The following is a 72,089-nucleotide window of genomic DNA, read 5'->3' as shown; positions in this document are numbered from 1 at the left end:
ATGACGTGTTGAGTCTTTAGACTCACTAGGTGTGATTGGTGCATGTGATTATGATAATAATGTTTATGGAGGTATTGATGGTTGACTTTGCTGGACTGAAGGTGCACATAACCCGATGACCGACGCTAGTTTTCCGCACTAGTTATGATTTATGATTTTAAGTAATGTTAAAGATATTTTTACGTCTTTTATTTATGTTATGAGAGATATGGTTACAGTAAGGGCTGTATTTCTCAAATATATAGTTGGTTGTTTTATTTAAAAATGATGTCCAAAATATTTTATGTAATTTTTGGTGGTTCGACCGATGCTAGAGAGGTTTCTAAAAAAAAATAAAAAAATTCTTATACTTTTTAAGCAAAACGAATAAACAGACGTTTCAAAAAATCAGTTGAACAAGTTAACGTACGAGAGAAAATTTCCCTAAATTTTATTAAAGAAATGAATGGAGTTCCTACAGATACCGAGATATGAATATACGATCAGATTAGTTTACCACTTCTGCGATACAAAGCACCATCATAAATTTCATAATCCATGAAAATCTATTATGAAGATCTACAATAGATTTGTCATTGATTGAAAATGTTGTTTGAAATAAACTCGAAATTATTAACATTATTCTGAAAAAGAATGTACCTGAAAGTAGTACTCTATTAATGATATGGAGTCAAAATATGACTCTAAAATAAAATTAAAACGGACTTTGAGAAAGAGTCTATAAAGTTGATTTTTTTTTATTTCTTTTTCTTATATCGAGGATTTCAAAAATCAATTAATTTTAAATTAGAAATTAGTACATCTTTCCAATGGATTGCGAGAATTCAATCTACTTTTGCATCAAAAAATCTAACACTTTATCCTCTATTCCCGCACTTGGCGAGTCCAACTTTCAACCTATAAATGCGCACTAAATCTACCATCAAATATTATTTCATAAAAATGGGAAATATGAGAATTTTTCTCTTTTCATTAATCATATTATTCTTTGTTTCCTCAAATGGCCATGGGATACCTACACCAAACTGCAAAAATCAAGTGCAGGAAGACTCAACCCTCCGAATCATACATGCAAATCACCCGTGCTCTCCGTTAAGACCTAAAATCCCTCTGTCAGGGGAAGACGGTGTTCTCCAGATGCAATCCAATGACAAAGCTAGATTGCAATACCTGTCGAGCCTCGCCTTGGGCCGACCCATCCTACCCATAGCCTCTGGCGTATCGGTTACTCATAATCCTACCTATGTTGTCAGGGTTGGTTTCGGAACCCCTGCTCAAACCTTGCTCTTGGCACTCGACACGGGAACTAATGCTGCATGGGTTCCATGCAGCGGGTGCCTCGGTTGCTCCTCTGCTATTTTTGACTCTACCAAGTCATCCACATTCAAGACTGTCGCCTGTGGTTCCCCACAATGCAGTCAGGTATGATATTGACTGAAATAAATGATGACAAACTACCACAAAAAAATGACGTGTGTAATATAATTTCCTAATTTTTTTTATATAAACATCTACTTAAACTCAAAAAATATTCTTCACAGCAAAATGAAAAAAACCATCAGTGTATGTATATATATTATGAATTAGTATTTTTTTTAAAGATCATTCTGAAGCATAAAACAACACTAATACATAAAAAACATTCACTCTAACTTCCTCTCAAATGATAATATATATAGGCATAGTTTGGTACATATGATAGGATAAACATGTGATATATAATATAAGGATAAGTTAATGATAAATACGATGTATGATATTATATTTAATGTTTGGTAGGATTTTAATAAGAGTGGTTAAATTTATATATTAGATTGTAATGACAATATTAACTTTATCATAATAAATTTTATAATTTCAAAGTTGTTGCTTGAGTTCATATTTCTTATTAGTTCTTGCGCCGATAGTGCTTGCATGATTTTTTTTTTTTACCTAATTTTATATATTATATAATATGATAACTGAGTCATTGATTTTGTAAGTCAAGTCAAATATCAATTTTTAAGGTTAATTGGGTGATACTACTAATTTTATTTAGATTTATAAAAATTATTTATATAATTATCTCGAATTCATTTATATAATTATCATGTTATATAATATATAAAAATAAATAAAAATATTTGTTTGATTTTAATTTCTACCTACTAGCATAGATTTCTAAAAATCATTTATAAATTTAGGGTAACTAAGTCATTTGTAGTATATTTCATCATTAAATTAAAATTATCACACCTAATAGAAGAGACATTTTATCCTTTTAAAAATTGTTTATCAAGGATATCATGGGATTTTTAAAAAAGTATCAAACATGAGATAAGGTAGATTATTTATCAATCCCTCCCTTATCCCTTGTACCAAACTATGCCATATAGTATATATTTTTAAAATTATGGTTACGAATAGACACTTAATTTTTTGAGTTTCAGGTGCCCCACCCGAGTTGCGGTGGGAATAACTGTGGTTTCAGCTTGACATATTGCGGCGACTCTAATCTCACGGCGAATCTTGTCCAGGATAGCTTAACCCTAGCTGACTATCTCGTCGCCCGCATCACCTTCGGCTGCATCCAGAATACCGCCGGCCCATCCATACCGGCGCAAGGTTTATTGGGCTTGGGCCGAGGTCCAATATCTCTTATATCCCAAACTCCGAGCATCTACCAGTCCACTTTCTCCTACTGTTTGCCCAGCTACAATTCATCTGGCTTTACTGGATCACTAAAACTAGGCCCCAAGTACCAGCCCGTACATATCAAATCCACCCCATTGCTTAAAAATCCAAGAAGACCATCCCTTTACTATGTCAATGTACTGGCTATCAGGGTCGGGGCAAAGGTTGTCAACATCCCCCCTTCGGCATTCGCACTCGATCCCAACACAGGAGGTGGCACGATTTTCGATATCGGTGTCGTGTACACTACTCTCGTACAGCCGGCATACGCAGCTGTGAGAGACGAGTTCCGAAGGCGGATGGGAAATGCCACCGTGTCATCTCTTGGCATATTCGACACGTGCTACACTGCTCCGATCCCGATACCGAGCATAAATTTCAAGTTCGATGGCATGAACGTGACTCTCCCGCGCGATAACTTCCTCCTCACCTCAGGCGGCACTACCTGCCTCGCAATGGCAGGACAAATGGATGGCACTGATGAATCGGTTCTCAACGTCATCGGCAGCTTCCAACAGCAAAATCATAGGATTATGATCGATGAGCCTAATTCCAGGTTATGTGTGGCTCGGGAGCCCTGCAGCTAGATCGTATCTAAATCCTAATAATGTCACTGATGGGATTAAAGTGAAAAGTTTTAAAAGAATAAAGCAATAAAACAATGTGTATGTATTCAACAATTGTCTCTCTCTTTTGTTTTTAAGCTCTCTACATTTTCCACGATCTTAAGTTTTTGCTGTTTTACGACAAATTATATCTTGATGGTACAAGTACAATTTAAATATTATAAATTGTGAAATCAACGGTATGCCAAAATTTTTGGTATTGCCGGTAAAATTATTTCGAAATAAATATATAACCACGGTATTGGTTAGTGCATGTCAATGGGGTCGGGGTTTAAACTCAAGCCTAAACTTTGCTCATTCGGGAGGGGGTCTGAACCCAACCATACAAGTAATTTTGGGGCGGGTCCAAGCCCCGTCAACGTGTCTAGAAGCGGGTCGAGACGAGTAATTGGTTTTAATCAACCTGCTTCGGTATAATAACAACAATGCATATAAATAATTAACACCCTAAACCTGCATAACATTAATTCACAGTATTGTCGTCCTTTATTGCTTACTTAGTATTAAATGATAAAGTTTTCGTGTAACTTTGATGAATGTTAATTTTTTGACTTTTTAAATTTGTGCGTTCAGTATAATTTAAAACACTACAAAAAAAAAAAAAAAAATTAGCGACGGTCAAACCGTCGCTAAAACCGTCGCTAAAAGGGTAAAGCGACGGTTTTAACGACGATTTGAAAGTCCGACACAGAAGTGAGCGTCGCCTTCTCAAAGCGACGGTTTTGAACACACGTCGCTTAATAGCGACGGTTTATTTAAAGAATACCGTCGCTATGTAGCGACGGTTATAAAAGACCGTCGCTAAAAAAAGCGACGGTTATTTGAACACGGTCGCTATAAAAAGCGACGGTTTTTACATTACCGTCGCTTAATATAGCGACGGTTATTTACACATCCTTCGCTAAATAAAATAAGCGACGGTATAATAAATATTGTCGTTTTTTTAACCACGGTTTAATAAAAACCGTCGTTTTTTTAGCCACGGTTTACTATAAACCGTCGCTTTTTTAGCCACGATTGACTAACCCGTCGTAATATATTGCGACAGTTTTAATAAACCGTCGTAATTTATTGCGACGGTTTTAATAAACCGTCGCTACTAAAAACAGGCGACGGTATAAACAAAACCGTCGTCTCTAAAGCCACGGTTTAAAAACAACCGTCGCTTTTTTAGTCACTGTTTTTTGACAAACCGTCGCTTTTTTAGCCACGGTTTATTAACCCGTCGTAATATATTGCGACGCGTTTCTGTAAAAACCGTCTCTAAGGCTTCCGTTTTTTTTAGTGAAACTTCTCTAAAGCTTTAATTTATGAGTTCATGCATCCAACCGTCGGATTTTGTGATGGAGCTTGTTTGGGTCTAATTGTTTCTTGATGGGTCAAACATAAGATCGACCAAACTTGTCCTATACCTGCACTGTTTCAATCCACTGTTTTCTATGAGACGTATGCTCATTCTAAAATATTTTTTTTTTCAGTGGCCGAAACGATGCCTACATGAATCCATGAAATTCGAAACATGCATTTTGTAAAATCATCCACTGTTGAATAAAATAACTACAGTTAAAATTATGAAAAGATCAACTAACCTAAACCATTACTGTTTTAAAAATATAAAACGTCCGGCATGTGAAAAATTTGTCAAACCCTCAACAAAATAAAATCATCAATCATGTAAAAACTGTTTAAATGTGTCCTCATAAAATCATATTCTTGCGGAAGAATACAAGGTCCTCGGATTAACGTGCGCCACCAGCTCCGCACGTACAGTCATCATCACCTCCAGTCACTTAATAGAGAAGCTCACCTGCATCATTCACACCTAGTGAGTCTAAAGACTGAACACACATGTAACGTTAATAGCAAGTACATATACATAACATGCAACAGTGAAAAATATTGTAATTAACATACATTTCATGATCTTAAAAGCATAAACGTGAACATGTCATATTATTACGTGTCAAAACATGTCTGATCATATCATCATATACGTGTACATTTTCTCTAATTGAATTCAGTTCATTAATTGTGTCATTCGTATCAGCTCTATCGTATCAACTCTAGTCGATGGATCCATCTACGTATAACCACGGTACCCGCGATGGGGTCATCAGCGACACTCTCACCCGTCAACTGAGCCTTGACCTATCATATCATCATATCATGTCAATGGAAATACGATCGTCGGGCTCCCTCCAGGGCCTTCTGTCATAAACGGGCTCCATGTGAGGACTTTTTCCTCAGATATAATCATATCATCATATACATATATCGTCAGTCACAACCAACTCTCATCTTTCAAAAACATCATCATTTTCATCACTTATCAAAATCATGCATATACGTAAATTTTCTTTAAAATCAATCATCCAACGTATTTTCATAATTTCATAAAAATCTTATACATGATACATAAATATTTAAAAGCATGATAAATTTGTGCTCAGGGCACTGGCAAGACTAAAATTTTGACTCGAGTGCAAAATGATCATTTTTCCCCTGGAAACCCAAAATGATCGTTTTACCCCTGGACCTCAACATTTCTACCAACATCCCAAAACATAATTAAATACATTTTTTAGTCGTAAACTCGAGCCCGTTTCAAAACTTAAACGATTCGTTTTCAAACATGGACCGCGATCCCGGTTTTAACCCGAATCAACCTGAAACTTTACCAGATTTTTTCCCAACTTAAACTTGACTTTATCCTACATGCTCATCCTCTAAACCCCTTATTTCAGACCCCTTATGCCCCTCCCACAGTAGCCGAAAGTTGCTGGAATTTTCTGTACGTACATACTCGAAACCCTCGTGCACAAACTTTCCATATTTTCGATCCTAGCCCATGACCAAGCAGACCAGCACCTAACAAACTGTATTGGGACCATGTTCAAACCCAAGAGGCTCTCCCTGATGAACCCTAGCTAAACCTACTGCCCAAAACACTAGTCCCTTGCGATACCCACAAACTTGCGCCGCACAAGACAACCGAGCCACACATTAACCTAGCCCTCCGACCAATTCCTAGACCATGACCAGCTATGCATGGCCCTCTACCAGCCCCATCAAGGATCCAAGAGGGTTAGCTTCTTTTCTTGAAATCAAGCCATGCAAGGCGGCACACACCCGAGCCTTCAATCTTGCCAAAACCGAGCCAACCTACACCAAGTATTTGTAGTGTCCAAATTCATTACACGTATAACCCATGCATTTATTTAATTATTAAAGCATTTATTTAATTTTAAAATGAGTCTTAGTGGTGCATGATTTATTTAAATGCATTATTTTAAATTATTTACGTTTATGTGATGAACATTAAAATGTGTTTCGAGTTTCAAGCTTCAGGCGATCATTCGAGGCGGGATCGAAGAATAGAGACCGGTGACGAGTTTGGCAATTTTTAAATGCAGTATTTTATTTTAAGTTGAGGTGGGGAATTTTAGATAATTTATTAATTTTAGAATTTTAAAGCCTAATTTAATTATTAGGTGATTTTAAGATTTTTAAAAGTTAGCAATAGTGTGTTTTATTTTAAATTATAGATTTTGTTAAAGTTAAGAGAGAGTTGGTATTTTAAAATTAGTTGTTAAATTTTAATTAAGCAATCTTTATTCCCTAATTACTACCTAAACTCATGCACACACACACACACACACTTTTACACACACTTATACACCACCAAAACACAGACACAATTCTCTACACTCTATTTTCAGATTTTTAAAAGAGAAAACCTAGGGTTCCTCCACTCTAGAACAGCCGCCCTTTCCTCTGAATCTTTCCAGCAAAGATATGTTGATTTTATTGCAAGAAAATCGTTCCAAAATCGTCTCGGATCAACCTCGCATCTTTCCCCGCGTCGGTATCATCATATCGGTATATCTAATAATCAAAAGCACGTATATTCTGTTATTTATGCATCGATCTCGTTATATTATGCGTTGTGTTGTTATTTATACGTAAAAATACATGTGTGACATGTAGAAGTTTGATCAATGATGTTTGGATAAATTGTGAAACGGTTTTTGGATAAGAAATAACGTTTTTACTGTCTTTTCACAAACTTCGAGTTTTCGGTCGTGATTTTGAGAAATATTTTGACATGAAAATTGTAGAACTTTTTGATACCTTCGATTTTGATATAAAAATAAAAATATTTGGATAAAAATTGAGTGAGTTATGAGGTTTTTCGTGGGACTGCTCAAACTGCGTTTCTGAAAAATTATGCTATTGATGTGTTGTTGAAGTTTTATTGTTGCAGGCTTCGTTGGGAATCGACGGATGATCGTTGTTGTATATAGGTATGTTTAGTATGATGTTGGGTTGGTATTTGGTATGCCAGTTAGTGTCGATAGGCAATTGAATTCATTAGAAGTTGTAGGAAAAAATTTGGTGTCAAATTCCATGTTTTGAGTTGTATTGCATCGTAGGCCGGATATCGTCATTTCGAGGTGTTCGTACACGTGGTGTCAATGTAATAGCAACCTAGGATGGGTCTTGAGGTGGCGGTTTGTAGTCCGTACAATCGAGTTTAGAGTGTAGCAGCACCTGTACAGAAATTTCGTGGGTTTTCTCCTACCGCGGCCACACGGACCCTTACACGGGGCCCGTGCCCTTGTTTCTACCGAAGTGTTTTTTTTTCAGAGTCTACACGGACACTAATACGGACCCTGACACGGTGTACGTGTCCTCCCTTCCTTCGAGTATACCGATACAGTACCTACACGGACCCGGACCTGGAGGGGTGCACGATGTCCGTGTACTCTAGTCTTTGGGGTAATATTTTAGGGATCGATTTGGATGTCACGTCATGGTTTAGTACGATGTTTAAGAGAGGTCAAGTGCCGAGTGATCTAGAATGTCATAAGCTATTTAATTACTTCGGTGGTGAGTACGAGTACCTACGTCTAAGACATGCAAGTTAAGTATTCAAAATTCATGTTAGTATGTGCAGCAGCGGCCTCAAGTGAGATCCAACGAATCCCTCCACGCCAAGTAAGTATGTTGACGTGCAAAAGAAAATATTTTAAGTTTTTGAGGTATGCTAAATGTCTTGTGACCAAATTATGAATGAGTTTGGAAGTCGGTGAACGTGGCCGAGGACCTCTCCACCCCGTTAAATTATGAACGGGTTTAGATCAGGATTGGAAAGCGTTAAAGCATGAACGGGGACCAATCCAACCGTTAAAGCATGAACGAGGATCTCATTTATGTGGCATTGGATTCTTCCTTGTCAACCTAGTACTGTGGTTTAGTCTGATCAGGTGATTTATGCTATGGGTCACTTGCTTTGAAACAAGTCTCTACGCAAAATTACGAAGTTTATGTATGTTCGAGTATGTACAAGTATGCAAGCATGTTAAGAAAAGTTTTCACGTTATGGCACGTCTAGGTTATGTATGTATGTTCAAGTTTAGTGCAAGTTTAAGTTTCAAGTATGTATGCTCTATTTTAAACTTGCATGTGGTTTTATTACGTATTATTCGCTACTTCCAGTTTATACGTGTTGAGTATTTAGACTCATTAGACTTGATCGATGCAGGTGAGGATGTCTTCGAGGAGACAAGGGGTGGGGACCAAGGAGCAGGCTTGGACTGAGCAGGAGGCTAAACCCGAGGACCGCCCAAGTTTAAAGCTTTTATGAAAATGTTCTAATACTTTTGTCAAACTTTATTTTCAGATCCTTTGTTGCAACAACTTTTGAGTCGTACAGTTTATTTTATCGAATTTTTAAGGTTCACGAATTATTTAAGAAAGTTTTTAATTTTTTCGCAAAATTCTAGTAGTAAAAAGTACGGTACAATTGGTATCAGAGCGGTGTTCTTGTAAAGGGTTATGCCTACTGCCAGTTGCAAGAAGCTCACGAAGTCACTTCCCATGTCTGTAAGTTTTAAAGTTTTGAATTATGTTATGTAGTAAGTATTGAGTCATGATTTCAGCATGTTCACATTTTAGTTCAAAGTACGTGCATCTTATGATACTATTATTATGTTCTTGGATGTGGGGTTTACGTGATTATTAGTCTTCATTGATGTGAGACTCGGAAGATATGAGTATGCATGACATGAAATGAGGGTTTTTGAAGAAAGGAAGACCGCAACCGCGCCTAGAAAAGGACTGCACCCGCGGTCATTAATTCTAAAATTTTGAAGGTGATGCCGAAGTGACACCGCACCCGCGGTGACGAAGTACCGCACCCGCCGTGCATGGCCAGGAAGGTAGGAAATTTTGTGCGAAGCAAGACCGCACCCGCGGTCCCGAAGGCACCGCACCTGCGGTCGTCGAATTTATAAAATGAGATGGGATGCCGAAGCTTGAGCACACCCGCGGTCTAGACGGAGCGCACCCGCGGTGCTGCATTCGAGAAATCCACATTTTCATCTTAAGTTGACACATGGCAGGGTATATATGTAGAGGCTTAATGCTGATTCATTTCTCTCCATTTTCAGCATAGGGAACCGAGGGAGATTGGGAGGGAGGTACAAAGTTCTTTCACCTTAAAAGCCAACTTGTGTAAGATATTTTCATCCAAACTTCATTCCAAGTATAGATTCTTGTTCCTTGCATCATAGGCTACAAGAAGATGTAAGTATGGTTCAATTACAGCATGTTTCGAAATATACATGTTGGAGAAATTGTGATTTTATTTGAGATATGTGTTCTTGTGAAGTTAGTGATTATATATTCGCAATCGGATCGAAGAAATAGTACCGTATGCATTTGTTTTGAATTTTAGCATATCTTGATTTAGAATATGCAGATTTTGACAGTATGATGTATATATGATGTTGATTATTCATTGTTGAGAATGGATATGGATTTGTGTCTGAGATTTGAATTGACCGGTATCGAGAAATTACGTCGTTATGCCGTCAAATAGTACCGAGGTCAAGTATTGAATTGGATATGTGTTGATTGAGATTAGAGATTAATAGAATATGTATCAACATTTCCATTTCAGATTTGATATTGACAGATTCGTCATCGAGACTTCGACACCGACCGACATTGTGCGACGAAAGGTATAATTCATGTATTGTTTGGGGAAGACACAACTCAAATGAGATTCAATTTGAGTTTCCCAACAAAATCACATACTAGAATTGTTGTTTATCTTTTGATATGATTTTGATTTGTTTATAGAATTATATTCAAACCTCTTGATATGATGATGCCTTATTTATAGATTTACATTCAAGCATTTGAAATAGGAGAGTCATTAGCAGATCTGCCAAACTAGGCGTTCGTTGATATCGACGCTTCAGACCAAATTTAATCCGATTGTAGACATACGATACAGACAGGGCCGAAGTCTAGGAATAAAACGTACAGTTACCCCGATTGGGAGGGTAGGTGACAGACAGTGACGTCTTATTCATACCGGGATCCCTAGAGTTGAGTCGAGTCGAGTCGAGTCGAGTCCAGACATGATTTGATTTGAATTGCATGCTCATATAGATTGATTTCATAGACTATGTGTAAAGACCCTTATTTCGTATTCATAATTTTGCGGAATTATTAAAAAATTTCTAAATAAATAATTAACTTGCCCAATTTATAAAATAAACATGTAAATAATTTTAACTTTAAAATAACAGCGAAAGTCAACATTGTATTTCAAACAACAATTTAAAAATAATCCAACATGTTAAAATCGAGTTTGAATGATAAAAGGTGCATAAACTAAATCATGAGGTCCTCGGGTTTACTACTGCTGCACCAAGATCGCTCACTGGTCGCCGCCCGCGGTCTCGACCTCATCAATACCTACAACAATCAAGTCTAGTGAGTCTAAAGACTCAACATGTATATATCCTGAATAACAAGTAAATATATCATAAAATCGCATGCAACGTAAAAGTAAAGTATCGTAAAGCGTACGGTGAAAATCGTATCATGAATAATTATAACTACGTGCATATCTAAAAATCATACGTAAAAGCTTTGCTCAATAGAGCTCTGTCATAACATATAATAATTTTTCTAGTAGAGATAATGTTTCTAAGCAAGTGGCCCATAACATAGCATAAGCGCCTGATCAGACTAAACCACAGTATACTGGGCGGTAGAGATCAATCACAGCCCTTGGACTGGATGTCCGTACCCATACATAATCATAACGGGTCGTAAGTCACCGGGCGGAGAGGTCCTCGGTTGCGCCTACCGACTTCCAAACCCATAAGCATAAGCTGGCCACAAGACATATAGCATATATCTCAAAATAAACATTTTATATTTTTATGCACGTAATATAATTCTAACCTTATTTTTACCGGATGAGTTGGATCGTTCCCAGGCTTGCTGCGGCTTACTTCTAGTATGTGACACATGCAATAAATCTTAACTTGACAAAAGCTTAACCATAGAACCAAAAACGAAACGATTCGGACCAACAACTTGATTTTTAACCATGGCTTCGTACCAACCCGAACCAACGTTAAACCGACGTTTAACCATGATTAAAAATACCCCAAACATTCTGAAAAATATGCATAATAACTGTAACACACGAAAATAGGTGAAAGGAATCCAAAAACATAAAACGCTCTTTCGAGAGTCATTTTGGCACCTTTCGCCGTAAATTCTCGTACGACCTCTAAACTCGACCAAATCACGAACGGCCAAATACATAACTTTCCTAACTCATTGAGGTACTGTCCAATCCAAGGCCATGGGCTAAAAGCCAACAAAGAACTCAAAACACCTCCTGAAACGGAACTCAAAGTTGCTGTCACCAACAGAATTTACAGCAGCTGCTATTGCGCGTGTGAGGGGAAAAATTCGAAATTTCTTGACCATTGGCTTGAACCACCAACCAGAGACTCTTACCAACATTCTAAGGCATGGCTTGGACAATGGCTAAGGGCTAAAAGCCAACCACAACCCACGCCATTACCTAATACAACTGAAGGTATCAACCGAGTGCACCAAATCTGTGCAATGAAATGAATTGAGTTGTTTTACTGTCGTGGGTCGTTCCAGTGGCCATTTCATCAACCATGGCTCGATCTAGACATGATGAAGTGTTGTATGAACCATGGCTACAGGCTAGGAACCAACCATAATCCACACACCATCCAAAAACCGAAAGGGCATATACACAGAATTTGAAGAAACAGAAATGCGTTTGTGTTGTTGTTGTGAAATTCTGAAGGATCCGTGTACCAAGCTTGGAAAGGACACCTTGGTCACGTCCTAGAAATGTTAAGGGAGGGTTCTAACCATGGCTACAGTCCCTAGGACAGCCATGATTCGAACTCTCATCCCAAGCAACCACATAACACAATTTTGACACAAAATCTGCAACTTAATGGGATTGTTGCTGTCAATTCTTTATACTGGGTGTATGGACTTAAACAAATGGACTATCAACACCCTAACACCCTCTGAAGCATGCCTATATGCAGCCATGACAGCCTGGAACCGAAGCACCCACCTGGATTCAGCAAAACTCAGCAACCATGAATAACAAAAACAATACGGCCGAGGGACCTGTACAGAATTTCCTTAAAACCATTTACTTGCTGTCATTTTCGGTTTGTTTCATGAATCTTGATCATATACTTATTTAAATATCTAATATGACTTGATTGAAGAGCAAAGAAACAACATATACATGCCTGGAATTTGTTTTGACACAAAACAAATCAATACGACGAATACTACGTGACGGCACGGAGTTGGGTTCCTCTTCTTGTTTCAGCTGCTGTTCACGATTATTTTGCTGATGTTCTCTTCTCTAATTTCGAAGGTGAGTTTGTGGGGAATGTAGGTGAGGAAGGTGAATGATTTAATTGGTGTTAAAAGGTGACATTATATGCCTTAAAATGAGAGTTACAAGTGAAGGGGTGGAAGGGACTTTGAATGGTTTTTCATTCCTCCTTGATGGCCGATTCTTTTCCTCCCTTTTTCTGCATGATTTCGTTTATTTGCTATCATGATTGGTTAAGGAAGAATCAAGGTGTATTATTGTATTTGAATTCACTAATAACTAATGGGTTAAAGGTGAGGAATTGTATTCACCTTAAAGGCTATTTAAGGGTGGCTTGAATGGGATTTACTAAGCATTTGAATTTGCTTAAGGAGTTGATTAAATTTCTACTAATATTGCATGGTATAATGTTGATTAAGTCTTGTATTTTAAATTCTTAGTGTTTTAAATAACCATTTTATGTTTTATTGAATTAACTAATTAAATTTGAATGAAATCTTGCATGGCATTGCATGGTTTAAAAATTTAAGTATTTAAGTGCTATGTTTAATTTCTTGACTATATTATATTTAGATTAATTTATCCCCACTTGTTTACATTTTTTAATTTAAGCTTTAATTAAATATTGAACCTAAAATGATTTATTTACTAACTTGACTCCAATTAATTTAATAAATCCTAAAACATTCTTTTTCTTTAAATTAAATTATTACTTGACTTAGATTAAATTTATGAATATTTTTCTTATTATTAATCTTATATTTAATCTGCAAACTCCGGTCCGTCCTCGCGTATTTAACTGAAAAGATAAAACTAAACTTTTGCATTTAAAATAAATAGTTATGACTTGTCAAATATCAAAATGAATTAGACCCTTCATATATATATATATATATATATATATATATATATATATAAATCATTTTTAAATTTAAATACTAATAATTATGCATGGCTTATACGTAGTCTGATTTTCGGGTCGTTACAATCTTCCCCCTAAAATTGAATTTCGTCCCCGAAATTTGCTAATCCTCGATAATCCAAAAGTTTAGATTCTTAATTCTATTATCCCAACAATCCACGCTACCGCTGCGCTACTCTGATAAAAATTAAGTCATAGGCTGTCCTTACGTTTCTTCAATCCTAATTAGATTGCCTACCAAAAATCTCATTTGCGAATCGCAACTTAAAACGACTTATGGTAACTTAGCTTTACCTTACTATGACCTCGAATTCTGACTTTTCTCATCGTTCTCAATATTAGAATTGGTGGTTCAAACTTATCATGTCTTACCTTCCTTATACTATACCCGTAATGTTCAACGACCTATTACATTAGCATTTACGCAGTTCAACTTAAAGACTCTTAGCACCAAAGGTTACTGATCAACTTCTATCCTCAGTGATACACTTAAAAGTTAAATCTTATCTCAGCTCCATAACAAAATTAGTCTAAGATCCTTGAATCGAATCTTTATCTTACAGCCCAAACTTATATAACTTAACTATTTACGAGTATACCCCAAATATAAAATTGTTGCAAATCTTAAACCTCAAATAACGTTAATCCATAAAATCCAATTATACAACATCGACCTTCTACCAATATTTTAAAGCCCTTCAAGTCTCAATTATATTCTTAAACCATTTTCTTTCCAATTACAATATAGTTGAGGCCTAAGACTCTGGACTTTCCTCACTGAAAAAAATGTCGCATTCTTAAGTATCATCAATGCTTAACTAAGTCTAGTGTATAAAACTTAATAAGTTATCTCATGTTAGCGATAAACTTACTCTAATAATTCAACTTCGCTCATATCATCCATAGAGTTCTAAAATTCCCATATCAAGATTTCGGATTTCTTACTCAATTAAAATCTTAATATTAGTTCATTGGTACTCTATGCTGAACGCCTCTAATTCTCTTTTTGTTTTTATTTCACCCAAAACTTATGTATGAACACCTATCTTATAAATCTTGAAATTCAAGCTTATGTAACCCAAATAATATTAGATAGTATAACTCCAGCCCACATATCCGCTTAGTCCCAAATTTCTTAATGATTTTCAAAATTCCTCAAGATAAGGTGTCTAATTCAATTCTTACATGCGTCTATCGAGTAACCTAACCATCCATCATACTCAACATTCTAGAAAAATGAAATTCCCCCAAAGGTATAACTCTAACTGTCAAGATCCTAGTTAAAACTTATGACACATCAAACTTAAATTTCCAAAAAAAATCGCTAACTCAATGTTTACTCTTATAACTTAGCTAACCGATAAATTTTTACTTTAACTTGTCGTCACTTTAAATTCTTAATTTGCCCCGACGTTATATCACCAACGCTTAAATTTTCAAGCCCAAGATTTATTCATCCTACAGTGTCCTTGATTGTCAATCCTTATAACATTATAATCAGCTATTTCGAGGTTCTAATCATCTTTCCAAGCTTAAATTACCGAAAATTCTTATCATTTAAACCTTCAATTCTCATCTCAAGATTTTTTTTTTAAATCCCGAAAATTCCACAATTACCCATGAGTTCTCAGTATTCCCAATTTCATTTTATAGATTTCCCGTATCATAAGATTCAATAGTCTTAAGTTTATTAAACCCAAAATTAATTCCCATAACACGTCTTACATTTCTATAAATACTCAAAATCCCAAGTGTTCCTCAAAAGTTCGCATTTAATCCTTAAAAATTTTGAAAATTGCAATCTGGCCCTTACAGTTCTCCAAATTTACATTTTGGTCCTATAACTCTTCGAAATTTGCATTATTGTCCCCATAAAATTTTCCTTCTTTACCTCATTAAACTTTTAAATTCTCGAACTCAAAATTTAATCCCCAAAATTTGGTAAATTCGAAAATAGTCCCTTAGAATTTTGTTTTGCACTTAGGTCCTCAAATTATTAGTAATTACAATTAGGTCTTTAAAATTCTCAATTCCTGCAATTCAATCCTTAAATCCAACTACGTAGAGCATGCATCCTAAATAAATTCTCATAAATTAATCTTACATTTTCATAGATACTTAAAATCCTCAAATTGTACATTTATAATCCTAAAGATTGTCGTAGTCTTCGAATCGCTATTGCTTATATGAAATCCTCAAAAATTTACTCGACTAGCAACCAAGAACCATTAATAATTTCTTAGAAATTCTACAAGCATCAAAAGCATTCATAATTTTCAAGATTAACTTATAACCCATAAGGAGGACATCAACACTACTGACCTAAAAATTAATATAGTCAAATCATTTTCAACCTCTCATAAAGCCCAATATTCGAATTCTTAGACATGTCCAATTCCAAACGTACCCAAATGCATAATTCCATAATTTTTTTTAAAATTTAAATAAACACTGAACAATTAAAATCTGAACGTAAAAACATTTCATGAAAACATGCTGTTAAAATAATTAATGCTTTAAATAAAATGCGTAAATGTAAAACTTACAGACCGAAGACGTGACTTCATGAGCTTCTCGAGAGCAGTAGTAGTACAACCCTTTACGAGATCATAGGCTCTGATACCAACTATAAAGGCCCGTATTTCGTATTCATAATTTTGCGGAATTATTAAAAATTTTCTAAATAAATATTTATCTTGTCTTATTTAATTCAAATAAACATGTAAATAATTTTAACTTAAAAATAACAGAATAAGCGAATAATGTTTTCAACCAACAATTTAAAAATAATCCAACGTAAACATTAACTTAAAATAATCCAATGTATTAAAACTGAGTTGAATAATAAAAGTGCGTAAATTAAATCATGAGGTCCTCGGGTTTCCAACTGCTGTCCCAAGATCGCTCACTGGTCTCCGCCCGCGGTCTCGACTTCGTCAATATCTACAACAATCAAGTCTAGTGAGTCTAAAGACTCAACATGTATATATCGTGAATAACAAGTAATATATATCATAAAATCGCATGCAACGTAAAAATAAAGTTTCGTAAAGCGTACGATGAAAATCATATCATGAATAATTATACCTACGTGCATAACTGAAAATCATACGTAAAAGATTTGCTCCATAGAGCTCTGTCATAATATATCATAATTTCCTGTAGAGATAATGTTTCTAAGCTAGTGGCCCATAACATAGCGTAAGCGCCTGATCATACTAAACCACAGTATACTGGGCAGTAGAGATCAATCACAGCCCTTGGACTGGACAGTACCTCAATGAGTTAGGAAGGTAATGTTTTTGGCCGTTCGTGATTTGGTCGAGTTTAGAGGTCGTACGAGAATTTACGGCGAAAGGTGCCAAAATGACTCTCGAAAGAGCGTTTTATATGTTTTGGACTCTTTAACCTATTTTGTGTTTTACTTTATTGCATATTTCTCAGTCTGTTTGTGTTATTTAATCATGTTTAACGCGTAATCTTGGGTCGGGTTGTACAAAGCCATGGTTAAAATCAATATGGTTTATTGTCTCGTTTTTTGTTCTATGGTTAAATTGTACAAGTAACATTATTGCATTGTTACCATATTAATATAATCGCACAGCAAGCTGGAAAAATCATCCGTAAATAAGTGTAAATTAAAATAACGTGCATAAAAACATAAACGTTATTTTGAGAGTATATGTTGGCACCTTATGCTTTGGGTTGATTCGTCGTACGACCGAGGACCTCCCCGTGACTCGACGGTTTATGAATTTGGGTACGGAAACATCCAGTCCAATGACATGTGATTGATCTCTACCTCCCAGTATACTGTGGTTTAGTATGATCAGGCGCTTACGCTATGTTATGGGCCACTAGCTTAGAAACATTATCTCTACAGGAAATTATGATATATTATGACAGAGCTCTATGGAGCAAATCTTTTACGTATGATTTTCAGTTATGCACGTAGGTATAATTATTCATGATATGATTTTCATCGTACGCTTTACGAAACTTTATTTTTACGTTGCATGCGATTTTATGATATATATTACTTGTTATTCACGATATATACATGTTGAGTCTTTAGACTCACTAGACTTGATTGTTGTAGATATTGACGAGGTCGAGACCGCGGGCGGAGACCAGTGAGCGATCTTGGGACAGCAGTAGTAAACCCGAGGACCTCATGATTTAATTTACGCACTTTTTATTATCAGTTTTAATACATTGGATTATTTTAAGTTAATGTTTACGTTGGATTATTTTTAAATTGTTGGTTGAAAACATTATTCGCTTATTCTGTTATTTTTAAGTTAAAATTATTTACATGTTTATTTGAATTAAATAAGACAAGATAAATATTTATTTAGAAATTTTTAATAATTCCGCAAAATTATGAATACGAAATACAGGGCCTTTACACTATGGAACCCATTGTTATTACTTTCATGCATGATATTATGATTATGTATTAGCATGCATACATGTTTTATACTGGGATTTGTTCTCACCGGAGTTTCCGGCTGTTGTTATGTCTGTATGCGTGCATAAAAACAGGTGGGGCAGGATCTGGGTCACGACAGAGATGAGTTCGAGATAGCGTGGTGACTTTGGGCGCAGAATATGACTAGTTGTTTTACTAGACTTGTACTACTTGAGTTGTAGTTTGTAATAAACACTAGTTTGTATGAATTTATTAGAACAAGATATGTATGTTGTGTTTGTTGTAATTAAATAAAGAAAGATATTATGCTTAGTTTATATACATTCGATTTAATGTTAAAAAAACAAAATTTTGACCCACATTTTTGAATAAAGATCCGATTAATCCCGAAATGAATTGAGTTAGAGCCCGGGTCACCACATTACGTGTTGGGTAAATTATTGGAACAATATGCCTCCTAGACGCTTGATTAACCGGGAAGCTAGGGAAGAGGACCGAGAGCCTCGAGATGAGGAGAGGGCCAATCCTCCACCTCCACCTCTGGACATGCAGGCGCAGATGCTTGCAGGCATGACGTAGTTATTCGCACAGTTTGTGGGGAACCAAGCTATAGTTTGCGGGGAACCAGGCGGTGTATGAGAGTTCATGAGGATGAACCCAAAGGAGTTTCGGGGACCACTGACCCGATGATAGCTGAGGGATGGATTAAGTCCATCAAGGTAATATTTGACTTTATGGAACTGACAGATACAGATAGAGTCAGGTGTGCCACATTCCTTCTAGCAGGGCACGCCAGACTGTGGTGGGAGAGTGCGTCAATATCAGTTAATTTGCAGACGTTGACTTGGAACGGATTTAAAAAGGTCTTTTACTTCAAGTACTTCACTGAAGAAGTACGATCCAAATTGTCCAGGAAGTTCATGACGCTGCGACAGGGAGACAACAACGTGGCAGAATTTGTCAGAAATTTTGAAAGAGGGTGTCACTTTGTACCCCTGATAGCTAACGATGCCTAGGGGAAGCTGAGACACTTCATGAATGGATTGCTGCTGATCTTGCGCCGTGATGTCAGGGTTGCTGGTCTTACCACCTATGCCATTTCAGTATCTAGAGCCTTGACGGCAGAGCAGGACCAGAAGGATATAGAGATTGATAGGCAGGGTAAGAGGCCCTATCATTCTCCAGCAGCCACAACAGCAGCAACAGCGACCTCCGTTCAAGAAGCCTTTCCAGGGACAGCCAGGGAAGAAGCCATATCAGGGACCGTCGAAGGGCAAAGGTCCTATTCAGCAGCAGAAGGCGCCTTAGGGGCCTGGTAATTTTCCAGTGTGCCCTAAGTGTAATCGCCAACATCCTGGACAGTGCCTATGGGGATCATGGAAATGTTTTAAATGTGGAGCCAGTAACCACATGCTTAAGGACTGCCCGCAGTGGGTGCAGCCGACCCAAGAGAGGGTATTCGTCATGCATGCTCAGGAGGCGAACCCAGACACGACACTGTTGACCGGTAATTTATTTAATTCAGTACAATATTAAAACTTTTCCTTGCATGTTTGTTGTGATTTGGGGATTATTAGGATGCTAGTTATATTTGGTGACTTGGGATGGAATTTTCTGCCTTGCTTGAGGTTAATGTTAGAACTCAGGATATAAGCTTTGTGTTATGTTAACGCCTATCAGGAAACATTTTCATCAAGAGATTAACCACGAAGGTCCTGATAGATTCAGGAGCCAATCACTCCTTTATATCGGATACTTTCGCTAGTCATTTAGACATCAAGTCCATCAGCCTTGATGTGAACTACTCAGTGACGGTCCCATCAGAGAAAGAATTGTTAGCTACCAGCATGGTAAGAGATATTGATCTAGAACTGCAGGGCCACCTGGTATATGCTGATCTGATAGTGTTGCCGATGCCAGAGTTTGGCATTATTTTGGGAATGGACTAGCTAACGAATAATAGGGTATTGATTGACTTCCAGAAAAGATCAGTGCTAGTAAGACCTTTGGGTATGGAGCAGTTTCTCTTTGAGCCAGTTAGATGGAGGAGTTTCCCTCGCATGATTTCTTGCATGCAGGCATGGAGACTCATTTCCAAGGGTTGTAAGGCTTTCTTGGCCAGCATCATTTCAACACCTGACATACCCACTCTATCTATAACTGATGTATCTGTAGTCAGAAAATTTCCTGACGTCTTTCCAGATGACGTCACAGGCCTTCCACCAGAGAGAGAGTTGGAGTTTTCAATTGATCTTATGCCAGGCACCGTGCCAATCTCTAAGGCACCGTACCAGTTAGCTACAGCTGAGATGTTAGAGCTCAAACAGCATATTCAGGAGCTCATAGACAAGGAATTCATTCGCCCTAGTTTCTTACCATGGGGCGTACCAGTGCTCTTTGTGAAGAAGAAAGACGTGAGCATGAGGCTGTGTATCGTTTACCGAGAACTGAACAAGGTAACGATCAAGAATAAATACCCATTACCTAGGATCGAGGACTTGTTCGATCAGTTACAAGGAGCTACAATGTTCTCAAAGATAGATCTTCGATCAGGGTATCATCAGATGAAAGTGAAAGACGTAGATGTTCACAAGACAACCTTCAGAACCAGATATGTGCATTAAGAGTTCTTGGTGATGCTGTTTGGACCGACGAATGCTCCAGCAATTTTCATGGTCCTCATGAACCAAGTATTCCAGCCCTACTTAGATCAGTTCGTCATAGTGTTCATTGACGACATTCTTTTATACTCTAAGAGCCACGAAGAGCACAGTCAGAACTTGAGGACAGTTCTACAGACCTTGAAGAGTCGCAAGTTATTTGTGAAGTTCAGTAAGTGTGAATTCTGGTTGGAGAAGGTAACCTTTTTGGGTCACATAATATCTAGCAGTGGTATTGAAGTGGGTCCTGGAAAGGTGGCAGCCGTTAAGGAATGAGTTGAGTTGAAGAATGCTTCAGAGATCCGCAGCTTTCTGGGTTTAGCCGGTTACTACCGTAAGTTTATTCAGGGGTTTTCTTCAATAGCAGTGCCACTCACTTCACTGACCAAGAAGAATGCTAAATTCGTGTGGAGTGATGAATGTCAGAAGGGCTTCGATACTTTGAAGCAAGCCCTTGTTTCCGAGCCAGTGTTAGCCATGCCATCAGGGCAAGGAGATTTTGTGTTATACACCGATGCATCTAAGCTTGGTTTAGGCGCAATATTGATGAAGTAGAGTCGAGTATTAGCTTATGCTTCCAGGCAGTTGAAGGTGCATGAGAAGAACTACCCGACTCACGATCTAGAATTATCCGATGTTGTCTTTGCGTTGAAGATTTGGAGACACTAATTGTATGGCGAGAAGTGTCAGATATTCACTAATCACAAGAGTCTCAAGTATTTCTTCACGCAGAAAGAGCTGAATATGAGACAGAGACGGTGGTTAGAATTGGTGAAAGACTAAGATAGCGAGATTAGCCGCCATCCGGGAAAAGCTAACGTCATGGCAGATGCCTTGAGCCGAAAGGTTGCAGTCATAGCATAGTTGTCAGTACAGAGACCTCTTCAGTCTGAGATTCGGAGGTTTGGTTTAGAAGTTTATCGCAAGGGCAGAGTTCCGAGGCTGTCTAATCTGACAGTCCAATCTTCCTTGCTAGAACGTATTCGTGCGGGCCAGCCTTCAGACGAGCAGTTGCAGAAATGGAGGCTGAAGGATGAAGCCAAGGGCAGTGTACTCTACACAGTGTCAGATGGTATGGTGAAATACAGAGGTAGAATGTGGGTGCCTAGGGTTGATTTGATCAGAGAGGATATTCTGACAGAGGCACATGCATCTCCGTATTCAATCCACCTAGGAGGTACTAAGATGTACAAAGAATTGCAGGTCTTGTAATGGTGGCCAGGGATGAAACGAGACATCCGCAGATTTATGTCTGAATGCCTCACTTGTCAGCCGCTGAAGGAAGAGCATCAGAGACCAGCAGGAATGCTTAAGCAACTCCCCATCCCAGAGTGGAAATGGTAGAATATTACAATGGACTTTGTAGGTTGTTTACCGAGGTCAGTCAGAGGATCAAATTCTATTTGGGTTATAGTGGATCGACTCACTAAGTCAGTGCACTTCTTGCCGGTTAAGACGACTTTCTCCATGACGCAGTATGCGGAGCTTTATATCAGGGAGATCGTTCGATTGCATGGGATCTTAGTTTCTATTGTATCCGACAGGTACCCGAGGTTTACATCGTCCTTTTTGAAGAGTTTGCATACAGCCATGGGGACGAAGTTGATATTCAGTACAGCTTTTCGCCTTCAGACATATAGCCAATCTGAGCGAGTGATTCAGATTTTGGAGGACCTATTGCGAGCCTGTATGATCGATTTCCAGGGGACTTGGGAATCGAAGCTACCTCTAGTGGATTTTACCTACAACAACAGTTTTCAAGCGTCTATATGTATGGCTCCCTACGAGGCTCTGTATGGAAGGAAGTGCAGATCGCCGATTCACTAGGATGAAGTTGGTGAGACAGCAGAACTTGGTCCAGAGATTGTTCAGCAGGCTGCAGATGTGGTGGTCAAGATCTAAAACAGGATGAAGGCTGCCCAGAGTCGTCAGAAGAGTTATGCTAATAAGAGAAGGAGAGATCTCGAGTTTGCCGTAGGTTATCACATTTTTTTAAAGATAGCACGCATGAAGGGTGTTATGAGATTTGGGAAAAGAGGCAAGCCGAGTCCGAGGTTCGTTGGTCCTTTCGAGATTCTGGACAGAGTTGGGACACTAACCTATCGTGTTGCCCTCTCGCTGAATATGGCCGGAGTACACAATGTGTTCCACGTCTCGATTCTGAGGAAGTACCTAGCTAATCCTTCGCATGTGTTGAGCTATGAACCGTTACAATTGGCTCTAGACTGTCATATGAGGAAAGACCCGTCCAAATCCTATACAGACAGGAGCGGAGACTTCGAAACAAAGTGACCAAGTTGGTCAAAGTCCGGTGGCTAAATCAATAAGTAGAGGAGGCCACTTGGGAAGTCGAAGCGGACATGAGAATTCGCTACCCGGAGTTGTTTGCTAAGATTTAATTTCGAGGAAGAAATTTATATAAATGGCGGAGGCACTGTAATGCCCAAATTCAGTACACGTATAACCCATGTATTTATTTAATCATTAAAATATTTATTTAATTTTAAAATGAGTCTTAGTGGTGCATGATTTATTAAAATGCCTTATTTTAAATTATTTACGTTTATGTGATGCACGTTAAAATGTGTTTCGAGTTTCATGCTTCAGACGATCATTCGAGGCAATATCGATGAATAGAGACCAGTGACGAGTTTGGCAAATTTTAAATGCGGTAATTTATTTTAAGTTGAGGTTGGGAAATTTTAATAATTTATTAAGTTTTAGCATTTTTAAAGCCTAATTTAATTATTAGGTGATTTTAAGATTTTTAAAAGTTAGAAATAGCGTGTTTTATTTTAAATTAGAGATTTTGTTAAAGTTAAGGAGAGTTAGTATTTTAAAATTAGTTGTTAAATTTTAATTAAGCAATCTTTATTCCCTAATTACTACCTAAACTCACGTACACGAACACTTTTACACACACTTATACATGACAAAAACACACACAATTCTCTACACTCTATTTTCAGATTTTTAAAAGAGAAAACCTAGGGTTCCTCCACTCTAGAGCAGCCGCCCCTTCCTATGAATCTTTCCAGTAAAATTTTGTTGATTTTATTGCAAGAAAATCTTTCCATGATCGTCTCGGATCAACCTCGCATCTTTTCCCGCGTCGGTATCGTCATATCGGTATTTCTAATCATCAAAAGGCACGTATATTCTGTTATTTCTGCATCGATCTCGTTATATTATGCGTTGTGTTGTTATTTATGCGTAAAAATATATGTGTGATGTGTAGAAGTTTGAGAAATGAGGTTTGGATAAATTGTGAAACCGGTTTTTGATTCAGAACTCATGTTTTTACTATCTTTTCAAAACCTGCGAGTTTTCGGTCGTGATTTTGAGAAAACGTTCAACATGAAAATTGTATAACTTTTTGATACCTTCGATTGGATATAAATTTGAAATATTTGGATAATTATTGAGTGAGTTATGACGTTTTTCGTGGGACTGCTCAAACTGCGTTTCTGAAAAATTATGTTATTGATGTGTTCTTGAAGTTTTATTGTTGCAAGCTTCGTTGGGAATCAACGGATGATTGTTGCTGCATATAGGTATGTTTAGTATGATGTTGGGTTGGTATTTGGTATGCCGGTTAGTGTCGATAGGCACTTGATTTCATTAGAAGTCGTAGGAAACAATTTGGTGTCAAATTCCATGTTTTGAGTTGTATTACGTCGTAGGTTGGATATCGTCGTTTTGAGGTGTTCGTACAAGTGGTGTCAATGTAGTAGCAACCTAGGATGGGCCTTGAGGTGTGGGTTCGTAGTCCGTACAATCGAGTTTAGAGCGTACCAGCACCAGTACAGAAATTTCGTGGGTTTTCTCCTACCGCGGCTACACGGACCCCCACATGGACCCTTATACGGGGCCCGCGCCCTTGTTTCTTCCGAAGTGTTTTTTTTTTCTGAGTCTACACAGACCCTAAGACGGACCCTGACACGGGGTTCGTGTCCTCCCTTCCTTCGAGTATACCGATACAGTACCTACACGGACCCGGACCCGGAGGGGTGCACGTAGGGGTGTTCATCGGTCGGTTCGGTTTTCGATTTTTTATTTCGGTTTTTGGTTTTAGAAATATATAATCCGAATCCGAACTATTTTTCTTCGGTTCAGTTCGGTTTTCTACCAAAACAGTTCGGTTATTTGGGTCGGTTATTTCGGTTTTGATATAATTATTTAAATTAATAATATAAATATATTGTAAAATATAATATGTTAACTTTCTATATGTTTTCTTAGTAAAATATTTAAATAGAAGGTCTAAATTAATTAAAAAAACAACAATCAACTAAAAATTGTTCAAAATGATTTTTCATTCCTTAAATATCATATCAAAATATATAATATAAATAAAAATATAAAAAAATTATTAATTTAATGATATTTAGGTTTTTCGGTTTTCTCGATTTTGACATATATAATCCAAACCAAACCAAATAAACTTCGGTTTTAACATTTATATCCGAATTACAAAATTCGTCTTTCGGTTCGGTTCGGTTCGGTTCGGTTCGGTGTTCGGTTTTTTCGGTTTGGATTTTCGGTTTTTTCAGTTTTATCTGAAGTTTGAACACCCCTAGGTGCACGGGGATCCATGTACTCTAGTCTTTGGGGTAATATTTTAGGAATCGATTGGGATGTCACGTCATGGTTTATTACGATATTTAAGAGAGGTCAAGTCTCGAGTGATCTAGAATGTCATAAGCTATTTAATTACTTCGGTGGTGAGTACGAGTACCTACGTCTAAGACATGCAAGTTAAGTATTTAAATTCATGTTAATATGTGCAGCAGCGGCCCCAAGTGAGGACCAACGAATCCCTCAACGCCAAGTAAGTATGTTGACATCCACAAGAAAATATTTTAAGTTTTTGAGGTATGCTAAATGTCTTGTGACCAAATTATGAATGGGTTTGGAAGTCGGTGAACGTGGCCGAGGAGCTCTCCACCCCGTTAAATTATGAACGGGTTTAGATCAAGATTGAAAAGCGTTAAAGCATGAACGGGGACTAATCCACCCGTTAAAGCAGGAACGGGGATCTCATGTATGTGGCAATGGATTCTTCCCTGTCAATCCAGTACTGTGGTTTAGTCTGATGAGGAGATTTATGTTATGGGTCACTTGCTTTGAAACATGCCTCTACGCAAAATTACGAAGTTTATGTATGTTCAGGTCTGTACAAGTATGCAAGCATGTTAAGAAAAGTTTTCACGTTATAGCACGTTTAGGTTATGTATGTATGTTCAAGTTTAGTGCAAGTTCAAGTTTCAAGTATGTATGCTCTATTTTAAAGTTGCATATGATTTTATTACGTATTATTCGCTACTTCCAGCTTATACGTGTTGAGTTTTTAGACTCACTATACTTGATCGATGCAGTTGAGGATGTCTTCGAGGAGACAAGGGGTGGGGACCAAGGAGCAGGCTTGGACTGAGCAGGAGGCTAAACCCGAGGACCGCCCAAGTTTGAAGATTTTATGAAAATTTTCTAATACTTTTGTAAACTTTATTTTCAGATCTTTTGTTGCAACAACTTTTGAGACGTACTGTTTATTTTATCGAATTTCGAAGGTTCACGAATTATTTAAGAAATTTTTTAATTTTTCCGCAAATTTCAAGTAGTAAAAAGTACGGTACGTTACAGTCTGATCGGCCCTCATCTAAACCAACCAAGTTTCGAGTATCAGAACCCTAGCACTCAAATTCATAAAGTTGACTGCCGATCAACGACAAGGGATATTCTATAAAATAATTCCATTCTAAAGCTGCTAGATAAGCATGTCAGAACTCCCTTCCAGGGATGGAAAGTACGTGGGAAGAAGACTTGCTTCAGCGGCCCCTTGCACAAGGACATGAAAAACGTGAGTTGTACACAAGATACATGCATGTTCATGTCAAAACCTTTGCAAAAATGATGCTATATGATAGACCAACGAAATTTCAATCGAAAACATATACAACAACATATTAATGGTGTAATGATGAGAAAAGAATGATACAAGACGTGCCTTACTGCTTATAAGCTTGAAAACTCTTACGAAAAACGCGCACAGGAGAGTCGGGGAAGAATTTTACTTGAAAGCTTTGGGAGATATGCGAGATGGCTGCTGTATTTTTTAGAGAATGGCTCCTGGACAAGTGAAGGGGGTAGCCAAGGGGTGTTAGATAGATTTAGGGTTTGATTAGGTGGAGTTTAAGTCAAAACAGAATACACTAATGGGTCTTTAATTAGAATTTGCAATGGTTTTGAGCCCATTAGGCACTAAAATAAACCCATCAAGCCCAATAACACTTTCGAAAAATATGTCGTTTAGGTACCATTTTGAAAATATTTCCCGAGCCCTGAAAAAGTCCCCCGAATCGATAAAATTTGTATACCGGCTAAAAATATAATCTGGCGAGTAAAAATACCCAAGAAAGACCCATTTTTAAAAAATCATACTTAAAAACACCTCATATTAAATAATTAAAATTAATTACTCAATAAAAATATTTTCCTGAATATCCCCGGTCTCCGTTTCTCGTTCGAGCGTGAAAAACAACTTAAAATCCTAATGCATGAAACTTTAAATAAACCATGAATTGAAACACATATTCCTGCAATAAACATGAATTTAATGCATTAAAACAATTTAATAAAATATATAAAGAATTTGATAACTTGCATACATGTGGTTTACGTGGGCCTTCAAATTTTCGGAACGTTACAATCTATCCCCCTTAAATTGAATTTCGTCATCCGGCAGGTAAAAATTACCCAACCAAGGCCTATTTTTAAAAATCACACTTAAAGCACATCATATTAAAAATTAAAATTAATTATTCAATAAAAATATTTTTCCTGAATATCCCCGGCCTCCGTTCCTCGTTCGAGCGTGAAAAGCAACATAAATCCTAATGAATGAAACTTTAAATAAACCATGAATTAAAACACATATTCCTTCAATAAACATGAATTTAATGTTTTACAAAAATTTAATAAAATATATAAAGAATTTGATAACTTGCATTCATGTTGTTTACGTGAACCTTCAAATTTTCGGGATGTTACAATCTATCCTCCTTAAATTGAATTTCGTTCCCGAAATTCTTTTATACTCGATAATCAAAATGTTTAGACTCTTAACTCTAGTATCCCAATAATACACGCTTCCGATGCGCTACTTTGATAAAATAAATGTTAAACTGTACTTATATCTCCTCAATCTTATTTAAATTTCCTACCAAAATCCTCATTTGCAAATCGTAACTAAAAACGACTTATGGTGACTTAGTTTTGTTCCTCTACGACCTCGAATTTGAATTTCCTCGCAATTCCTCATACAAGAAATGATGTCCAAATTTATCGCACCTTACTTTTCTTATATTATACCCATAATGTTCATTGACCTATTATATTATCATTTATGCAGTTCAATCTAATAAATCTTAGCACGAAATTACTAATCAACTTCCATCCTCGGTAATACACTTAAAAGTTAAACCTTATCTCAACCTCATAATAATATTAGCCTAAAATCCTTGAATCGAATCTTTATCTTACGGCACCAAACCATGTAAATTAATTATTTACAAACACATCCCAAATATAAAATTGTTGCAAATCTTATATTCGAGTAGTGATAATCCATAAAAACCGAAATTTACAATATTGATCTTCTACTAAAAAAATTAAAACCCTTCTAGCATCGATTACATTCTTAAACTATTCTCTTCCCAATTACAATAAAGTTGAGGCCTAAGACCCTTGGACTTTCCTCATTAAAATGAATGTCACATTCTTACGTATCCTCAATGCTTAATAAATAATAGCGTATAAACTTGGAAAGCTATGATTGTTGATACATCCTCAATGCCCAACATAAATAATAGCGTATAAACTTACGTATCATCAATGCTTAAACGATTTCTATGATTGTTGATACATCCGATGCTAAGAGAGTGTTCATGTGATTTGTGATTTGGAATGTATGAATGGACTCCAAAACCTGCATGTTGATTACTTGTTATTGAGTTGCATGTTCACTAACAAAAAAATGATTCTGGAAGTCTTTGAAATATGTTGGGCCTGTTTTCCTTGAAAAAATTGTCATTTTTTAGCCCTTTGAGCCTAAATGAGAATGAGATGTGTGATTTGTTTTGTTTGAATACCCGAAAACATGATCTGTCTGTGTTTGTTGATTGGTAAATTGAAAGTAGTCTAGAACTTGGTTTGGCACTCTTCGAGGCGCGATACAGGTATTGCGTGACTTAGGGATGATTTAGGAGATTTTTGGAACGTTTGAGCCTTTCAAGCCTACCCATAACATCATATATACCCTAGTGTCCCATGTTTGAGCTTAATGAAAATCGAATGGAGTGTGCCAAGGCACACAAAAGCCCCCATTCGTATCAATTCTAAACTCCTACGTCAACTAACAACTTTTGAGCATATACACTAGTAACTACCGAAAACTGAGAGAAAACGAACATGTGTATCACTACAAAAGCTCTTCTCCCTTGTGTACGTATAAGAATATCATCGGAAAAAAAGATGTGGAAAAAAGGGAGAAGGAAAAAAAAAGTTGAATAAAGAGTAAAAGAGTATGACATGTGATACGAAAAAGAGGACAAAATGGTGAATATGTTGTGGCAAGGCAAGTGGAAGTGAAACAAAAGGAAGGAGACGCGTGTTGAAAAATAAATTGGTTTGTTTTCTCTAACTTTTGACTCCCTACCTTCATTTGAAGCCATTAGCCATAGCCTAACGATATAAACTTAAAATACCTATTAACCGAGTCACATGTACCCAATATACTAGTGGAGAAGAGTTGTCAAAGTTAAGCCTATGGACACTTGAAAAATGCCGTCGATAGACACAGAATTTGATTGTGTACGTGTGCGCATCTCATGATATTGGATTTTATTTGGTTAATTGTTGTCTTCATAATACCACTTTGTGTAACCAAATGTTACCCTATAAGTCCTGTTGATTTGTGAAGGTAAATGTGTGTCTCAATGATTTTGCTAATTACATGTGTGTCGAGGAGTCCAAAATTTTATGAGATGAAAAGTTATGAACTAATCTTGGCATTTGAAGTGGGTAAACGAGAATAGCACAACACACAAGCACGTGAACTGTGAGTAATGTGGCATGTGTTTGATTCAATATCATGGAAACGGTAATCTCTGAGGCTAGTGGTTATCCTTTTATTCCACAATTCTTGCTCGTTCAGTTATTTTCTTTAGGATGTGTTGAGTCTAGTTTAGTTAATGTTTTATTTTATTTTGCTCGGGACTAGCAAAACTTTAAGTTTGGGGGGGTTTGATAAGTGCATTTTGTGAACTTAAATTATCCTTATAAATCTTATAGATTGTTAGTTTTCTTGGGCAGAATTATGCTTTTTTGTTATTTTTGGTGTGATCGCAGGAATTTAGGTACGACTACGACATGGGCGTGAAAAAGAATTAAAATGGCTCTTAAAAGAAGAAGTGTGAGAAAAGCAAGAGCCGAGGGCAATGCATCGGCGCACATGCGCGACACAAGCAGTGACCATCGCGCACATGCACGACTCAAGGCGCGCACATGCACGGTACAGAAGAAGGCTCCGTGCATATGCGCGGAGCAATGGCGCGCATATGCGTGCGCAAGAAGAAGGCAACGCAGTGAGACCCGCGCATATGAGCGAGTCTTTGTCGCGCATATGCGCGCGGCGCGAGTTTTCGGAATTAAATTGGTTTCGCGTGGATTTTTTTAGGGGTTCCGAATATTTTTGGCACAGCCGTCATATCATTCGAAAAAAAGAGAAAAAGTGAGAGCGCACGGAGCACGGGACGTGAAGAACAGAGATAAAAGACGTTGGATCCGGACACGGAGACGCACTTTCATCTCTCGCCAACACGTTCTTAATTCGGTTTCTTACTTTTACGTTTTTAATGATTACAAACAGGTTTTGTATTGATTTAAATTCGAGTATGAACTAATTCTATTTTCTAGAGATTGATGTAGTCTTTGTTGAACCTATGTTATTGACGTTTTGAACTTTCATGAATTAATTCTTCGTGTTTATTTGCGATTTCTTGTCATTAATGCTGTTGAATTACTGGCCATAATTTGATAGATCAAATAATTAAGATCTTACACTCGATAGAGGGGATTGAAATTAGGACAAGGGAAATCGTATCGTTGGATGTTTATAACGTGCAAAAGACGTATAACTCTAGTGAATCCATGAAAAAAACCTTGTTTAAATTTATTACGTGTTACGTGATTTTGAATAGACATATTTTAATCATTAATAGGTAGTACATTTCTATTATCACTCGACAGAGGGAATAGAAAATATTGCGAGTTCTTGGGTAGTAAACATGGTGAAATTTAATAATATGTCAGTCAATTTTAATTTAGCATAGGGGAAACCAGACGAAATCATACCTCTAGATTTATTTACTCAGTGAATTTTCTACTGGGTGCTAGAATTACCGGATTTGTTATTTGATTTGAATTGATTATAAACCAACTATTTGATTTGTCTAAATAAAGTTGAGCTATGTCAATTATGGTAATTAATATACAATTTTAAATAATTACTCTTCGTGGGATCGATATCTGTACTCAACCCATTACTAAAACTTGACACCGTATACTTGCGGTAGTGAAAATACGCAAGAGTCTCCTAAGTAGCCTCTTCCTCAGAATGATTCAGCCATTTGACATTGATCATCTGGATCACCTTGTTTCGAAGCCTCTTCTCTTGCCTGTCCAAAATCTGAGTGGGTTTCTCCTCGAATGATAGATGTGGTGTCAGCTGAAGTGGCTCATAGTTAATCACATGGGAAGGATTCAAAATGTAATTCCGCAGCATGGAGACGTGGAACACATTATGAACTCCCGCCAGATTCGGCGGTAAAGCAACTATGTATGCTAGTATCCCAATTCTCTCTAGAATCTCAAAGGGTCCGATGAATCTAGGGCTGAGCTTGCGCTTCTTCACGAACCTCTTCACACCCTTCATCGGTGCGACTTCCATGAAAACATGATCCCCTACTGCGAACTCGAGATCTCGCCGCCTCTGATCAGCATAACTCTTATGACGGCTCTGTGCAGTCTTCATCCTATCTATAATCCTGGACACTAAACATGTTGTCTGTTTGAAAATATCCGGACCCAACTATGCTCTCTCTCCTACCTCATCTCAATAAACTGGTGACCTACACTTTATTCCGTACAGTGCCTCGTATGGAGCCATACCGATTGATTCCTGGTAACTGTTGTTGTATGTGAACTTTACAAGAGGTAACTTCGGCTCCCAGATTCCCTGGAACTCGATCATGCAAGCTCGGAGTAGGTCATCTAGAATTTGAATCACCCTCTCTGACTGACCGTCTGTCTGAGGATGGAAGGAAGTGGTGAACAATAATTTAATACCTAGCGCCTGGTGGAGACTCTTCCAGAATGCAGTTGTGAATCTCGGGTCCCTGTCTGACGCGATGGACACTTGAATCCCATGCAGTCTGACTATCTCTTTGATGTACTTCTCTGCGTACTGATTCATGGTGAATGTCTTCCTGATCTTGAGGAAATGAGCTGATTTAGTTATCCAATCAACAATCACTCAGATTTCATTGAATCCTCCAGTAGTCCTCGGAAGCACTTTCACGAAGTCCATAGTAATGTTCTACCATTTCCGCTCGGGAATAGGGAGTGGTCTCAGCATCCCTGCAGGTCTTTGATGCTCTGCCTTAACCTGCTGGCAAGTCAAACACTCGGAAACAAATCGCATAATATCCCGCTTTATGCCCGACCACAAATACAGAGTTTGTAGATCCTTATACATCTTCGTACTCCCTGGATGGATGGAGTACGGGGTGCTGTGGGCCTCGCTCAAGATATCTGCTAGAAGGGAATCACTGTCAGGAACCCATAGGCGGTACCTATATCTGATTATGTCGTCCACAAGTCTGTACAGTCTCTAGCCCTTAGCCTCGTCTCTCTGTCTTCACTTGTGTAACTGCTCGTCAAAAGTCTGCCCTATCCGGATTCTATCTCTCATAGTCGGCTTTACTGTAAGAGTAGAAAGATTCGGGACCTCGCCCCTGGCGTAAACTGCAAGCTCAAATCTCTAAATCTCATCTTGTAGCAGTCTATGCACTGACAGATGCGCAATCAATGCGTGATTCCTTTTCAAAGCATCTGCGACCACATTAGCCTTACTCGGATGGTAGCTAATGTCGCAATCATAGTCCTTCACTTTCTCCAGCCCCCTCCTCTGTCGCATTTTCAGCTCGTTCTGTGTGAAGAATTACTTCAAGTTCTTATGATATGTGAAAATCCTGCACTTCTCCCCATACAGATAGTGTCTCCAGATATTCAAGGCAAACACCACTGCTGCTAGCTCGACGTCATGAGTCGGATAGTTCTATTCATGAACCTTTAGCTGTCTAGACACATAGGCTATCACTTTGTCCTGCTGCATCAGAACTGCTCCCAAACCAAGCTTAGATGCATCTGTATAGACTAAAATCTCTTCTTGCCCTGATGGCATAGCTAGTACTGGTGCAGTGGTCAACACTAGCTTCAGTCTATCAACGCTCTCCGGAAACTCCGGTCCCCAGATAAACTTGGGATTCTTCTTCGTCAAGGTGGTCATGGGCACCACAATAGAAGAGAGGCCCTGAATGAAATTCCTGTAGTACCCTGCCAATCCCAAGAAGCTACGGATCTCTGTCTTAATCTTAGGAATTGGACAATCTCTGACTGACTCTACCTTGCTAGGGTCGACCTCTATGCCATCATGAGATACAATGTGGCCCAAGAATGCCACCCTGTCGAGCCAGAACTCACACTTGCTGAACTTTGCATTCAGTCGTCTATCTTGTAGAGTCTGCAATACTATTCTCAGATGCTGACTGTGCTCCTCCCTGCTCTTTTCGAATAGATCAAGATATCGTCAATAAAAACTATGACAAACCAATCCAAGTATGGCTGAAACATGCAATTCATGAGATCCATGAAGATCGCTAGCACGTTTGTCAGGCTGAAGGGCATCACCAAGAACTCATATTGCCCGTAACGCGTCCGGAAGGCTGTCTTATGCACATCTGACTCCCTCACTCTCAGATGGTGTTATCCGAATCGAAGGTCTATCTTGGAGAACACAGATTCTCCCTGATGCTGATCAAAAAAATCCTCGATCCACAGTAACGGATATTTATTCTTGACTGTGACCCTGTTCAGCTCTCTGTAATCGATACACAGCCGCATGTTGCCATCCTTTTTCTTAACAAAAAGTACTGGTGCACCTCATTGTAAGGCCCGAGATTTGAGTTTGATACTTTTGAATTGAATTATATTAAGAATAAGGAGACACCGCACCCGCGGTCGATATTGATGAATTTATGAAGACTTGCCGAGGAGACACCGCACCCGCGGTGTCAGACAGACCGCACCCGCGGTGTGGCTATAGTATACAGACCGCACCTGCGGTAAGAATGTGACCGCACCCGCGGTCGATGATTCTGGAAAATAAAAAGGGCTGCCGAGAGCAGACCGCACCCGCGCTCTGGAGAGGAGCGCACCCGCGGTGCAACGTGCAGTATGAAGATTTAGGCACTTGTTTGACATGCAACTGAGATATATATATATATATATATGTATACACAAGCCATTCTCCAGCAGAAAGAAAAGGAAACGTGAGAAGAAGCTCAAGAGTGCCTTCGAAAATTCTTACGCCTGTATTTTTCTATCCGTTTGTCTGATTTTGAATCCGACTTCAGCACCGAGTTCCTATTGACGCAGGCTACAACTGGACGTCAGTTTTGTTACGTTTAGACATGATTTGAATTTATGATATTGTCAGAATTGAATATGAATCAGATATGATGTTTCTGCTATAGTAGACATTGTATAATTGAAGTCAGATTAAAGAACATATTGTTTCTGTAATTGTTATTATTTTTGGAGTTGATTTGACTGAGATTCGATATCAGATTTGTGTTATCATTGAGATTAGGAGTTATACCGGTACTGAGTATGAATTCTGGTAATATATCTGTGATGTTCAGATTGACAAGGTTATTCAGATTGTATTGTTATGCCGTCGAAACATCAGTTGATTTGGATTGATTGAGATTCATTGTTATATCGTTAACATTGATCAGATTGTATACCGATTGGAGTATTGATCAGAACATGTCTCGAATTGAGTTATATACTGATATGGTATTTATATGATTGTCATTATCAGATTTGGATATGGACATATTGGGATACGAGACTTCGTCTTCATCAGATCGCGAAGAGAAAGGTATAAATTGATGTTTATTGGGAGATCGACTTGAGTTAGATTCTACTCGAGTTTCCCTAAACCACATACTTGTATGGTATTGTTTTTATACCTTTATGTTTTAATGATTATGTTTATTCTACTGAGAGAGAAAGTAGAAAGCAGAGAGCTATTGAATAAGAGTCGCTGACAGAGGGGCCAGACTATGACAGAGACATCACTGACGCATTGCACATTGTCAGACTAGGCATAGTCTTGGTAGATACTCCAAGACACCGGACGTTTGGTCGTATCGATGTGATTATGAGTAGAGTCGCTCTTATCATAGATATTCGATACAGCGAGGGCCAAGTCCGTAAATAGGAACGTATCAATTTCAACCACCGCGAATGTAAGAGATAGGTGGGAGATTTGTTACATTCCTATTCACTGGGATCCCTAGATTAGAATGAGAGATGAGTCGAGTCTTAGATATTGAGACTAGATTTGATTTACAGACCTGTATTGATTTACGTTTCGTAGATTACGATTCATGTATTATTTACAGATTAATATTGATACATGTTGTTTGATTTTAGATACATGTGCAAAGATATAATTCATGCTTTTATGTTAATTCAGTTAATTGCATGTATACATTGTTTGTATTGGGATTTATTCTCACCGGAGTTATCCGGCTGTTGTCTTGTTTGTATGTGTGCATGACAACAGGTGGGACAAGATCGGGGTTAAGAAGATGACAAGAGAAGACGAGTTTGGAGTGGTGAATCCGGACTTATTGTAGACTTGGTTTAATACTTGAAATTTAGTAGTTAAACCTTAGATTAGTTTGAGTGAGTATTGTACATTATTGTACTTTTATACTGAGATGTATATTATATAGATGCCATTACCTTCCGCACTTGTACTTCAAAAAGAAACATTTTTAGACCCTGTTTTATCTTAATTGATAATTAAATCCCAAAGATGATTAGCATCCGGGTCCCCACAACAGGTGGTATCAGAGCGATAGATCCTTTAGACTGAGTTAGATTGAGGTAGAAAAGAATGAACGGGGTAGATGAGTTTTCTTTCCTTGCATGTGATTGCTAGCATGTGATTTATTATCGTGTTGACTTACATGTGTGCTAGCATGAGACTATGTGTTACTGCTTTGAGATACATGTTTACCTGATTATTTGATTGGAATTGGTATTATGTATCACTGAATATGAATCAGATTTGATTCTTGATCAGCAGTAAGATGATCAAAGAAAGATTAGAACAGATTTGTTGTATTGGGTTACTAATGCTTTTGGTAATCAGATATACCTCCCCGAAGAATTCCGGAAAGAGGTAGTACTTCAATTGAACAGACAGATATGTCCGAAACTCAGATGGAAACACAGTTGAAGAGGTTTCAGTCATTTCAACCGCCGATTCTGAAGGGTACTGAGACGTCAGTAAATTGTGAGAATTGGCTTGAGGACACAGAAATGTTATTTGAATTTCTTGATTTCACAGATGATTGTAGAATCAAGTTGATTGAGAACCAGTTGCAAGAGACTGCAAGAAGATGGTGATTACTAACCAAAGGAGCCTTAGAACAGAGTCGTTCAGTGATTACGTGGAAAATTTTCAAGGTTGAATTCTATCAAAGATTTTTCCCCGTATCGTATAGAGAGGACAGAAGTGAAGAGTTTGCAAACCTAAGACATGGTCAGATGAGTATTGATGAGTACTTGGCACAGTTCTTCACCTTGCTACGTTTTGCCCCTCTTGTGGCTAGAAATGATGATGCTATATCTAGTCAGTTCATTCAGGGATTGAATCCAGAGATACGTACATTGGTGAATGTGAAACGATCGATTAGTTTTGCTGATACATTGAATAGGGCCAAAAGAGCAGAAATAGTTCTGATGGGACAACAAGGAGCATCGTATGATCTTCCAGCACCAAATCCACAGAAACTGCATTCTAGAGTTGAGATTGGCAGCAACAGTGGTAAAAAGAAAGAACCATTGAAAATTCAAAAGAAACAGTTCAAGAAGTTAGGAAGTGGTTCGTCTAGCTCCAGTGGTTCCAGCCCGAGCTATACTGGGGTATATTGCAGGACTTGTGGAGGGAGACATTCCACAGAGCAATGCCAGGGAGTTACTGGCAGATGCAATATTTGTAAACAGCCGGGAGACTTTGCTAGAGTCTGTCCCCAGAAAGGTTCTCGAAGCTTTTAGGGAACAGAATTGTCTGAGGACAACGATTGAGGAACAGACCCAGAATACACCACAGGTACTATTTTCTATGCTTACATCGCATATGTATTGATATATACTAATGCATTATTTATGATTATATGTGACTGAGTTGCATGGAGATATGCTGTATCTGTTAGGTTTGTTCGTACTGTGGTAATGATTTCCTTATTTGTTGGGAAAAATGTTGATATCAGAGATTTCTATGAAATATTATATGTACTGCAGTAAGATAAGAATAAGATTGAGTTAGATTGTGCTGTACTATGTTATTTGATTTTGATTGCATTACTGACATTGATATGATGATCAATTACAGAGATATTGTAGAATTATTTCAGAGATTCAGACCAGATATGGCTGACAAACGGAGATTCCCTGGTAAGGATTCTAGATTTAGAATTCCTTTGATATATGCATTGTCTATGACTCGATTATTACAGAAAGGATCAGATAGCATCCTTATGTATTCAGTAGATGTACTGAAATCGATCCTAGCATTGGCAGATTTGCCATTGATGTACGAGTTGGCTGATGTTTGCCCAGACAAGATTACGGGTTTGCATCATATCAGAGAGATTGATTTCAGCCTTGATTTGATACCAGATACTGTTTTGTGCTAGAATTCAGTACAGAAGGACATTGAATGTACAGAATGATACTAAATGACTTGGCAGAGTTGAAAGAGCAGTAGAAGCGTACTGATTAAGAATTGCATTTGATGGAATGCTTCTTTTTGAAATACTTCAGTTTTAATTATAGATTGAGGAAGTTTATGTTCAGAAGTATTTTGATGATTTATGTGCGTATATCTATGCTATTTGATATATTAGCAGTATTTGCTTGATTGAATCGAGTATTTGAAGATTTTATAGAATATTCTGAGAACTGTGATTATAGTATACATAAATTATACAGATATGAATCTTGATGGAAACAGATTGTATTCAGAGTATGTGATATCTGAAGTTTGTGTACTGATTGATTTACACAGTTGAGACAGTGATCAGCGACTGAGAACGACATTGATGTCAGAACTATCAGAAACGTCAGAAATGTCAGAAATTCAGAATTGCTGAGTTTAACATATTATTTTATACGACTGTTGTTTTGTATCCACTTGAGTATTGTGATTTTTCTTAAGCAGTATTTGATACAGATTGTGTTGTTTGAGGGCATATTATATTGCAGATGATATAGCAGTTGATCTGGGCAATGTGAAGATATGATCAGTCAGTCAGAATTGACAGTATTTCCAAAAATTGAGTTTATGAGTGTTCTAGATCAGTATAGATTATTGCTATTTCGAATCTGATTTGATATTACTGTTGTTTAAATCTGTGCTTGATACAGAATATTGTGAACCGTTTAGAGTATATACAGTTCAAACCGAATCAGAGTTGATTTCAAGAATTACAACAGTTCAGAAATGTTATCAGAATGTACAGAATTTGATATCGATAGTCAGAGCTGAATACCAGGTAGGTATTTTTCTTTAATTTATATTATTAACTGATTTGTTTGTATCAAGTAGTTCGAATTTGAAATTACAGATAGGGTCAAAAGCGCACAGAAATGGATTCAGTATTCGTTCAGATAACAGAAAGTGTATGTTAATTCGAACTGACAGTTTTGATATAGACAGGTTAAATCAATTGTGGCAGAATTGGTACTGAAATATTGGCAGAAATTGTACTGAAATGTATGAATTGTCAATAGAAGAAGATAGAAAGATAGAAATCAGAAGATTTATTACAGAATGTGTATAGTTCTAAATAGAAATGGGAGTACATTTCTATGGCTTTCGTAATGAAATTACCGCCATTTTCTCCAGATCGTGATATAATATGATTGTGATTGATAGATTGTTCAATCTATAATCTATTATTTTGTACAAGATGACGTACAAACATGATCAAATGACACAGATTGATGTCAGAGAAATGGTCAGAGTAAACGGAATGTTAAAATAGAGTATATCAGATTATGATTTTGATTGATTTTGTACTTATGGCAGATTATACCATGAGCTATTTCACATATAATTTACTGACAGACAGATAGCCAGAGTGGACTATCCAGGTAGTGGAAGATATCCAGGGAGCTATAGTGCTGAATGGTAGCACTAGTTGATATGATATAGTGTCACAGTATTAATTATTGTGTGATGATATCTATCAAATTTTCATATGGGTAATGAGATAGTTACAGACGCGACATTGTACAGGGAACTACAGCTTTCTTTTTATAAGGATGATATCTCGGAGATACCTGAGATAGGATCTGATACGGTCAGACATACGGCAAAGAAAATGTAACAAATTCAGAAGAGACTGAAGATAGCTCAGACCAGACAGACATACTATACCAACGTTGGATGGTGACGATTGGTATTCAAGACTGAAGACTTAATATATCCTTGACAGGGGATAAACAGATATGATAGCAGCTGATGGTAATGATTTGCTATGAGCTATGGTTTGGTATATACGGATGTTGTATAACCAGTATTGCGAGATTGACTTTATCAGAGCTATTTTTAGAAATAGCATCTCATATAAGATTGAGATTTCACAATAGATTCATTGAGATGAGTTCTGATTTAAACCCTGCTATACATTTCTGCTGAGGCATCTAATTTGACTTCATGTGAGTTCGGGGACGAACTCATATCTAAGAGGGGGAGAAATGTAAGGCCCGAGATTTGAGTTTGATACTTTTGAATTGAATTATATTAAGAATAAGGAGACACCGCACCCGCGGTGCCAAAAAGACCGCACCCGCGGTGCCAGACAGACCACACCCGCGGTCGATATTGATGAATTTATGAAGACTTGCCGAGGAGACACCGCACCCGCGGTGTGGCTATAGTAGATAGAGCGAACCTACGGTAAGAATGTGACCGCACCCGCGGTCGATTATTCTGGAAAATAAAAAGGGCTGCCGAGATCAGACCGCACCCGCGGTCTGGAGAGGAGCGCACTCGCGGTGCAACGTGCAGTATGAAGATTTAGCCACTTGTTTGACATGCAATTGAGATATATATATATATATATATATATATATATATATATATATATATATATATATATATATATATATATATATATACACACACAAGCCATTCTCCAGCAGAAAGAAAAGGAAACGTGAGAAGAAGCTCAAGAGTGCCTTCGAAAATTCTTACGCCTGTATTTTTCTATCCGTTTGTCTGATTTTGAATCCGACTTCAGCACCGAGTTCCTATTGACGCAGGCTACAACTGGACGTAAGTTTTGTTACGTTTAGACATGATTTGAATTTATGATATTGTCAGAATTGAATATGAACCAGATATGATGTTTCTGCTATAGTAGACATTGTATAATTGAAGTCAGATTAAAGAACATATTGTTTCTGTAATTGTTATTATTTTTGGAGTTGATTTGACTGAGATTCGATATCAGATTTGTGTTATCATTGAGATTAGGAGTTATACCGGTATTGAGTATGAATTCTGTTATTATATCTGTGATGTTCAGATTCACGGGGTTATTCAGATTGTATTGTTATGCCGTCGAAACATCAGTTGATTTGGATTGATTGAGATTCATTGTTATATCGTTAACATTGATCAGATTGTATACCGATTCGAGTATTGATCAGAACATGTCTCGAATTGAGTTATATACTGATATGGTATTTATATTATTGTCATTATCAGATTTGGATATGGACAGATTGGGATACGAGACTTCGTCTTCATCAGATCGCGAAGAGAAAGGTATAAATTGATGTTTATTGGGAGATCGACTTGAGTTAGATTCTACTCGAGTTTCCCTAAACCACATACTTGTATGGTATTGTTTTTATACCTTTATGTTTTAATGATTATTTTTATTCTACTGAGAGAGAAAGTAGAAAGCAGAGAGCTATTGAATAAGAGTCGCTGACAGAGGGGCCAGACTATGACAGAGACGTCACTGACCCATTTCACATTGTCAGACTAGGCATAGTATTGGTAGATACTCCAAGACACCGGACGTTTGGTCGTATCGATGTGATTATGAGTAGAGTCGCTCTTATCATAGATATTCGATACAGCGAGGGCCAAGTCCGTAAATAGGAACGTATCAATTTCAACCACCGTGAATGTAAGAGATAGGTGGGAGATTTGTTACATTCCTATTCACTGGGATCCCTAGATTAGAATGAGAGATGAGTCTAGTCTTAAATATTGAGACTAGATTTGATTTACAGACCTGTATTGATTTACGTTTCGTAGATTACGATTCATGTATTATTTACAGATTAATATTGATACATGTTGTTTGATTTTAGATACATGTGCAAAGATATAATTCATGCTTTTATGTTAATTCAGTTAATTGCATGTATATATTGTTTATACTGGGATTTATTCTCACCGGAGTTATCCGGCTGTTGTCTTGTTTGTATGTGTGCATGACAACAGGTGGGACAAGATCGGGGTCAAGAAGATGACGAGAGAAGACGAGTTTAGAGTGGTGATTCCGGACTTATTGTAGACTTGGTTTAATACATGAAATTTAGTAGTTAAACCTTAGATTAGTTTGAGTGAGTATTGTACATTATTGTACTTTTATACTGAGATGTATATTAGATTGATGCCATTACCTTCCGCACTTGTACTTTAAAAAGAAACATTTTTAGACCCTGTTTTATCTTAAGTGATAATTAAATCCCAAAGATGATTAAGAAAATGATTAGCGTCCGGGTCCCCACACTCATGGAGAAAAGCTAAGGCGAATGAAACCCTTATCTAATAGATCCTCAATCTGATCTTTGATTTCCTTCATCTCCATAGGTGCTAAACGGTAGGGTGCCTTAGATATCGGCATTGTCCCTGGCATGACCTCAATTAAAAAGTCCACCTCTCTGTCTGGTGGTATGCCTGCAACATCGTCAGGGAAAACTCCGGAGAACTCCCTGACTACATCAATGTCCTCCAGCCTTTGACTGACTGGGCTCTATCATTGATATGATGCTGACTATGAATTCCTGGAAACCTCTCTTGATAAGCTTCCTCCACACAAGCAGGAAATGACGTGCTGGAACTGCTGGTGTCCGGCTGCCTAAAAAACAAATGGCTTTCCACTAGGTGGGCTGACAGAAACTGACTTTTGTCGAAAATCTATGACTGCACCATGTGAATATAGCCAGTCCATACCTAATATGATGTCAAACTCTTGCAATGGTAGTACTATCAGATCTGCCTGTACTGCCTTCTGTTGCAATCTAAGCTCCAATCTCTTCACTATCTAGGAAGTGAACATCTGATCCCTAGATGGTATCGATACTCTGAAACCCAAATCCATCGTTGTAGGTATGATTCCTAGTCTCTTCGCAAAAGATTCGGATATAAACGAGTGTGTAGCCTCTGAATCTAGCAGTACATGCGTGGCTACACCTGAAATATATATCCTTCCTGCGACAAAACATATCATCAAATCTAATAGAGTTGAACTTAAGGAACTTTTTTATTGACCTTTAACCCAAAATTCTCGAAATATAACTGCAATAACCCAAACACCGTTCCCAAACATTCAAAATTCAACCTCAGAAAAATCAAAAATTGCAAATTATCCCTTAAAGTTTCGAAAATTGCACATTAGCCCTTGAATTATTCAAAAATTACAATTTTACCCCATAAATCATTGTTTGATAAAGTTGTTCTCAATCGAATAATTACATTCTTAGTCTCAACTAGGTAGAGCATACATCCTAATTCTTTCTAAATCATCAATTCATATAATTAAATCCGCATACAAGCATAAAAGCCAAGCAATTGTACACTAATTTAAAATCTTAAGCAAAAGGTTTACCGGTAATCAGTGTCGAGTCTGGTGCTGCTCGGCCGGTAGTGTGGCCCTTGATCCTAGGGCAATCCACTGCTTTATGGCCCTCCTGTCTGCACGCAAAGCAATTGAAGGTTCCCCACCTACACTCGCCGAAGTGGAACCTGCTGCACTGGGGGCACGGCTGCCTGTCATCTGGCTGAGGCGCCCCTGGCGCCTGAGGAGGTCTCTACTGCTACAGCCTCCTAACTGCCTTGGGGCTTCTGCTGTCGCTGCTGCCTCGGCGGCCCAGTAAACTGCCTTTTCTGCAGGTGGGGACTGGACTAAGTGTGATGCCGCTTCCTATGCATCTCAAAGTCTATGTCCCGCAGTGTCTGCTCTGCCTCAAAAGCATAGGCCAGTGGCCTCATCATAACCTGCCGGCCTCATCAGCATGAAGTCCCGACGAAGAGTGGGTGTCAGTCCATCTAAGAAATGTCTCAGCTTCTGGGCGGCATCCTCTGCTATCATAGGCACAAAATGGCAGCCCCTGTCAAACTTGCGGATAAACTCCGCCACATATAAGTTTCCCTGCCGGAGGCTCATGAACTCCCTCGTCAGGAGGCCCCTGACGTCAACTGGGAAATACTTCCTGAAGAAAGAGAGCAGCCACATCCACTTCATGTGCAGCTCCCTCCCACCATAGGGAAGCATCATCCGTCAGCATATAAATGGCGCACTTGGCCAGCTCGCCATCCTCATTTGCAGATACTAAAAATGTAACTCCAGAGACCTAATTCATCCCTATGCAACAAATGTATCGGTGGTACCCCCGAAATCCTTTGGGTTGAGCCTACGGAACTACTCAAATAAACTTTCTAAGGCCTAGGAGCCTGCTGTACCTGCTCCAGTAGCCTAGCCATACCCTCCAGAACTAGGGGGGATGGGTCCCCTGGAGGTGGTGGTGTTGGGCCTCTGCCACCTCCCGGAATATCATCATGTCTTTCAATGCTGGGGTCGCTTCTGGGAGGCATGATCTGAAAATAGTCTACTTCATAAACGTAACCCATCATGCAATTAATGTAGTTTTTAAAATAATAAAATTTAAATCGTAAAAGAAGGTAAACAAGTACAGTAAATCATCGAAAAGCGTAAATCATGTAAACATGCAGGTGATAGCAATAAATCATTTAAAACATAAAAGTTTACAGACTCAAGGCTTGAAGACTGAGTGGCAGAAGTTGGAGGTGGCACAACCCTATACAGGAACCTTGCTCTGATACCAATTGTAACTCCCCAGATTCGACGATTGTCCTCACGGTACCAAGACGAGTCTTTCTAGCGTGCTTATGTTCTCACATGCACCCTAGTAAACTTCCCAAGGGGTCACCTATCCCAAAATTTCCCAAAGTCAAGCATGCCTAACTTTAGAGTTCTTATGTGATGAGCTACTGAAAAGAAGATGCATCTTCTTTATATGAGTAGTACATATCAAATATTTTAAGCCCTCCTCAACTGCAAAGTCTCATACCTGAACAATTTCGAAATCCCTCTCCTTCCGTGTAGGATCTGTTCATTCATGTTCCCTCCGCCTAGAAGCCTGAGAGGAGCCGCTCATTCGTGCACCTCATGGCACCGGCGATCACCCCCACTCTCTTCGTCCTCCGGCCTCACATGCCCACCAGCTTCCACCTAGTTCGTTCCTGAACCACCCCGTACTAGGAAAGGTCGGCTCTAATACCAACTGTAACATCTACTCATTTTAAAAATGCGGAAGAATTTTTTTTAAAAGCTCGCATTCCCAACATAACCTTTAAAATAATCGTATTTTAACTGACAATAAAAATAGCGTATTTTAAAATAACCAACATCATCCAAGGTCAAACGTAAACATGCACGAGTAAAAACATAATATCATCAACGTATAAAAATGTTTAACCCCTCGCAAAACTCATAAATCAAATGCGGAAAAACATGCGTTCTTCGGGTCATGTCACCGCACCTGGGATGCCTGCTCCGAGTTCAGCGCCTCCAATCCCCTCGTCATCAAGCTCACCTGCATCACAGACGCCTAGCGAGTCTAAAGACTCAATACACCTGTACCAAGAATAACAAGTACATATACATGGCACACAACAGTGAAAAATATCATACTTAACATATCTTTCATGAACATAAAGCATAACGTAAACGTGTCGTGTAAAATCATATCATATCAAATCCTGTCATCTTGTGTCATCATATACGTATACATTTTCTTTTTAATTGAATTCAGTTCATTATTTGTGACTTTCGTATTAGCTCTATCGTATCATCTCTATCGATGGATCCATCTGCATATAACCTGTTAGAGTAGGAGTTCGTCGAGCTAAATGTTGGCCGACGGTTCATGTTGAAACTCTATGTATAAACAATCTTTATTTTCATAATATTTGAAATTATTATTTTGGCACTTCTTTATCTGTATACTCATGCTAGTTGCATAGATAAAGTTCTTGAATAAACAAATAGTAGAAAGAATATGAGATGCTCATATGATGAGTATCATGAAATTCATATTTGCAATACTGTATATTCTAAATAGTTCCTAGTCGATTCAGCCGCCGCTAAGAAGGATATAGGCCGCTCGAGTTCGAGACTAGTGTTGCCACTTTGATTGTTGCACTCCCAAGAGCAGTGTAATGCCAGAGATTTAATTACCGTAATCTGAAATTAATCTGAAATGATCTAGTGATTAATTGATGTGATGATAGACGAAAAGGATCAGACCGAGAAAGACGAGAAAAGACGCGAAATATGTGCGAGAGAGACTCCATTCGCGTACATGCACGATCTGAGGGTGCGCATATGTGCGAGGTGTCCAGTAGCCAAAGTAAATGTCCAGAGAAGTTGGCGCATATGCACCGGATGGAGGCGCGCATATGCACGAGTTGCATTGCACGAGACAGTAGGTCTCGCGCATATGCGCGGCGATGGGGCGCGCATATGCGCGAGCTGCCGAGATTACACGCGCTGAGACTTAAGGTCTCGCGCATATGCGCCGAGTAGTGTCGCGCATATGCGCGAGACGTGCAGTGCAAAGAGTTGTGCCACATTTCTGGAGCACGCATGGGATATATATATAGGTACAATTCAATTATTCCTTTAGAAATTGGAAGAAAGAAGCACCGAGAAGCTCCGTAAAATCCTTACTCCTTTATATTTTGATCCGTACGTTATATTTTAAATCTGAGTACAGTAACGAGTTTCTAGTGACGACAGCTTCAACTGGACGTAAGTTTTATTACGTTTTGACCTTTTGACATGTTTTGAAATTATGGTATTGCCAGAATCTGATGGAACTCATATATGTTGTTCTTGCGATATCAGACATTGTATAATCGAAACCGGATCGAAAAACAGATACCGTATGAAACTGTTATAAATTTTCAGGGATGATTTATTATGATTAGACCGATTTGATATCAGAATTGAGATTATAATCTATTATCGCTGGAGTTATGAGTTGTATTGATATCGATTATGCCTCGTGTATTATATCTGTGATGTTGATATTGCTGGGGTTATTGAGACTGTATTGTTACACCATTGAAACATCAGTGGATTGATATTGATCAGATTAAGTAGTGACTTCGATTATATCGTGATATCGTTGATATGGATTAGATTGTATCTTGATTCGATATTGATCAGATTATGTTTGATTTGAGTATTGATCAGAGCAAGTCTTGAATTGAGTTGTTTATTGACACAGTCTATTCAATATTGTCATTTCAGATTTGATATGGACAGATTTGACTTCGAGACTTCAGCTTCGTCAGAACGAGAAGACAAAGGTATAAGTCAATGTGGTATTGGGAGATCGACTCAAGTAGGATATACTCGAGTTTCCCTAAATCACATACTTATTGTTATTATATGCATTGATCTGATTTGATATGCTTGTTCTATTGATTTATAGGAAGCATGTATTAGACGAGTGATCTTGTGACAGAAGTGCCTGATAGTGGTGGGATCGCCACAGGCACATTGCACGATGTCACAAGATAGTGAGTTGGCGAATGTGCCAAAGTCTATCAGTTATAGGTCACCGGACGATTAACTGTCGATGTGGATAGAATTGGAGTTCTTCTATTACTGGTGATCGATACCATATCGATGTGGATAAAATTAGAGTTTCTTCTATTACTGATGATCGATATGGAATGCCAACGTCTGGAAACCGGGATCCCTAGAGTAGGAATGAGTCTAGTCTTAGATGTGGAGTTACGAGTCTGATTGATAGTTTTGTATGAATTATGTTCTTAGGAATTGATATAGTATTACTAGTTCGTGTTCCCGATTGTGATACACGTGTAGAGTATGATTTATAGTTTGATATTGATTCATGTTTCTGATTGCGATACATGTTATGAGTATATGCTTTATGCTTTTATTTCTGTTATATGAAATGCATGTTTCGTTGATTTATACTGGGAATATAATCCTCACCGAAGTTATGCGGCTGTTGTCTTGTTTGTATGTGTGCATGACAACAGGTGGGACAGGTTCAGGGTCAAGGAGATGAAAAGAGATCGTGATTAGAGTGGAGACTACGGACTTTGATTAGAAATAGGGTTTGGACACTTGATGTTTAGTTGTTAAAGCTTAGTTTGAATAAATGTATGCTGTACAGTACTCGTACTTTAATTTATACTGATATGTATAATAACTGAATGCCATTACGTTCCGCATGTAATAGTGTATTCTAAAAAAAAATTTAGACCATGTTTATTATAATTGATTAATTAGTCCCGAAGATGATTAAGAATCAAATTAGCGTCTGGGTCCCCACAACAGGTGGTATCAGAGCGATAGGTCCAGAACTGTAGGTTTTTGAGACTGAGATAGAAGCTAGTGAGCGGGGTAGAATGAATTTTCTTTTCTTGCATGTGAATGCTAGCATGATACTATGTGTTATTGCCTTGAGCTACATGGCATGTGATTTATTGTAATGTTGAATTACATTATATATGCTAATGTTGCACTATGTGCTTACTGTTTTTTTTAAAAAAATGCATGTTACCTGAATATCTGAGTTGATTTGGTAATGTGTATTATTTGAGGATGAATCAGAACCAATTCTCGATCAGAGGTAAGCTGATCGGAAAGGGACTGAGACGGATTTGTCTCATGTGATTGCTAACTCTTGTGATTATCAGATATACCTCCTAGAAGAATTCCGGAACGAGGTAGTACTTCGACCGATCAGATGGATGTGTCAGAAACTCTGATGGAAACACAGTTGATGAGGTTTCAGTCATTTCAACCGTCGATTTTGAAAGATACTGAGACGCCAGTCGACTGTGAGAATTGTCTAGAAGACATAGAAATGCTGTTTGAATTTCTTGGGTTCACAGATGATTGTAGAGTTAAACTAATCAGGGCACCAGTTATGGGAAGTCGCAAGGAATTGGTGGACTGGTAACTAAAGAAGCCTTAGAACAGCGGGGTCCAGTGATTACATGGAAATTTTTTAAAGTTGAATTCTATCAAAGATTCTTCCCCGTATCATACAGACAGGATAAAAGTGCAGAGTTTGTAAATCTAAGACAGGGTCCGTTGAATATTGGTGAGTATTTGAACCAGTTCTTCACCTTGCTACGTTTTTCCCCTCACGTGGCTAGGAATGATGCAGCTGTATTTGATCAGTTCATCCAGGGATTGAATCCGGAGATACGTACATTGGTAAATGTGAAACCACCGAATAACTTTGCTGATACTCTGAACAGAGCCAGAAGAGCAGAAACAGTTCTGATGAGACAAAAAGAAGCTTCGTATGTTCTTCCAACACCGAGACCACAGCAACTGCTTCCTAGAATCGAGATTGGTAGCAGCAGTAGTGGAAAGAAAGAACAGTTGAAAGCTCGAAAGAAGCAGTTCAAGAAGTTAGGGAGCGGTTCATCTAGCTCCAATGGTTCTAGCCCGAGTTACACCGGAGTTTATTGTAAAACCTGTGGAGGAAGACATCCCACAGAGCAATGCCGAGGTGTATTTGGTAGTTGTCATGTTTGTCGACAACCAAGACACTTTGGTAAAGTCTGTCCACAGCGAGGTTTCCGGGGATTCCAGGGAACAGAACCATCTGGACCAGTGGCACCGCCTGATTGACAATCACCTGTTGTTCACTCTTTCCAACCACCGACGATTTCTCAAGCACAACCAAGGCCAGGAAATACCTGATGAGGTAGTGGTAGGTACTGATTTACTGTATGATTATATTGCATATGTATTGATAGATACTAATACATTCCATACGGTTGTTCTTTAATGAATTGCATTGATATATGCTTTGAATTATTGTGTTATTATATGTTGTAGTATTGATCTCTTTTCTATTGGAGAGAGGTTTTATATCAATGATATCTGTTGGATTTTGTATGCTACAGTACGACAGATATGAGATTGAGTTAGATAATATAGTACTTGGTGTCATTTGATTCTGACCGCATTATTGATATTGATGTGCTGACCAAGTACAGAGCTATCGTAGATTATTTCCAGGAAATGGTAAGAGTCGGACCTGAAATGGCTGAAGAATGAACATGGTACGGTAAGAATTCTGGATTTAGAATACCTTTGATATATGTGATGTTCATAATTCAATGATTATCTAAAGGAACAGAGTGATTCCTTATGTACTCAGTTGATTTACTGAGATGGAGCGTATCATTGACTGATTTGCCAGTGACAACTAAGTTGCCAAAGTCGTCTCAAATTAACTTCCGGGTTGCCTTTAATCAGGAAGATTGATTTCAGTCTTGACTTGATATCAGATACTGTTATTATTTCTGGAACTTTGTACCGAATGATATTGATTGAATTAAAGATTAGATAGCAGATCTAGTAACCGAGAGTTACATCTGATTGAATGTTTCTTGTTAGGGATTTATTAGCTATAGTGGTGAGTTCATAAACTCAGTGTTCAGAATATTTTGATAATTTTCTGATGTATTTATTTATGGTATTCTGGTATATTCGAAGATTATGACTGCTTTTTTGAATATCTGAGTTACTGAATATTCTGGGAACTGGAAAGTTGTACATAGGAATTGTGGAAATGTGTATTTTGACTGAGACAGATTGTATTCAGGGTTTGTGACATCTGAAGATGATATATCTGTTGATTAGAGCACAGTTGAGACCGCGATTAGTTGGCCGAGATTAATATCTGTGTCAGAAATTTGTAGTTGCATGAGTTAGCAGGCTACTGTATCTGTTTGTTATTATTAATTGCTTGTGAATGATTATTTTTCTACAGCAGTAATTGATACAGATTGTATACAGTTAAGATTCGATACCGTACAAGCCGAATCAGAGCTGATTTTGAGCAGTTCAGAAAGTTGATCAGAATGGGCAGAATTTGGTATCAGTAGTCAGAACAGAGTATCGATCTGAATACCAGGTAAGTGATACTGTATTTTATGTGAATAACCGACTTGTTTGTACTGGATATTTTGAATCGAAAATGACAGATATGGTCAGAAGCGCACTGTAGTCGATTCAGTATTTATCCGGGTGACAGAATTTGTACTGAAATGTCTGAATCACCGACAGATGAAGACAGAAAAATAGAAACCAGGGGATTAGTTACACAGATTATTGATTCATGAATAGAAATGGGAGTACATTTCTATGGATTTTGTGATGAAATTATTGAAATATTTTCAAGATTATGATGTGATACGATTGTGATTGACAGATTGCTCGAATCTGCCTATATTATGTGGTACAGGATGAAGTACAAATATGACGGGACGACTGAGATATTTATCAGAAAAGTGGGCAGATTGCACTAATTGCCAAGTTGATTATATCATACCATGATTTTCAGTTGATTTTTTACTTCTGGCAGAATGTACAACAAGATCTTTCATTTATCGTTTATAGATCGACGGATAGTTGGAGCGAACTATCCTGATACTGGAGGATATCCAGGAACTGTGATGCTGGATTTTAGCACTAGTTGACACGATGTATTATTACTTTGTGAATAATCGTATCACAATATCTATCAGATGAGTATCGATATAGCATCTTTCGAGGAATTGTACAGTGAAAACTGCAGATTTTCTTCGGATGTGGATTATATCTCGGTGACACCTGAGATTGGATTTGATAGGAGCAGAGATATGAAAAAGAAATTGAAACTTATTCAGAAGAGAATAAAGACAGCTCAGAATAAATAGACTGAATAGGTCAACGTCGGATGATGACTGTTGATATTTAAGGTTTAAGACTGAATAGAACCCTGATTGAAATTATCAGATTGATAGGAAATGATGGTATTGATTTGTTATGAGCTGTTAATTGGTATATACGGAGGTTGTATAGCCAGTATTGGGAGATTGATTCTATCATCAATTGTTTCGAGTGGTATTATGAGATTATACTTCTTGAATTAATATTCCAAATTGAAATCAGAAATCCGTGAAAGAAAAATAATCCAGAATGAAGACTATTCTGCTGTTGAACATACAGTAAAGTCGTCAGGGTATCAAAGAGACTATCTGAAAGACAGAATCTGATATAAGACTGAGATTTTAGAATTGTTTCATTGTAATGAGTTTCCTGATTAACCTTTATTATATATTTCTTTCTTTATCTGATTTGATTGCTTGTGATTTCGAGGACGAAATCGAATCTTAGGGGGGGAGAAATGTAATGCCCGAGATTTAATTACCGTAATCTGAAATAATCTAGTGATTAATTGATATGATGATAGACGGAAAGGATCAGACCGGGAAAGACGAGAAAAGACGCGAAATATGTGCTAGGGAGATGCCAATCGCGCACATGCGCGATCTGGTGCGCACACATGCGCGGATTTGGCAGAAGACCTCGTGCATATGCGCGACCTGAGGGCGCGCATATGCGCGAGGTGTCCAGTAGCCAAAGTAAATGTCTAGAGAAGTTGGCGCATATGCGCCGGATGGAGTCCCGCATATGCGCGCGTTGCATTGCACGAAACATTAGGTCTCGCGTATATGCGCGGCGATGGGGCGCGCATATGAACGAGCTGCCGAGATTACACGCGCTGAGACTTAAGGTCTCGCGCATATGCGCTGAGTAGTGTGGCGCATATGCGCGAGACGTGCAGTGCAAAGAGTTGTGACACGTTTCTGGAGCATGCATGGGATATATAGGTACAATTCGATTATTCCTTCAGAAATTGGAAGAAGGAAGCACCGATAAGCTCCGTTTAAATCTGAGTACAGTAACGAGTTTCTAGCGACGACAGCTTCAACTGGACGTAAGTTTTATTACGTTTTGACATGTTTTGAAATTATGGTATTGCCAGAATCGGATGGAATTCATATATGTTGTTCTTGCGATATCAGTCATTGTGTAATCGAAACCAGATCGAAAAACAGATACCGTATGAAATTGTTATAAATTTGCAGGGTTGATTTATTATGAGTAGACCGATTTGATATCAGAATTGAGATTATAATCTATTATCGCTGGGGTTCTAAGTTGTATTGATATTGATTATGCCTCGTGGTATTATATCTGTGATGTTGATATTGTTGGGTTTATTGAGACTGTATTGTTACACCATTGACACATCAGTGGATTGATATTGATCAGATTCAGTAGTGACTTCGATTATATCGTGATATAGTTGATATGGATTAGATTGTATCTTGATTCGATATTGATCAGATTATGTTTGATTTGAGTATTGATCAGAGCAAGTCTTGAATTGAGTTGTATATTGACACAGTCTATTATATATTGTCATTTCAGATTTGATATGGACAGATTTGACTTCGAGACTTCAGCTTCGTCAGATCGAGAAGACAAAGGTATAAGTCAATGTGGTATTGGGAGATCGACTCAAGTAGGATATACTTGAGTTTCCTTAAATCACATACTTACTGTTATTATATGCATTGATCTGATTTGATATGCTTGTTCTATTTATTTATAGGAAGCATGTATTAGACGAGTATTAGACGAGTGATCTTGTGACAGAAGTGCCTCATAGTGGTGGGATCGCCACGGGCACATTGCACGATGTCACAAGATAGTGAGTTGCCGAAAGTGCCAAAGTCTATCAGGTATAGGTCACCGGACGATTGGCTGTCGATGTGGATAGAATTGGAGTTTCTTCTATTACTGGTGATTGATATGGAATGCCAACGTCTGGAAACCGGGATCCCTAGACTAGAAATGAGTCTAGTCTTAGATGTGGAGTCCACTATAATGTCTTTTTGTTTTTGGTTTTGTTTTTCTTTTAATTGTTCGAATCTTTAATTAGTAATTTTTAATTATTCAAATTTTAATTTAAGTAGTTGAGATTAAAGTATCCACTCTTTGTATTTTAATAAAGTTAACATTACTGATCATTATTGCAATCCACTTAATAAAATGGTTCCAATATATTAAATAATCATATTTATATTATATTATATTACCTTGTAAATATATAATATATACCAAAACTTATAAATGTTGTCAAGTATTTATTGTGCTATATATATTTGTAAACACTAAATCAGGGTTCCCACTTTAAATGGTCGATAAAACCAAACAAATATTTAAATGGCACTAAGAAATTAATATTATGATATATTATATATAATAAATCAAGACATCCACTTTAAATGGTTGGTAATACCAAACTATTATTTAAATGGTACCAAGAAATTAATATTATAATACATTCATATATAATAAATCAAGGCATCCACTTTAAATGGTTGGTAATACCAAACTAACATTTAAATGGTTCAAGAATTTAGTGCAACATATAGCAATAATAAATCAAAACTCCCACTTATAAGTAGGGTATAATAATACTTAAAGAAATAAATATAACATAAACGATAAATAAAGATTAAATAATTTAAAACATAGATTATTACTTTTTAGTAACCTTATTATCATACCAAGAGCTTCACATTTTCATCTCAACCTTGGAAAGTTAGCTACTCATTATTCAAAGTATAAAACTTTGAATATGAAATTAACATGCAAATTATATTTAAATGAAGAAATAAAGGAAAAATAAAGAAAGTAATATTATGAACTCAAAGATTTGTTCATAGAATGAGGGACTTCTCAATTCATTACATTGCACCCCTATTTATAGCCAAATTTGGGGAGACAACCACAAATAAAATATTATTTTTGTACACATAATTTTTCATTGGCGTTCCAAAAAATTATATTTTAATACACATCACTTTGGAAAATCTTCTCATCCGAATTTTCTTTTCCGCATAAAACAAAACATGTAGATGTCTGAGTTGTTTGAATTGTGATATTTTTTTTACCATATGACTAAGTAATTTGAAAGATATGGTCAAAATGCTAGATCATGGTAAAACTGCCACTCTTTTGGTAACTTTATTTGTTGCTTAATTTGATTCCGATTGTGAGAGGATTTTTATCTCATGCTTGTCACCAATATTGTAGATATTATCATCAACTTTCTACAGGTCCAAGAATCATCTTAATTCCATTTGCAACGCCAAGATTATTTTTTGTTTATCGAACCTGTAAAAATAGTAAAAACTTATAATTACACAACAAATTATTTTTTATACAATTTATTATAAAACATATAATATTTAAATATTTATAAAAAACACTATAAATTTATATTATAAAACATTTAATTAATGTGCAATTTTTATGTTTATCACACCCCAAACGAGCTTATTGCTAGTCCCTAGCAATTTAAGCATTAATTGTAGTGACCCGTTCCAGAATCACCTACTAATCAGAACTTAAGCATGCAAAATTAACATATAAAACTGAATCAGGTAAACAGCGGAAAAACAGTAATACAACCCAATCGAATCTGTAAGTACAAAATACTTAAACAACCAGATCGAACTAAATACCAAGAACAAATACCAACAACTACAGGTCAACCTCTGCCAGCTCCCTGTCCACTCCCTCCTGGACCGTCCAACCTGAGACCTGCCCCATCGAATAGGGTGTCCAAAACAAAGATAAACCGAGGACGTGAGCATAAAACGCTCAGCACCGAAAGCATGAGTATACAAGACTATGACATGCATGTATGCAGAATGTACTGGATACCAGGATCTGGGTATATCGAAATACTGCTCAGGTAAATGACGTCAAGGTATGTAGCACTCTGCGCCGTCGCACCAGGAGGTGGCTCCCATACCAAAATAAACCTGTGGATATACCGGTGACCTGACCACCGTCGGCCAACAGGGTCCAACCATCCACAACAAACGAGGGCTGAGCACCCTCTCAACAGGCTATCTCAAAGATAATCAGGCTCAACATGATTATGCAAATGCCGCATAATAAACCATGCATCATATGACAGATAATAATGCAACATATAAACATGCAACACATAGTAAAGCATACTCAATCCTGCTATCTCGGATAGTACTTTCGTACCTCAAACCAGTAGATTCTAGCAATCAGCCCTAGAATCAAGCCTACAATCCAAGTGATACCATATCACTAAACCACATCTAAAAGCCTTAACTAGACTAATAGATACTCCCAAATCTCAAAGGGAACCCAGAACTATACCTGCGTCCGTAGTCAACCCACTGATGCCGCTAGCCCCCAACTAGAGCACAGCTCCGCTACAAAACCAGTAGCTCCCCGCTAGTGCCCGAACCTCGGGAAAAGACTAGAAACCCATCAGAAACGACTAAAACGCTCTGGAACTCTCGGAATTGGCGAGTGAAAAGTGAAGCCTCGCGCTTCTATTTATAGACAACGATCGGAAGATCCGATCCACTTCGGAAGATCCGATCCGGTGCACTTCGGAAGATCCGATCCACTTCGGAAGATCCGAACTCTGCATGTCTTCCACGTGTCCAGCCACCTGTCTTCGGACGATCCGAACCCTGATCGGACGATCCGAACTCTGACATGACATGACTCGTCTGACTCCGAACAGAACGGTCCATCCGAACCCACTTCGGACGATCCGAACCAACTTCGGACGATCCGAACCCGGTTCGGTCCTTCCGATCCCACCGAAATACAATTAATCCAATAATTAACTCAAATTAGGCATCGGGATACTACATTCTCCCCCTCTAAAAAGGATTTCGTCCGCGAAATCGAGTCTGAAGAATGACAATTCTGAACAACAATACATTCAACTTAAGAATGAATTACAACTGAAAGTACAACTGAAATTACAATCATAACTGAAAATACTACAACTAGAACAACTCTGGATGCTCTGACCGCATGCGACTCTCTAGTTCCCAAGTAGCTTCTTCAGTACCTCGGCGCTGCCACTGCACTAAGACAAGAGGAATAGTCTTATTCCGCAGTACCTTATCCTTCCGGTCTAAGATCGAAACCGGTCTTTCTACAAAAGACAAATCCGGATTCAGCTGAACTTCTGTTGGATGCAAAACATGAGACTCATCCGCTACGTATCGTCTCAACAAGGACACATGAAACACATTGTGAACACTAGACAGATACGGTGGCAAAGCTAATCTGTAGGCCAAGTCTCCCACACATTCTAAGATCTCAAAAGGACCAATGAATCTCGGAGATAGCTTACCCTTGAGTCCAAATCTCAGAATCCTCCGAAAAGGTGATACCTTGAGAAACACTTTCTCGCCTGCATCAAAATGAAGAGGTCTGCGCTTGGAGTTCGCATAACTTGCTTGTCGATCCTGAGCAGTCTTAATCCGCTGTTTGATCACAAGAACTTTGTCCATGGCCTGCTGAATCAATTCCGGACCCTCGACCTGTCGTTCTCCGACTTCTTCCCAGAACAGGGGAGTACGACAACTTCGACCATACAATGCTTCAAACGGAGACATACCAATACTCCTATGAAAACTGTTGTTGTATGCAAACTCTATCAGTGGCAGATGATCCTGCCAAGCTGGCCCGAAATCCATCACACAAGATCTCAACATATCCTCAAGAGTACGAATAGTCCTCTCTGACTGACCGTCAGTCTCTGGGTGATATGCAGTACTCAAACTCAAGGTAGTGCCCAAAGCTTGCTGAAAGCTGCCCCAAAATCTAGATGTAAATCGAGGATCTCTGTCACTAACGATACTCACGGGCACACCATGAAACCGTACAATCTCCTGAATGTACAACCGTGCCATCCGATCGAAAGTGAAATCTCTGTTATATGGAAGAAAATGGGCAGACTTAGTAAGCCGATCCACTACCACCCAGATAGCATCTCTATTCCCCACAGACATAGGCAAGTGAGTCACGAAGTCCATCGTGATATGCTCCCACTTCCACTCCGGAATAGGAAGATTCTGCAACAAACCTCCAGGTCGTCGATACTCAGCCTTCACTTGCTGATAGACTAGGCACTTGGAGACATACTGATAAACATTACGTTTCATACCTTTCCACCAAAATCGAGTCCTCAAATCCTTATACATCTTGTTGCTCCCTGGATGAACACTCAACTTGCTACGATGAGCCTGGGACAAAATCTCCTCCCTCAAAGTGTCATCTTCCGGTACAACAACACGACCAGATAAGCACAAAAGACCCTCGGACTGATAGTGGAATCCAGAAGTATTATCTCCATCAGCCAACCGAGCTAATTTCTGAACCTTAGAATCAGACATCTGAGCATCTCTAATCCGAGAATACAAAACTGGCTCGGACAAAATAGTAGCTATACGGATACTCTCTGTTCCCTTCCGATGCTTACAATTGAATCCCATCGAACAGAAATCCTGAATAATCCCAGATACAGCACAAGTCTGAAGAGCAGATAACCTCACCTTGCGACTAAGAGCATCGGCCGTGAGATTCGCAGATCCTGGATGATACTTGATCTCACAATCGTAATCCTTGAGTAGATCCATCCAACGACGCTGACGCATGTTCAACTCAGCCTGAGTGAACAGATACTTCAAACTCTTATGATCAGTGAAGATCTCAAATCGCTCACCATACAGATAATGGCGCCAGATTTTCAAAGCAAAAACGATCGCTGCTAATTCCAGATCATGAACAGGATAGTTTTCCTCATGAGGCTTTAACTGTCTCGACGCATAAGCAATCACATGCTCATTCTGCATCAGAACACACCCTAGTCCCTGTAAAGAGGCATCGGTGTAAACACTGAAACCACCAGATCCAGACGGTAAAGCCAAAACAGGCGCAGATGTCAAACGTCTGCGAAGTTCCAAGAAACTCTCTTCGCACTCTGATGTCCACTCAAATGAAACATCTTTCCGAGTGAGCTGAGTGAGTGACTTAGCAATCTGAGAGAAGTTGACAATGAAACGGCGATAATACCCAGCCAATCCCAGAAAACTGCGGATCTCGGCTACTGTCGTCGGACGCGACCAGTTCAACACCGCTTCCACCTTACTTGGGTCAACTGAAACTCCCTTGCTAGAAATGACATGACCAAGGAATACAACCCTGTCAATCCAAAACTCACATTTACTCAACTTCGCATAAAGCTGATTCTCGCGAAGTGTCTGTAAAATAATCCTTAAGTGTTGTGCGTGTTCTTACTGATCATGCGAATAGATTAAGATATCATCTATAAACACCACAACAAACTTATCCAAGAAATCCCGAAATACCCGATTCATCAGATCCATAAAAACTGCTGGTGCATTCGTCACCCCAAAAGGCATAACCAGAAACTCATAATGCCCATACCGGGTCCTGAATGCAGTCTTCGATATGTCTCCCTGATGAACTCGAAGCTGATGATAACCAGACCTTAAATCAATCTTGGAATATACAGAGGTACCTTGCAGTTGATCAAATAAATCATCAATCCGTGGCAACGGATACTTATTCTTTATCGTAGCACGATTCAACTGCCGATAATCTATGCAGAGCCGCATAGAACCATCCTTCTTTTTGACAAAAAGAACTGGTGCTCCCCACGGGGACACACTGGGTCGAATATACCCCTTGTCAAGAAGATCCTGCAACTGCTGTTTCAATTCTTGCATCTCCGATGGAGCTAAACGATAAGGAGCTCTAGAGATTGGTGCCGTGCCTGGCACTAAATCAATGCCGAAATCCACTTCCCGAACGGGAGGAAAACCAGGAATCTCCTCGGGAAAAACATCCGGAAAATCGCAAACCACTGGAATGTCACTGATACCGTCACTAACTGCGGACGAATCAATAGCATAGATAAGGTAGACTTCCCCGCCCGACTCTAAAGCACGACAGGCTTTCAGAGCAGAAACCACAGGCATCGGGGGTCGCGCTCCCTCTCCATAGAAAAACCAACTGTCGCCCTCAACTGGACGAAACTGCACAAACTTCTGATAACAGTCCACAGTAGCTCTAAACACAGTCAGCACATCTATTCCCAGAATGCAATCAAAATCCTCCATCGCAAGAATCATCAAATTAGCAGTTAAAATATTACCCTCAAATTCTAGAGGACAACCTAAAACTAGACGTCTAGCTAGCACCGAATGACCCATCGGTGTGGAAACAGATACCATAACGTCCAAAGAAGTGAAAGGTAACTTATGACGCTTAGCAAACCTCGCAGATATGAATGAATGCGATGCACCAGTATCAATGAGAACGTAAGCAGGTAATCCACATAATAAAAACACACCTGCGATAACTCTCTCGTTCTCCTCAGCCGCCTGATCCTGGTTAAGAGCAAAGACCTGCCCTTGAGTACGCGGTCGGAGGTTAGAACCCTGAGTAGACTGTCCCTGCTGTGGCCTCTGATGAACTGAAGCCTGAGAACCAGATCCTGATCCTCCGCCCATCTGTGGACAATCCCTCTTCATGTGGCCCATCTCACCGCACTTGTAACAAGCACCCGCAACCTTGCGACAACGCTCCGTCGGATGATCCTTCCCGCAGTGCTGACACGGGCCCCTCTTCTTCCCAAAATGGTGAACTCCTCCAGATCCAGAGGAAGAAGAAGTAGATCCAGCCTTCTTAAATGCTTGGGCGCGGGGACCCAAAGAACTAGTAGGACGAGCAGACTGCATGGCTCGACCTCTCAACAAACTGCCCTCAGCCTGGCGACAACGATTTACAAGGCCCTCATACGATGTCGGATCATCGCAGACAACAACCCGATCATAAATCTCCTGATTGAGGCCCTGAAGAAAATGGTTATACTTGGCCATAGCATTGTCACTGACATGCGGAACATATGGAAGCAACTCAAAGAACTTCTGCTGATACTCATCAACAGACAAACTTCCCTGCTTCAGATTGATCAACTCAATCGCCTTGGTCTGCAGAAGAGCTGGCGGAAAGTAAAGCAACATGAAAGCGGCTCGGAAATCGGCCCAAAGAACTCGACCCTGTCGCTGAACTATCGGTGCAGAGGTAGACCTCCACCACTTGCGCGCACCACCCTCCAGCAAGAAATCAAGGGTATCAATCTGCTGCTCCGCCGAGCACTGAAAAGTCTTGAAGCAGCTCTCCATCCTCTCAAGCCAGTTCTCCGCAACATCCGGGGTCTCACCGCCTGAAAGAGGTTTCGGCCCCATCTGCAAGAACCGATGCATACTAAAACTCCGAGGCTCATCACGACGGTGTTGACGACGTTCTCGATGCTCTTGACGATGCTCCCGATCGTCGCGGTCTCCCCAGCGTCCAACGCTGCCATGACTACTAGCATCGTCGTCAAAACCAGACATCTTTTAGCTACAAAAGTTACCGGAGATTAAACCCAAAAGAACAGTTCTAAATCCCAAAATCTTAATGCATGCTCTGATACCATAAATGTAGTGACCCGTTCCAGAATCACCTACTAATCAGAACTTAAGCATGCAAAATTAACATATAAAACTGAATCAGGTAAACAGCGGAAAAACAGTAATACAACCCAATCGAATCTGTAAGTACAAAATACTTAAACAACCAGATCGAACTAAATACCAAGAACAAATACCAACAACTACAGGTCAACCTCTGCCAGCTCCCTGTCCACTCCCTCCTGGACCGTCCAACCTGAGACCTGCCCCATCGAATAGGGTGTCCAAAACAGAGATAAACCGAGGACGTGAGCATAAAACGCTCAGCACCGAAAGCATGAGTATACAAGACTATGACATGCATGTATGCAAAATGTACTGGATACCAGGATCTGGGTATATCGAAATACTGCTCAGGTAAATGACGTCAAGGTATGTAGCACTCTGCGCCGTCGCACCAGGAGGTGGCTCCCATACCAAAATAAACCTGTGGATATACCGGTGACCTGACCACCGTCGGCCAACGGGGTCCAACCATCCACAACAAACGAGGGCTGAGCACCCTCTCAACAGGCTATCTCAAAGATAATCAGGCTCAACATGATTATGCAAATGCCGCATAATAAACCATGCATCATATGACAGATAATAATGCAACATATAAACATGCAACACATAGTAAAGCATACTCAATCCTGCTATCTCGGATAGTACTTTCGTACCTCAAACCAGTAGATCCTAGCAATCAGCCCTAGAATCAAGCCTACAATCCAAGTGATACCATATCACTAAACCACATCTAAAAGCCTTAACTAGACTAATAGATACTCCCAAATCTCAAAGGGAACCCAGAACTATACCTGCGTCCGTAGTCAACCCACTGATGCCGCTAGCCCCCAACTAGAGCACAGCTCCGCTACAAAACCAGTAGCTCCCCGCTAGTGCCCGAACCTCGGGAAAAGACTAGAAACCCATCAGAAACGACTAAAACGCTCTGGAACTCTCGGAATTGGCGAGTGAAAAGTGAAGCCTCGCGCTTCTATTTATAGACAACGATCGGAAGATCCGATCCACTTCGGAAGATCCGATCCGGTGCACTTCGGAAGATCCGATCCACTTCGGAAGATCCGAACTCTGCATGTCTTCCACGTGTCCAGCCACCTGTCTTCGGACGATCCGAACCCTGATCGGACGATCCGAACTCTGACATGACATGACTCGTCTGACTCCGAACAGAACGGTCCATCCGAACCCACTTCGGACGATCCGAACCAACTTCGGACGATCCGAACCCGGTTCGGTCCTTCCGATCCCACCGAAATACAATTAATCCAATAATTAACTCAAATTAGGCATCGGGATACTACATTAATAGCAATGCAAAACATATTGATTAATTTAAATAGAAATGTAATCGGAACTATCCAAGTGTTTAAATTAAATTTGAAAACTGTCAAAGTTATATCAAGATCATTATAATTATAATTTATGAAATAATCTGAACTGATCAATTCAAAGCTTATGTTCAGGTAATTAAATTGACACGGCCTTCAGAAATTCTTAGTAAGAATTTCAACTCCATATCCTCACATGTGAATAAATGTTTCAATCATGGAAACGATTTCTCTCATGGAGTTGGGATACAGATAAATGCTCAAGAAAATGGTTTACAGAATGCAGACATACAAACGAGCCAAATTAATCAAAAGATAGGAAATCCATTGATTCAAAATATAGTTATTCTTATTATATATATTTTTTTTCTGATATTTTTTTCTTTTTTTTAACATCACGGAATCAGACTAAGTTTATGCTTCTTGACCACATTTTTATTTAATTTGGACAATATATTTCTCTATTTCTATTTTTTTCTTTTTTTATGAGAGATAAATGGGTCGTAGTATATAACTTTAAAATTACATAAATCTTCAACATCTTTCTTTCTCTTTTTTTTTTCTTTTTTTTTCTTCAGTAATATCATATATATTTTTTTTCAAAATAAGAACTCAAGATCTAAACAATAGATAGCCTCTCTAATGATCAATAAAGGCTCGAAAGCTGTTTTCTCAGTGCTCTCCACTCACTCACAAAATATTTGTGAGTTTAAAATTTTAGGCACTCTTATAAGGTATATCTTGGGCCATATACTTTAATATTTGATTTTATCACAATGGTTAATCACTCAAAAAAATTTCATAAACCATATTTTTATAGTGATCGGAATATTAAAATTGACTTTTTTTTCAAATAAAAATTTAAACATCCTTAAATAGACTAATACATGTTCTAATTTAAGCCTTTCAAACATGTAATGTATGATATTTTTGCAAAAATTATTAAGATAAAAAAAATAAACATGGTTTTATTTTAAAATAATATATATTTAAAAAAAATTTAAGTGTTTTTTTATAAGTTTGTTTTCTCCCCCCAATCAGAATATGACATTATCCATAATGTCAAATTAACTATTAATAAATAGTATATAATGAAAGAGATATCCCCTGAAATTTTGTTGAAGATAACAAACTGAAACAAACTCAAACCAATCCACGACTTTTGAATCAATGATCCAACTTTCTTTTCTTACTGCTTGAATGCGACCAATTGATCTTTGTTATCATCGGGTCAGACTTATGAACAAAAACATCCACATTATCAATTAATTGGTCGACAGTCGAAGCAGAGATGAGCATCCGTCGTGAATTTTCTGAAATGAAATTATGTTCCACAGCTTTATCAAGAAATGTCAACAAACTGTCATAATAATTATTGATATTCAACAAGCCCACAAGTTTATTATGGATATTAAGTTGTGTCCAAGAAACAGTGCGAAAATTTTCTCCTAATGTACCAAACCACCTGGTAGTTCGATAAAAGCATAAGAATTTTAATCATTTTGGTGATTCTTTCATACATAGAAGAAACTTTTAATTCCTCTCCAATCGTAACACCTGTAATATTTCCTTCAGCTAAGGCTATAGGAATAATAACCAAATCCTGACTACCTCTGTGGGGACCCGAATGCTAATTCATTTCTTAATCATAATTGGGAATAAATGGATCAATTACAAAAACTGGGACTAATTTTTTTTTTAAATACATAAGTGCGGAACATAAGATAATCCATTTTATATAAACATCAAGAGTAAAGTACAAGTATTGTACAACATACATTCATATTAAACTAAGGTACAACAACTACATATCTAGTGCTGAAACCAATTCTACTTCTGGGTCCGGATCTCCACGCTAAACTTGATCTCTCATCCTCATCTCGACCCTGATCCTGTCCCACATGTTTTCATGCACACATACAAACACAACAACAACCGGATAACTCTGGTGAGAATAGAATTCCCAGTATAAACAACGTATACATGCATTTCATATAAACATATAAAAAAGCATATAACAGTTATCAATAACATGTATCAAATTTGGAAACATGAAATGATATAAACCTGCAAATCAAACTCATATCTCTGACTCGACTCTGATCTAGTCTAGGGATCCCGGTTCTCGGACGTTGGCATATTATATTGAATATCTGCAATAGAAGTCGATCTAATCCTAAGCACATCGATATAAACCAAACATCCAATGTCTTGGCACCTCTGCCAAGTACTCGTTCTCGACATCTATCTTCTATTATCTGCTTTTCTATAAATCAATAGAATAAGCATATTCATTCAAGTAATACAAAGGTATTAAAACAATAACAAACAAGTATGTGGTGTTGGGAAACTCAAGTCAAATCTAACTCGAGTCTTATCTCCCAGTTAACATTGATTTATACTTTTCTATCGTAGTACAAACGCTTGACAACTATGATCTTTCTTCTACTGATTCTGATTCCAATCTTGAATAATAATTCAAGAAGAATAATATCATAATACAACTCAAAGCAAACTCTGGTAGAATCAATCTCAATCTAGTACATGTCGATGGCATAAAGGTACAATCTCAAAATACCGGCAATACAATATCAGTATATACCAATCAACAACTCATAATCAATCAACAACACAATCTGATACCAAATCTGTATATTCACAATCAAATCTGAAAAATCATAAAAATTTCATATGGTATCAATTCTCCAATCCATTTTCGATTATACGATGACTTTATTCTCAAGAACACATAACACAGATCAAATCATGATTTCCCCCAATAATAAATTCTCAAACCATGCTACAACTCAACAAAACTTACATCTTTTAGAAGCTGTTGATGAGAGGATTAGAGAACTGTATTCGGATCGAAATTCTGATAGCCGAATGTAGCACAATCACAACTCTAAGATTCAAGAAAAATTTGAGGATTTCAGGGAGCTTCTCATTCCTTTCTTTCTGAAATTGCTGAAGGAAATGATAATATATATATATATATCAACTTGATTGGTTAAGCCAAGTGGCTAATTCTTCAATCTGCACGCCTCACGCATATGCGCGACCCACCATGGCGTATATGCGTGAGACTCTATGTCTCGGCACATAACAAATTTTTCTTCTCGCACATATGTGCGCCCTGACCCAGCGCATATGCGCGAGACCTACTGTATCGGCACTAATGGAAATCACCAGCTTGTGCATATGCGCGCCCTATCTCGCAAATATACGCGAGGTTCTCTGTCCATCTCGCAAATGAACGAGGTGTTCTGTCCTCGCACATAATTCATGTCTTCTCAAATCTTTTCTCGGTCTATGCCTTTCATAATCATATCAATTCATCAATTCATAATCAATAATATAAGATTAACAATTAAAAATCTCGGGCACTACATTTCACCCCCCCTAAGATTGTATTTCGTCCCCGAAATCACAGGAAATCAAATCAGATACAATAAGAAATGTATAATAGAAGCTAAACAGAAAACTCACATCAATGAAACAACTATGGAAATCTCTGTCTCATATCTAATTCAGTCTCCCAAGTAGCTTCTTCAATGTCATGACGACTCCACTGAACTTTCACCAGCGGAATACTCTTCGTTCTTAGCTGCTTTTCTTTACTATCGAGAATCTGGATCGGCTTTTCAAAATAACTTAGAGTTTCATCAAGTTCTGCCTCGTCTGGCTGAAGAATATGAGATGCATCAGGAATATATTTCCGTAATAAAGATACATGAAAGACATCATGTATTCCAGATAGAGATGAAGGTAGGGCAGTCGATAGGAACGATCTCCTATCTTCTCCAGAATCTCATACGGCCCAATGTATCGTGGAGACAACTTCCTTTTTCTTGCCAAATCTGACACAACACCTCTGAAAGGAGAAATCTTCAAAAATAATCTGTCTCCTGCTTCAAATACCAACGGTCTACGTCGAACATTGGCATATTTGGCCTGTCTATCCTGTGTTGTCTTCATTCTTTTCTGAATCAACTTCACTTTCTCAGTCATTTTCTCGAATCATATCAGGCCCAATCTCAGTTACCTCAGAAATATCATCCCAATAAAGTGGATATCTGCACTTCTTGCCGTACAACTCTTCAAATGGAGCCATTTCTATACTCGTTTGATAGCTGTTGTTGTACAAAAATTCACAAAGTGGTAAAGAATCTTGCCAATTAGTGCCAAAATATAGCACTACATCTATCAGCATATCCTCCAATGTCTGGATAGTCCGCTCTGACTACCCGTCAGTCTGAGGATGGTATGCAATACTCAAGTGCAATTTCGTACCTAGAGCTTGCTGAAAACTATGCCAAAAGTGCGAATTAAACCGAGGATCACGGTCTGAAACAATCGACTTCGGCACTCCATGCAATCTGACCACTTCTCTGACATAAATCTCTGCCATATGGTCATGTCTGTACGTCATCTTGTACAGAATAAAACATGCTGATTTGGTCAATCTGTCAATCACAACCCAAATCGCATCACAACATCTAGAGGAATGTGGTAGCTTTGTCACAAAATCCATGGAAATGTGATCTCATTTTCATTCAGGAATAGATAAGCTATGCAACAAACCTCCTGGTTAATTTCTTTCGGCTTTCACCTGTTGGCAATCAAACATATGGATACAAATTTGGCAATATCTGCTTTCATTTGTTTCCACCAAAACTGTTTCTTCAGATCGTTATACATCTTTCTGCCACCAGGATGAATACTGAATCGACTACTGTGCGCTTCTGACAGAATCTACTGTTTCAAATCTGAAATATCTGGCACGACAAGTCGATTATTCATATGTAAGACATTCTCACGAACCTGATATTCTGATCGATGCCCTGATCTGATCATCGAAATCGAGTTCTGAATATTCTGATCCACTTTCTGTGCTTCTTTGATTCTCAAAATCAGTTTTTGTTCAACTTGAATGGCATAGAGTCTCAACGGTTTACAATCTATTTCAAATACTAATCCAGATAAACAACAATCTTCAATCAAATTCGAAACACCAATCGTCGATAAGGATAAAGAACATACCTTTCGACTCAGTGCATCGGCTGCTGCATTTGACTTCCCTGGGTAGTATTTGATTTCACAATCAAAATCTTTAAGAAAATCAAGCCATCTTTGTTGTCTCATATTCAGTTCTGACTGTGGAAACAGATATTTCAAACTCTTGTGATCAGAATAAATCTCAAACTTCTCACCGTATAGATAGTGTCGCCAAATCTTCAAAGCAAACACAATGGCCGCCAATTAAAGATCATGAATTGGGTAGCGAGTCTCATGTGGTTTCAATTGTCTCGAGGCATAAGCAATCACATGTACTCGCTGCATCAAAACACAACCTAATCCTCTGTGAGAAGCATCACAATAAACAACAAAATCACCATTACCTGACGGAATAGTCAACACCGGAGCACTGGTCAATCTTTTCTTCAACTCTAGAAAACTGGATTCACACTCTTCCGACCAAACAAACGGTGCATTTTTCAGAGTCAGTTGAGTAATCGGTTTAGCAATACTGGAGAAATCTTTAATAAATCTTTGATAATAGCCTGCTAAACCCATAAAACTGCATATCTTTGACATTGATGTCGGTCTCGGCCAACTAATCACAGCCTCAACTTTGCTAGGATCGATAGAAATACCGTCTCCACATATAATGTGCCCCAAAAATATTACATGTCTCAACCAAAACTCACATTTCGAAAGCTTGGCATACAGTTTTTCAGCTCTCAAAGTTCTCAATACAATTCTCAAATGTTCAGCATGATCAATCATATTCTTCGAATATAACAGAATATCATCAATAAAGATAATCACAAAATCATCAAGGTACTTCTGAAACACACGGTTCATCAAACCTATAAATACAGCTGGAGCATTCGTTAAACCAAACGGCATGACTATAAACTCATAATGGCCATACCTGATTCTGAAAGCTGTCTTCGAGATATCAGAATCTTTAACTCTAAGCTGATGATATCCAGATCTCAGATCGATCTTGGAATACACAGAAGAACCCTGCAACTGATCAAATAAATCATCGATACGAGGAAAAGTATATTTATTATTTACCATAGCCTTGTTCAGTTGCCGATAGTCAATGCAGAGTCTCATTGAACTATCCTTCTTTCTGACAAACAATACTGGAGCACCCAAGGAGAAACACTCGGTCTGATGTAACCCTTGGCCAGTAAATCTTCTAACTGATCTTTCAATTCTTTCAATTCAATCGGTGCTATTCTATATGGAGTTTTTGAAATAGGAACCGTACCTGTTACCAATTCAATGCTGAATTCTATCTCTCGAACTGGAGGCAAACCCAGAATCTCATCTGAGAATACATCAGCAAATTCACATACCACTGGCAAATCTTCCAATGTAGGGCTCGATTTCAGTACATCTGAATACACAAGGAATCCCTCTGGTACTTTCTGTAATAATCGAGTCATAGACAACGCAGATATCAAAGGAATCCGTGATCTGGAAACCTTACCGTAAAATTTCCATTCATCAGCCATATCAGGACTGAATCTCACAATCTTATGGAAACAATCTACGGTAGCTCTGTACTTGGTCAGCATATCGATACCAATAATGCACTCAAAATTAGAAAACCCAAGTACAATACAGTCTAACTCAATCACATGTCCGTCATACTGTAGCATACAATTTTAACAGAATTCACTGATATCAAACCTCTCCCCAAAGGTTAAGAGACAGATACTACAACAGATAATGACTCAATAGGTAGAGCATGTATCAATGCAAATCTCTCAGATATAAAAGTATAAGATGCACCCGTATCAATCAATACATAAGAAGGATAACCACAAAGAGAACAGTTACATGCACCAACATCATCTGGTGCTTCATGTGTCTGTTCTTCAGTCAATGCAAACACTCTGGCCTGCTGTCATGGAGGCCGGCTTCCTCCTGGCCTCGGATGTGACTGGTCAGGTGCTGGCTGGAAAGAGTGAACAGCAGATGATCATCTATCAGGCTGTGCTACTGATCCAGATGATTCTGCTCCCTGGGATCTTTGGGATTTTTTCTGTGGACAGACTCTGGAAAAATGTCCCTGCTGTCTGCAGATGTTGCAACTACCAAACACTCCCTAGCATTGCTCGGTCGGATGTCTTCCACCACAAGTTCTGCAATAAGCCCCGGTATAACTCTGTCTTGAACCACTGGAGCTAGATGAACTACTCCCTGACTTCTTAAATTGTTTTTCTCTAGCTTTCAAATTATCTCTCTTTCCACTGCTGCTACTGCCACTCTCAAATCTGGGAGGGGGTTGGTGAAACTGATTAGAAGGTGGTTGTTGTTGTTTCGATGCTGGTGCAACATACGAAGCTCCCTTTTGCCTTATCAGGCCGACTTCAACTCCTTTGGCCCGGTTCAAAGCGTCAACAAAATTATTCGGTCGCCCTGTGTTCACCAATGTAAAGATCTCAGGATTCAGCCCATTAATGAACTGATCAGTAACAGCCTCGTCATTCTCAGCCATGTGTGGAGCAAAACGTAACAAGATAGAGAACTTGGCCACATATTCTTCAATGTTCAGTTGACCGTGTCTCAGATTAGAAAACTCTGGTCCCTTGTCTTTCCTATACGATAATGGGAAAAATCTTTGATAAAATTTAGTCTTAAAGATGTTCCAAGTAATAGTCGTACCTCGATGCTCCAATGCTCTCTTGGTCGTAAGCCACCAATTCTTAGCAACATCATGCAATTGGTGCCCAATCAATATGACTCTTCGCTCATCTGTATAATCCAATGAATCAAACAACATCTCTATGTCATCTAGCCAACTCTCACGGTCAACTGACGTCTCAGTTCCTTTCAGAGTCGGTGGTTTAAACGACTGAAATCTCTTCAGTAGTGTTTACATCGGTGTTGCTGTAACATCCATCGGATTAGCTGAGGTACTACCCTGTTCTGGGATTCTTCGAGGAGGCATATCTAATTATCAAAAGGGTTAGTAATCAATTCGAGCAAATCTGTCTCAGTCCTCCTCTGATCTTCTTACCTCTGATCAAGAATCTGTTCTGATTCATCCTCAAATAATACATGCTTACAATCAAATCAGATAATCAGATAAACATGTATTTCATAGCAGTAAAACATGCTAGCACAATAAAAGCAGGAAAGAAAACTCAATCTACCCCGCTCACTCTCTTCTATTCCAGTCTAAGGAACCTACTGCTCTGATACCACCTGCTTAATCATCTTTGGGAATAAATGGATCAATTAAATAAACCAGGCCTAAATTTTTTTTGTTTAAATACATAAGTGAGTAACATAAGATAATCCATTTTATATAAAAATCAAGAGTAAAGTACAAGTATTTTACAACATACATTCATATTAAACTAAGGTTCAATAACTACATATCTAGTGTTGAAACCAATTCTACTTCTAGGTCCGGATCTTCATGCTAAACTTGATCTCTCATTCTCTTCTCGAACCTGATCATGTCCCACCTGTTGTCATGCACACATACAAAACAACAGTCGAATAACTCTGGTGATAATAGAATTCCCAGTGTAAACAACGTATACAAGCATTTCATATAAACATATATAAAAGCATATAACAGTTATCAATAACATGAATCAAATCTGAAAACATGAAATGTTATAAAAATATGTAAATCAAACTTATATCACTGACTCGACTCTGATCTAGTCTATGGATACCAGTTCCCGGACGTTGGCATATTATATCGAATATCGGTAATAAAAGTCGATCTACTCCTAATCGCATTGATATAAACCAAACATCCAATGTCTTGGCACCTCTGCCAAAGACTTGGCACCTCTGTCAAAGACTCGTTCTCGACATCTATCTTCTATTCTCTGCCTTTCTATAAATCAATAGAATAAGCATATTCATTAAAGTAATTCAAAGGTATTAAAACAATAACAAACAAGTATGTGGTTTTGGGAAACTCAAGTCAAATCTAACTCGAGTCTTATCTCCCGGTTAACATTGATTTATACATTTCTATCGTAGTACAAACGCTTGACAACTATGATCTTTCTTCTACTGATTCTTATTCAATCTGGAATAATAATTCAAGAAGCATAATATCATAATACAACTCGAAGCAAACTCTGGTAGAATCAATCTCAATCTAGTACATGTCGACGGCATAACGGTACAATCTCTAAATACCGGCAATACAATATCAGTATATACCAATCAACAACACATAATTAATCAACAACACAATCTGATACCAAATCTATATATTCACAATCAAATCAAATCTGAAAAATCATAACAATTTCATACGGTATCTATTCTTCAATCCAGATTCGATTATACGATGAATACATTCTTTGGAACACATAATATTGATCAAATTATGATTTTTAATAAATTCTCAAACCATGCTACAACTCAACAAAACTTACATCCTTTAGAAGACGTTGATGAGAGGATTAAAGAACTGTATTCGGATCAAAATTCTAATAGCTGAATGTAGCACAATCACAACTCTAAGATTCAAGAAAAATTTGAGGATTTCAGGGAGCTTCTCGTTCCTTTCTTTCTGAAATTGCTGAAGGAAATGATAATATATATTAACTTGCATGGTTAAGCCAAGTGGCTAATTCTTCAATCTGCACGTCTCGTGCATATGCGCGACCCACCATGG

General features: G+C 38.2%; 3 protein-coding genes across 3 annotated transcripts; 1 reads left to right on the top strand and 2 right to left on the bottom strand.

The window, feature by feature from the left end:
• Positions 1-1,026: 1,026 nt before the first annotated feature.
• LOC140812222 (aspartyl protease AED3-like) lies at positions 1,027-3,314 on the top strand. The gene is made up of 2 exons (XM_073170447.1): positions 1,027-1,422; positions 2,430-3,314. Exons 1-2 carry the CDS (start codon positions 1,138-1,140, stop codon positions 3,258-3,260), a joined length of 1,116 nt encoding a protein of 371 aa, XP_073026548.1. The 5' UTR covers positions 1,027-1,137; the 3' UTR covers positions 3,261-3,314.
• A 28,368-nt stretch (positions 3,315-31,682) lies between these two features.
• On the bottom strand, positions 31,683-32,120 carry LOC140807441 (uncharacterized). The gene is made up of 2 exons (XM_073164279.1): positions 31,896-32,120; positions 31,683-31,814 (listed from the first exon to the last, which is right to left on the bottom strand). The coding sequence occupies exons 1-2, from the start codon at positions 32,118-32,120 to the stop codon at positions 31,683-31,685; spliced, it is 357 nt and encodes a 118-aa protein (XP_073020380.1).
• Positions 32,121-33,128: 1,008 nt separating this feature from the next.
• On the bottom strand, positions 33,129-70,220 carry LOC140807432 (uncharacterized). The gene is made up of 6 exons (XM_073164270.1): positions 69,614-70,220; positions 44,220-44,365; positions 43,967-44,110; positions 43,755-43,867; positions 33,438-33,927; positions 33,129-33,296 (listed from the first exon to the last, which is right to left on the bottom strand). The coding sequence occupies exons 1-6, from the start codon at positions 70,218-70,220 to the stop codon at positions 33,129-33,131; spliced, it is 1,668 nt and encodes a 555-aa protein (XP_073020371.1).
• Positions 70,221-72,089: the final 1,869 nt, after the last annotated feature.

The sequence above is a fragment of the Primulina eburnea genome, chromosome 1 (assembly GCF_022965805.1).
Source record: "Primulina eburnea isolate SZY01 chromosome 1, ASM2296580v1, whole genome shotgun sequence".
NCBI classification, from domain to species: domain Eukaryota; kingdom Viridiplantae; phylum Streptophyta; class Magnoliopsida; order Lamiales; family Gesneriaceae; genus Primulina; species Primulina eburnea.
The sequence above is the reverse complement of the archived record's forward strand: the minus strand, read 5'-3'. Positions and strand labels throughout refer to the sequence as shown.

Bases quoted from the DNA above. Each gene is read 5' to 3' on its own strand.
- LOC140812222 (XM_073170447.1), top strand. From the start codon at position 1,138: ATGCAATCCAATGACAAAGCTAGATTGCAATACCTGTCGAGCCTCGCC. The intron at 1,423-2,429 runs GTATGATATTGA...TTTGAGTTTCAG, and splicing joins GTTCCCCACAATGCAGTCAG to GTGCCCCACCCGAGTTGCGG.
- LOC140807441 (XM_073164279.1), bottom strand. From the start codon at position 32,120: ATGAAGACTGCACAGAGCCGTCATAAGAGTTATGCTGATCAGAGGCGG. The intron at 31,815-31,895 runs GTTCATAATGTG...GAGCCACTTCAG, and splicing joins TACCGCCGAATCTGGCGGGA to CTGACACCACATCTATCATT.
- LOC140807432 (XM_073164270.1), bottom strand. From the start codon at position 70,220: ATGTTGTTTGATTCATTGGATTATACAGATGAGCGAAGAGTCATATTG. The intron at 44,111-44,219 runs GTACAGCAGGCT...GGGATGAATTAG, and splicing joins TGGCTAGGCTACTGGAGCAG to GTCTCTGGAGTTACATTTTT. The intron at 43,868-43,966 runs GTATTTCCCAGT...CAAGTTTGACAG, and splicing joins CTGCTCTCTTTCTTCAGGAA to GGGCTGCCATTTTGTGCCTA.